At 49.2% G+C, this 68,655-nt stretch overlaps 19 protein-coding genes across 19 annotated transcripts; 5 read left to right on the top strand and 14 right to left on the bottom strand.

Moving 5' to 3' along the window:
* Positions 1-3,098: 3,098 nt before the first annotated feature.
* HO133_009945 (uncharacterized protein) lies at positions 3,099-5,965 on the bottom strand (the record flags this gene model as incomplete). Its single annotated transcript, XM_037300801.1, has 5 exons — positions 3,099-3,689; positions 3,745-3,996; positions 4,163-4,376; positions 4,945-4,976; positions 5,537-5,965. 5 exons carry the CDS (start codon positions 5,963-5,965, stop codon positions 3,099-3,101), a joined length of 1,518 nt encoding a protein of 505 aa, XP_037153618.1.
* Positions 5,966-6,665: 700 nt separating this feature from the next.
* On the bottom strand, positions 6,666-8,033 carry HO133_009944 (uncharacterized protein; the record flags this gene model as incomplete). The annotated part of the gene is made up of 3 exons (XM_037300800.1): positions 6,666-6,732; positions 7,284-7,410; positions 7,481-8,033. The coding sequence occupies 3 exons, from the start codon at positions 8,031-8,033 to the stop codon at positions 6,666-6,668; spliced, it is 747 nt and encodes a 248-aa protein (XP_037153617.1).
* A 1,595-nt stretch (positions 8,034-9,628) lies between these two features.
* HO133_009943 (uncharacterized protein) lies at positions 9,629-12,105 on the top strand (the record flags this gene model as incomplete). Its single annotated transcript, XM_037300799.1, has 2 exons — positions 9,629-9,667; positions 9,709-12,105. 2 exons carry the CDS (start codon positions 9,629-9,631, stop codon positions 12,103-12,105), a joined length of 2,436 nt encoding a protein of 811 aa, XP_037153616.1.
* A 6,820-nt stretch (positions 12,106-18,925) lies between these two features.
* HO133_009942 (uncharacterized protein) lies at positions 18,926-20,218 on the bottom strand (the record flags this gene model as incomplete). The annotated part of the gene is made up of 1 exon (XM_037300798.1): positions 18,926-20,218. The coding sequence occupies one exon, from the start codon at positions 20,216-20,218 to the stop codon at positions 18,926-18,928; it is 1,293 nt and encodes a 430-aa protein (XP_037153615.1).
* An 8,462-nt stretch (positions 20,219-28,680) lies between these two features.
* On the bottom strand, positions 28,681-29,360 carry HO133_009941 (uncharacterized protein; the record flags this gene model as incomplete). Its single annotated transcript, XM_037300797.1, has 2 exons — positions 28,681-29,185; positions 29,224-29,360. 2 exons carry the CDS (start codon positions 29,358-29,360, stop codon positions 28,681-28,683), a joined length of 642 nt encoding a protein of 213 aa, XP_037153614.1.
* Positions 29,361-30,451: 1,091 nt separating this feature from the next.
* On the bottom strand, positions 30,452-31,588 carry HO133_009940 (uncharacterized protein; the record flags this gene model as incomplete). Its single annotated transcript, XM_037300796.1, has 1 exon — positions 30,452-31,588. One exon carries the CDS (start codon positions 31,586-31,588, stop codon positions 30,452-30,454), a length of 1,137 nt encoding a protein of 378 aa, XP_037153613.1.
* A 1,111-nt stretch (positions 31,589-32,699) lies between these two features.
* HO133_009939 (uncharacterized protein) lies at positions 32,700-33,703 on the bottom strand (the record flags this gene model as incomplete). The annotated part of the gene is made up of 4 exons (XM_037300795.1): positions 32,700-32,933; positions 32,989-33,502; positions 33,559-33,609; positions 33,663-33,703. 4 exons carry the CDS (start codon positions 33,701-33,703, stop codon positions 32,700-32,702), a joined length of 840 nt encoding a protein of 279 aa, XP_037153612.1.
* Positions 33,704-35,233: 1,530 nt separating this feature from the next.
* Positions 35,234-37,187, bottom strand: HO133_009938 (uncharacterized protein; the record flags this gene model as incomplete). Its single annotated transcript, XM_037300794.1, has 3 exons — positions 35,234-35,439; positions 35,535-37,042; positions 37,093-37,187. 3 exons carry the CDS (start codon positions 37,185-37,187, stop codon positions 35,234-35,236), a joined length of 1,809 nt encoding a protein of 602 aa, XP_037153611.1.
* A 731-nt stretch (positions 37,188-37,918) lies between these two features.
* Positions 37,919-39,256, bottom strand: HO133_009937 (uncharacterized protein; the record flags this gene model as incomplete). The annotated part of the gene is made up of 1 exon (XM_037300793.1): positions 37,919-39,256. One exon carries the CDS (start codon positions 39,254-39,256, stop codon positions 37,919-37,921), a length of 1,338 nt encoding a protein of 445 aa, XP_037153610.1.
* A 595-nt stretch (positions 39,257-39,851) lies between these two features.
* HO133_009936 (uncharacterized protein) lies at positions 39,852-41,266 on the top strand (the record flags this gene model as incomplete). The annotated part of the gene is made up of 4 exons (XM_037300792.1): positions 39,852-39,894; positions 39,943-40,153; positions 40,404-41,022; positions 41,069-41,266. The coding sequence occupies 4 exons, from the start codon at positions 39,852-39,854 to the stop codon at positions 41,264-41,266; spliced, it is 1,071 nt and encodes a 356-aa protein (XP_037153609.1).
* Positions 41,267-44,524: 3,258 nt separating this feature from the next.
* HO133_009934 (uncharacterized protein) lies at positions 44,525-45,592 on the bottom strand (the record flags this gene model as incomplete). The annotated part of the gene is made up of 5 exons (XM_037300791.1): positions 44,525-44,721; positions 44,777-45,093; positions 45,170-45,276; positions 45,339-45,491; positions 45,551-45,592. The coding sequence occupies 5 exons, from the start codon at positions 45,590-45,592 to the stop codon at positions 44,525-44,527; spliced, it is 816 nt and encodes a 271-aa protein (XP_037153608.1).
* Positions 45,593-48,140: 2,548 nt separating this feature from the next.
* HO133_009933 (uncharacterized protein) lies at positions 48,141-48,853 on the top strand (the record flags this gene model as incomplete). Its single annotated transcript, XM_037300790.1, has 2 exons — positions 48,141-48,301; positions 48,370-48,853. The coding sequence occupies 2 exons, from the start codon at positions 48,141-48,143 to the stop codon at positions 48,851-48,853; spliced, it is 645 nt and encodes a 214-aa protein (XP_037153607.1).
* A 951-nt stretch (positions 48,854-49,804) lies between these two features.
* HO133_009932 (uncharacterized protein) lies at positions 49,805-50,252 on the bottom strand (the record flags this gene model as incomplete). The annotated part of the gene is made up of 3 exons (XM_037300789.1): positions 49,805-49,930; positions 50,017-50,091; positions 50,166-50,252. 3 exons carry the CDS (start codon positions 50,250-50,252, stop codon positions 49,805-49,807), a joined length of 288 nt encoding a protein of 95 aa, XP_037153606.1.
* A 988-nt stretch (positions 50,253-51,240) lies between these two features.
* HO133_009931 (uncharacterized protein) lies at positions 51,241-53,089 on the top strand (the record flags this gene model as incomplete). Its single annotated transcript, XM_037300788.1, has 3 exons — positions 51,241-51,629; positions 51,679-51,772; positions 51,833-53,089. The coding sequence occupies 3 exons, from the start codon at positions 51,241-51,243 to the stop codon at positions 53,087-53,089; spliced, it is 1,740 nt and encodes a 579-aa protein (XP_037153605.1).
* A 152-nt stretch (positions 53,090-53,241) lies between these two features.
* Positions 53,242-54,904, bottom strand: HO133_009930 (uncharacterized protein; the record flags this gene model as incomplete). Its single annotated transcript, XM_037300787.1, has 3 exons — positions 53,242-53,278; positions 53,338-53,390; positions 53,453-54,904. 3 exons carry the CDS (start codon positions 54,902-54,904, stop codon positions 53,242-53,244), a joined length of 1,542 nt encoding a protein of 513 aa, XP_037153604.1.
* Positions 54,905-56,323: 1,419 nt separating this feature from the next.
* On the bottom strand, positions 56,324-57,708 carry HO133_009929 (uncharacterized protein; the record flags this gene model as incomplete). The annotated part of the gene is made up of 5 exons (XM_037300786.1): positions 56,324-56,334; positions 56,386-57,134; positions 57,213-57,240; positions 57,291-57,574; positions 57,626-57,708. The coding sequence occupies 5 exons, from the start codon at positions 57,706-57,708 to the stop codon at positions 56,324-56,326; spliced, it is 1,155 nt and encodes a 384-aa protein (XP_037153603.1).
* A 590-nt stretch (positions 57,709-58,298) lies between these two features.
* On the bottom strand, positions 58,299-59,648 carry HO133_009928 (uncharacterized protein; the record flags this gene model as incomplete). The annotated part of the gene is made up of 1 exon (XM_037300785.1): positions 58,299-59,648. One exon carries the CDS (start codon positions 59,646-59,648, stop codon positions 58,299-58,301), a length of 1,350 nt encoding a protein of 449 aa, XP_037153602.1.
* A 584-nt stretch (positions 59,649-60,232) lies between these two features.
* HO133_009927 (uncharacterized protein) lies at positions 60,233-61,414 on the bottom strand (the record flags this gene model as incomplete). Its single annotated transcript, XM_037300784.1, has 1 exon — positions 60,233-61,414. The coding sequence occupies one exon, from the start codon at positions 61,412-61,414 to the stop codon at positions 60,233-60,235; it is 1,182 nt and encodes a 393-aa protein (XP_037153601.1).
* A 1,956-nt stretch (positions 61,415-63,370) lies between these two features.
* On the top strand, positions 63,371-64,897 carry HO133_009926 (uncharacterized protein; the record flags this gene model as incomplete). Its single annotated transcript, XM_037300783.1, has 5 exons — positions 63,371-63,587; positions 63,641-63,888; positions 64,031-64,271; positions 64,336-64,478; positions 64,763-64,897. The coding sequence occupies 5 exons, from the start codon at positions 63,371-63,373 to the stop codon at positions 64,895-64,897; spliced, it is 984 nt and encodes a 327-aa protein (XP_037153600.1).
* Between the last annotated feature and the right edge of the window lie 3,758 nt (positions 64,898-68,655).

The raw sequence follows: 68,655 nt of genomic DNA, 5'->3' as shown, positions 1-68,655 counted from the left end.
CGACTGGCAGCGACGAGATCCCTTGGATCGCCTTTTGGGCACTGTGCAAATGATTTGTGGACCTCAGGGTCCAGGAGGTGCAGCGGTCACCGTTAGCTGCACCTTTTGCCGGCACTCTCCTCTTGAGCTTCTCACGTATCTCTGTCAGCAACACAGAGAGTGAAAAGATAGTGAGATGTTTTCATGGAAACGGAGGGCGGGATTGCAGGCATTCCGAATAGTGAAACGAAAATTCCTTCAAGGAACGTCTGAGGCGACGATGTAAGAGTTGGAGGGTGTTTAGGGGTCTTCGCCTTGTTTGGCGGCATGATCATCGATGTCTGCTGTGGTAAACGAAAGCTTTGCAAAACCCAAATTTTGTAAAGAGTTGGGAATGTCAATGAGTGGAAATAGAGTAGGGCAAGTGAAATTTTCTATGGCTTTCATGTGCAAAAGGGTTCAATAACCAAAAAGGTTGGTGATGAGGCAATTGGGACGGCTTCGAAGATTTATCAGACCAAAGTAGAAGATGGGCGCACGGCGAACACCCGACGTACCGAACAAGCAGAGCCTCGGACTGTTTCTAAGACAACGAGTTCTGAATTGTGGCAGATGAGAAGAAGATGTCAGAGACAGCGTCGCTGCAGCCTTCGATAACAAACTGGGCGCAGTAACCCTGTACTCGGGTTTTGCGATAATGGTAATCTCTTGCTTTTCATCGTAAGGCGCATCGACGATTGTGTTTCTTTTGGCTTAGATGCCACGACTCCGAAATGAAACAGAGTTTTTCGAGCACGGGATTGATATTAGGTCGGTCGAGTTGTGGACCGGAAGGAATGATTCCCTCAGACCAGAAAATGCGTGACTCAAAGATGCGTTCATGATTGGGAGCCCACCGATGCAGCATTGACTGTCTGTTCATCTCCTGGTTCGAGATCAGAGCGCTCAAAGATGTGTATTGCTCGTCGGAATTCGGAATCTGATTCCAAAGACCGTTAACGGTTGCAAAATTACAAATGTACTAGACGACCATCCCCCACCTCACTTCTCCGGTGCTCACACTCTCATTTCCCTTTCCTTTTCCACGGTCTTCATCTTCGTCTTTATCCTTCTCAGGTTTAAGCACATTTTCCTAGCCATACGTCTTCAGCGATGGCTGAGCTAACTGCCAATTCTTTCTTGTAATCCGAGAAAAGAATATCTCAGAGATTTGTCGAGCTGAGAAGCACTTTTCGTATCTACTTCAAGCTATTCAAGCTCGAGCTCTTCGATGCTGTCGATGTTCATCTTATTCGCGATTTTCGGGCCGAATGTCGCACACTCATTGGTTTTTTCGGGTTCATCTCATCCACCAAATGGTTCGCTTTGTAATGTGGCGGCAACATGAACCGGATGCAAAAGAGTGTAGTAATCACATTTCCAGTTTGGGCCCACCGAAACAACAACAGGCCTGCTTTCTTCTATTTCATTTCAAAGACGTCAGCAACGTATCAAAGTGAACATTGAAGATTTGCTGATCAAAATCTTCCAATCCAAATCAATGCAAACATACTAGTAATAGATTGACAAATGAAATATAGAAGATACAGTATTCCCAAAACAAGGCCCATTCAGGGCTGTAGGTTGACCAGTCCCTGTGGTCCATTGACCGAGTCGAGGTTAATCGCAGTAGGCAGGATGATGACAGTGGACAAATGGGATTCTGGTGACCTGTAAACAGTCTTGAGTTGAAATATGCTTTGTTTTGGTGATCCTGCTGCCTGAAAATGGCATGTTTCGGCTCGGGTGACGGCCTGAAGACATCGGTCACACCCAGCATGCCTTCATCCAACTATGTCTCTCATCTCAACATGGATGCTCTTGCGCCAAGGTATATAGGCAGACACTCGCGGAACGCTATACGAAAGCTGGCTTCCGATCGACCTTGGCCTTGATATCACAGGTATTGCCGTTTGCCGCACAGCCGTGGCTGTTTGGTGATCGCGCGCCTTGGACGGCATGTTGAAGCTCCTCGATGTTTGTAAGATGATATAGCTGCTAACGCTGAATGAAGGACAGGCTCGACGAGGCGCGTGTAAGGGAATGGTGAGGAGGATTAGCATGACACCCGGTTGCTTTCGCAATGCTTACAGGATCGGCCGCAGGACCTCTGCAGGTAGATGATGAATTTGCCAAAATTAACAAATTTTTTGATTAACGCCCGAGCTTTGCTCAAACTCCATTCCCTGCAAGGCACGACGTGTGGCTCGATAGGGTTTGTGTCCATCCCGCATAAGCTTTTGGAGGCTCTGTGGCTCTCTGTGATTGGTAGTGAGCATCTGAGCCTTGAGAAGGGTCTGAAATACTTACTTTCAGCTTCCTTTCGGATACGTCGACACCCAAGTCGAAAAGGCCTCAGCGAGACAAATCTTTGCACAATGTGCGTGTTTCAGTGGGTCAGCGGTGGTGGAGGGACAGCGTTGCCGAGCGGCCAAGGCATACGAGCCCATCTCATAGTCTGGGTGGCTCTGTAAAAGGCTATAAAACAGAGGACACGCATCGACTTAGAGCTGACTTGGTTGGAAGAGTTACGCCATCAGGAGAGCCTATACTGGTCGACGTAGTTATGTCACCGTCTACAGACCCTCAACTGCATCGACTGCCGGATAATCTCTTTGTCCCTTGACTGCTCAACAAGCATTGACTTTTAGGTTCCCTGTACTGGCGACTGCGGAAATTCGCCCAAGTACTGTGGTTCGACGTACTTTTCGGAAAGTGAAATTGCGCGAGTGCAGAAGGTTGCATGCTCAGATTTCCCATCAAATGGCCTCGAAGATTTGAACGTTGAGGATGGGCTCAGGACGAGACTTATACGTATATCTGCGAATGGGAATCCAAACATATGAGCACCTATCATTGGACGTCGTGTTTGCATGTCCAACTCCAAGTACATACCGTTTGTTGAAAGCCGGGTCAATGTTTCTTCGCATGGCAAAGATGATATCAAGAATTGAAGATCTTAAGCGACGCTAATGGGAAGTTTGAATCATTGAAAATGAAGTGAGATAGGAACGCCACAACAAGGGATTCTGATGATTGATCTTGTAGAACTTGACGTCGATGCGAACTTGTGTAAAAGCTCACAGAATGCTGTCGGGCACTTGAAAGGAAACGAGAATACAAACCTTACCGAACCCTGGCTCATCAGCACTGATCGCACCTCCATAAGACGGCGCGTCATCCGATTTCGTTTCATGGAATTCATCAACATAGATTTGACCAGCGGAGAAGTTGTGCACCCATCCGCTCTTGAGAATGCCTTGCACATATTTGTCGTAGCACACCGGAGTTGTTAGGACAAGAAACCTTTCTTGACCAGGCTTCGCGCTGCCATCCTTGATACATTTTAGCAGATGCCTGTTCTCCATGAAAAGAGGCTCAGCGTTGACGTTCTTGCAGCGATTAACAGAATGAGCATAGAAAACGCGTAGCTGCATGATCTTGCGAATTGAGAAATCGATAAGCTTGGTAAGTTCTGCCAGCCGGCTGGTGAAGATCTTCGCGGCAACGATGACGAGGACGATACCGGATTTGGAGCGAAACGTCGACACGTAATTACTCCGTCCCTCACAGGGTATGCGATATCCAGATTGTTCGCAGATGGATATTTTACAATGGCGTCTCCGGTTGCTAGGAGGAAGGTGCCTGTGTACGAAAGCAGAGCGGTTAAACTCGTCGATACTCGAAATGTCATCGTAGCCTTATTGAAAAAGTATGGGTATGTACGGTAAAACGCATGACATCATAGATGCCCATGAGGACACCCAGAATCTTGCGAAGAGTCTTCGCCTTATCAAGCTCCACCGCTTCCCCGTCTGGCTTCTTCTTCGTCCCCAGGCGGTTCTCCACACGTTGGATGGCCGTTAGGGCCGTGTTAAAATGATCGCAGGTGCGGCGGAGCCGCACGGCAGTTTCGACGGCTTTGTACCGGAGCGAGAGCTGCCTTTCGAATATCCGGCTCATAATAACCATGAGGGTCTGAAAAATATCTCGAGTCAGCGGTGTCCGAATCGCAAGACCGACCAGAGACTCTTCTTCATCGGAGAGTACTTCTACATCAGGGGTACTTCATCAGGAAATACTGACCCCAATGGGCAAAAGTTGTTAAGCTCCGCCGAGATGCCTCATACGTCTTCTTCTTTACCTTGAAGACCAAGTCTTCCCCGAGCGCGATTGACGCTTTTGATGGATCGACATCCGAAGGAGAACTTCTGTCGACGAACCAAAAGGAGTAATGAGATCCTGGGAAGCTCCATGAATAGATGATGAGCTCGGCAAGATTGGTGAGTTCGTTGGCCAAAGCACGGGCTCCATCCACTTTTGGTTTCTTGTGAGGCGCGTTGTGAAGTTCGATGATGCTGTGAGACGGGTTCCAAATTCTCCGCACGATAATGAGACATTCGTCGAACTAATGTCCGATATCGAGGATCCCAAGCAGTGCCGATGTAGAGGCTGAAGGATCGTATGTAAACTGAGATGAAGACGCGAAGGGCGGGGATACAATGTATTTGTGATCTTCAAGGTTGGTTTATATATGTATAAGACCTCATAAAATGATGCTGTTGACGATGAGATATCAACCGTGGCAGACAGTAAGAAATTTGCTCAGACGATCAATAGGGGTCAATTTCTTCGAAGTGGGTGACATCGGCATAGAAAAAACCTGATCTCGTCTTCCAGGCCGAGAGATCCCAATCCGAGCTGAGCTTCCTGCAAGGACCCAAGGGAATTGTAATCGCCACAATCAATCCATGGTCGGAGCCCAGGACATCCTTTGCAGCCGTGGCCACGACAGCGGAACAGCAATTCAGGTCAAGAATTGATGAGCCCGGCTGCAAATGAGCCAGAGCAACAAAGAATCGACGGTCGTATTGAGCTAGGCTAGCTGTGGATTATTGAAATGCTTTCAATGAGGCGTTGATGCACTCATCGTGATGTGAGGGTTGTATTTCTTGTTTCTATAGACAAGAGTCAGCTTTGCAACCATATGTCCTAAACGTATGCATAGTAACTCACCTTGCGTGAGGATGTAATGCTGATATCGTCTTGATCTAGAATTCGAGAAGAAAAGGAAGTCGTCTTACGTAAAGTCTTTGGGGAAGAAAGAAGAAGTGAGATAGACATACAATCGATAAGAGCTTTGGTCAGATACCTTTGATGACACCAAGCTCTTCAGTCACTTTCGTTAGTCGCCATTTTTGACCTATCTCAGGGCGTTCGGATGGATGATAAGTGTATTAATGTATAACACCTTTTTCTCACTTTCATCACGATGAAGACTTTCTCTTCAGCTCGTTTGAAACACCTTGAAATTTAGGGGAAAGAGTAGGTGCGGTCAGGAGTAGCATGAGATGTCTGGATGCGAGAATTGACGCGCTGCAGTGTACTTCCAGCATTGACCACTGAGTCCGTGTGACTCATTCTTTTCGTAATCGGGTGATCATCATGAGACTCCATCGGAGACCCTTGGATGAATCAAGGTGAGCCAACAGCTCTCCTATTCCTGTGGAGGCAATACGCCGTATCTGATGCAGGAATGATCGCTTATTCGGAGACCTTTGGATGAATCAAGGTGAGCCAACAGCTCTCCTATTCCTGAGAAAGCGATGCGCCGTATCTGATGCAGGAATGATCGCTTAGCGATCAGAGTTCCTTTCCTTTTTTGCAACTGCATCAAGAGCACACGAGTGGGTGGTCCGAGTCCGAACACCGCTTCAGTGATGTCTTCGTGGATTTGACCGAAAGTAAGAAAAACATCCTTTTCTAGTACACGGTCAAAACAGCTAAGAGAAGCGAACGAAACTGCGTGGTATAGAGTGTCGAAGAAGCATCCTTGCGGTGCTGCAGTGATAAATACACCACCGCCATTGACTTGAGAAAACGTCGATGGAGCGGTGGGAGAGTTCAGATTGGGCAAAAATCCTAAGGTAGCCACCTGGAGCTCCATGGTGAAATGCAGCTTATCCCGAACGACACCGCTCTGGTTTGTCCGATAAGTCCACGGGTGAGCATCGACTCTATCAAAGGTTAATGCGCCTTCTTAAATGGAAATAGAAAGGGTGAACCTGATGAGAATTTGATGAGGGGTTACATTCTCGTTCGATGCTAACTTCAAAGCTACCTGTTTTCCTGCGTAAAACAAACCCAAAAGGTTGAGACGTTGAGGGAGGAGCCCCTTGGCCAAAAGAAACTTGAAGCCTGACATTGATATGTTCAAAGCTCGAGAAAGGGGGCATTAGGTATGTTTGGTGTGGGTATTAAGGATGATGAATTAGCCATCACACGGATCAGATACTCACTCACCGTGAGATGCCACTAAATAAACCCGGAAGACGGTGTTGCTCAAGCACCATAGTAGACGAAATGGAAAGTCTCTATGGCCGGCGAGGGCCAAGTTGGTATATGTGTATATGTAGGTATACGTTCATTTCATTGACTCGCGCAGTCGAAAGTTAGAAGACCATTGGCGAATGTAGTGAATTGGTATTGATGGGCAGAGATTCGCCGACATCAATTCCTCAACCGTCAGCTCTGTGGACATTCGCGACCACTTCGTATTCTCACGGTCAAGGAGCGTGTGAGACACTTCTTGGCGTAACAATAATCGATTGCAGTGAGACAAATCTTGGTGCAGCCCAAAAATCCACTCACTTGCCTGGCGGCAGTAGGAGACAAGTAGAAGCGACGTCCTTGATGTTCGATAAACGTAGTACACTGACAGGTGCAATGGTATGTCGCCAGGAGTGCAATGGCATCAACGAAGTAGAATCCAGCAATGAAAATGAAGATGATCTTGGAGAGGAGTAGAGTTTGTTTACCGCGCCACTCTCCCGACCGAGGGGTAGGATGTAGAATCACGGCTCAAGATAGCAACAAGCTGTCACGTTGTGGCAGGCCGGGGTTTATGATCGTGTTGATGGAGGGTGAAGAGAGAGAGAGAGAGAGAAAGCCGCGCTGACAGGCAGTGAATGCGGGAATGGAGAAGGAAGTCGAAGCTTTTAAGAGTGAATGACGTAGGGAGTGGATCTGCTCAGCGGATCATCTCATAATCTCGAATTGATCATAGGCGTTCTGGAAATCATGCTGGGACAGAAAATTATTTGTAGAAGAGAGCCTTGACCTTTGAATACTTGTCTATATAATTTCCAGATTTAATGAATGTGTGGCAGTAGACATCAACATGAGCCTCATCCTCACCGTTACTGCTCGTAAGGCCAAGCCCGCGCCCTCACCACTGTCCAAAGTCGTTGGACATTGTTACTCACGTTGCTACTCCATACTCTTGCGATCTCTCACCAACATCAGCCAGAGCCATCATGGCCTCGGCGGTAGGGCCGGGCCACTTTTCACGGATATACGCCGCAACCATATCCTGTCCATTGGTGAAGGCGCCTTTGACATGCAAGTCTCATGTCAGCTGAAGCTTCTTGAGCATCATGTTGCATGAAGACAGGAGACTTACCACTACTCCAAAGATTGCCATCACTGACCCACCTCTTGGTCTCCCAAATCGCCTCCGGAAACTTCTTCTGCAGCTCCGGCAACAACGGCCTCGGACCGGTAACCCTCTTCCCCTTCAAAACTCCGGCACAGCCAGTCGGGTATATCCCCGTGCAAACACTCAGTACATCCGTCCCGTTGTCAAAATGCCCCTCGATGAAGCCGTTCAGCGCATCGGTCGGCTTATACGCGGAAGGGTCAGGTCCAGGAATCAATAGGATATCAAGCGTCTTCTCTCCACCTTTCTTTGCAGGAGCACAAATCTTGTCAGAGATAGAGGCATCGACGCGCAATCCTACATTTGCAGTACATTCTTGGAGTGTATTGGGGCCGGCTTGGTTGATGTAGAGGATTTCCATGGGGACGGCGCCGGCTTTGAGAGGCGCGGGCAGGAAGGAGAGGGTGGAGACGTAGGGTTCAGAGAGCATGCCGAAGAGATCGATAGGGGAAAGGTCGAGGAGTTCGACGGTGTCGATGAGGAGAACACCGATGCGAATTGTGGGTTTGGAAGCCATTGCTGAGCCTGACAGTTGTGGGATGAGTTGGTTTGAAGGTACTCACTCGATGGTGTTTGGGATCTTGAAGGAGATGAAGGTTTTTATAGCATTCCAACTGTCTCGCGTCGGTGTCTGAAAAGCCCGAACTGCGGAACGAACTGCCATGGCAATCAGGCAGCACTTTCTAGACGATAGATTGTAATTGCAGAGGAAGAGATTCTCGACGTTAGCACCTTCCTTTTCGCATACCCATGTCAACAAAGACGGTGTGGGATTGTTTCGATTGATGTTTAGGCAGCACGATTCCACTGGACGAGATGAGAGCTTCCCAAGAATGGATAAGACAGAAGCCACAAGATTGTTGATAGTGAGCATTTTGCAATGCATGCTTCAGATGTCAAAGGAGAAGTTCAAAATTCCAGATTGTGATACTAGGCAACCATATTCGATTGGACGACAGTGGTCCAACGACAAGCCACGAGGATCGAGGGCGCATCCTACGAGCCAAACTCAGGGATACACCTTTCATCTCGTGCATATCTACGTTTGCTTGTAAATTCGCCGGTCTGTTCCTTACGCCAAAACAAGCGGCACGCTGTCAGCGAAACTTGCTCAAACAGCGCCCATGCATCAATCATTCGATAGGCCGTTTCGATTTGCGGTCATGACATAAGTCTAGTAGCTAGATTTAGTGAATATCAATGTCCAGCTACACGAACAGTAAGGAAGAAGGGGAGAAATGCGGAGTGAAAGAGCTTGGAGAATTGAGGGCGAAGTGAAAAGATCAAACATCCCTACTAGCTCCCTATGGATACAACATACTCTAGTGGTGGTGGTGGGGGCACCCGCCCGCGTATTTCTCATCTCGCTTTGCAAATCATCTGTCCTGGAGCAACCACCACAACCGCGTGCGTGTATACTCGTTTAATCCAGAAGTGAGTTCTCTGATAGAGTGAGGACACCAATAGATTAACCGGAATTCGGCTAAGTGGAAGGATTTTCTGGTGTCCTCGCTCTATCAAAGAACTCACTTCTGGATTGTACGAGTACAATTAGAGTATGTTCAACAAAATCTAAACATCGATACAATGTCGTGAAATCATCCTTTCTTCCTACAATCTTAGTCTGGCGTTAGAGGGAAGAACCCATCTTGAATCAATGGATCGCCCATGAGTCAAGAATTGCCCAAGGAGGGACAAGAAAACTACTCTACCTAAAGCTAAGCGAAGCTGTGCCAGCGGCTGAGGTGTGTGGCTGAGGCGGTGCAACTCTGGTAGCAGCCTTGCTTGACTCAAGGACATATATTACTCTACACAATTCCCACTCAAACCTGAGCACGGAGTATCCTTTGTTGTCCGACGCTAAGGTCCATCCGAATCCTTCATCTTCTCGCTCCTCCTCTTCTTTTAACACGCCCTGCGCTTCATTTGACATTAATCAACATCAAAGCTTTTCCTTTCTGAGCACGTGACGCGATAAGGCTTCCGGCCCAGCAGACAACTCCCATCAATGTATCCCTGATCCCAGGCAATAGACAGAAAGATGCAGGAAGAACCCGGAGATCAGGGCACAGACTCCTGGCTAAGCGGCGGCTATTGGAGAACAAAGCTGCCATGGCGTCAGAAGGCAGCGTCCAAGCCTGCAGTATGGTGGTGAATCATGATCTTGAGCCTAGAAAGCTGACGGGTAACAGCAATCCTTGGCCGACAGCTCGTCTATACCCTTCTATCCAAGCTTAAGCGCTGGCCCTTCCGAAGCTCCGCCACCATACGAAGACCTCCGAGAGCAACCAACATCGCTTGTGGAGAAGGATGGAAAGACACCCAGAGACAATACAGATCAAAAAGCTAAACACGATCTGGAGAGCGGGACCCACTCACGCTTCAATGCACCGCCCACCGTCATGGATGGCAAACAAGGAAAGCGTCTGTCACTTGCTCACTTAGCAGAGACAGGAAAGCTACCAGCGCTGCGGAAAATTGGCCGCGGAGGCTCTGATGAGACGTTAGCATCTCTGGACAAATCTTGGCGATATCATCGACAAGAGTTCGGTTCCACGGACACCAAGACTGTTGCCCGTCTCTTTGACTTATGCCGATGCTGGAACACTTTGGGTATGCTTCGTGATGCTGTGGAGACAGAAGCACCGCAGGTCTTATCTTGGACGATCAAAGCCCGTAACACCGAATTCTTCGATTTCCTCTTGCAACAGCAAGTCGATGTTGATCGACCGGACGAGGAAGGCAAAACTCCATTGTTTCATGCTTCAACGTTAGGCAAGGCTTTCATTGTAAGAAGATTGCTTGACACTGGAGCCAATGTACATTGCACCGCGGGTAGTGTTACCCCTCTCCACGTTTCAGCCGAGAAGAACTATACCTCAATTGTAGACTATCTCCTGGAAGCCGGCGCAGATGTCAATGCGCTGAACTCGAAGGGTAATACCGCGCTATACTGGGCCAGTAACAATGGGAATCTAGAAATGGTTAGGAAACTTTTGGGCAAAGGCGGTCAAGCAAATCATACCGCTCCGTCGACCATCTCTCCGCTTCACGTTGCCGCAGTTCGAGGTCACGTGGAGATCGTTGAGGTCTTATTGGATGCAGGGGCGGATCTCAACGCACGAAACTTTGAAATGACACCAGTGCTTGTAGCGATCTCATACCAGCAAGAACGAGTCCTTGACTGTCTGCTCACTCGGGGTGCGATAGCAAACCCCAGCTTGGGCGAAAAATTCGCGCTGCACTTTGCTGCCGGAAAAGGATCACGAAGCCTTGTTACCCTGCTTCTGGATGCCGGAGTTGAAGTAAACACGACGAGCGCTAAGGGTCATACGGCTCTTCACATAGCCGCAGCCTTGGGGAACGAAGACCTCGTTGACAGACTGCTGGCGAGATCAGCCTCCGTCAATTTGAAGTCGCTGTCTGGTTTCACGGCCTTGCACGACGCCTCATTGGCGGGCCACATCGTTGTGGTCAAACAGCTTTTATACGCGGGTGCTGACATTGCATCCACCACCTGCACTGATTACACCGCTCTGCACTTTGCCGCGGAGAAAGGCTCTCTCGACGTAGTGAAGCGACTCATGGAGGCCGGATCGGATGTCAATGCCCAGTCAATCAGAAAGTGGACCCCGCTGCTGTGTGCGTGCAGAGAGAAGCATTTAGCTGTTGTCGAATTGCTCCTCGACCACGGTGCTAACCCTGATCTGTTGGATTCTCAAGGCGTCTCGCCGTTGATCATCGCGAGCGAAAATGGAGACTTGGGCATAGTGAGGAAGCTTGTCTGCGACTGTTCCGCAAACGTCAATAGCCAGTCGATGAATGGCGTTACTGCTCTTCACATGGCAGCCCAGAACGGTCATGCATCTGTCGTGAGCTTCCTTCTGAATAACGAAGCCGACGCAAACACATTGTTCTTGGGGAACACGACGCCATTGGCGATGGCGACCTGGCATTTACACACTGATGTCATCAACCATTTAATCCCGGTCACAAAAGATCCCTGCCTGTTGGATTGCTTCGGCTGGAACAGCATCGACTGGGCGACAGCAGACCCATCGGTGCTCTCTAAATTCTCCCTCGAAACCCGACCCGAGGAATACATCCCCACCAGCGTAGCAACACGCAAATCTCATGTACGTCGGAACATCAGCAATCTAGCGCGCGCAATGCTCCAAGCCAACGTCGCAAACGACAACCGACTTCCCGTCCTGGGCGAATGTCTGCTGATCATGCACGACACGACCGACGCCGAACATGCATTCCAGCTCCAGGTACACCCGTACGCCACCACGGCGGAGGGACCACTGACGTATTGGCTTGCGTGCAACTCGTGCGAGACCGATATCACGGGCAATCTCTACATCTGTCTCACATGCGCCGACACAGCCTTGTGCGAGGATTGCATGACGAAGTACAAAGACAAGACGAAGGAGATGAGGACCTGTAAGGATCACGTGTATCATGGCATCTTGTCGCATCGGCATTGGGAAGGCGAGTACGGCAAGTGGCCGTCGCAGCTTGTGAATACGAGAGGCCAAAGTGTGGATGGGTGGTTGAGACACGTTCTGGTTGCTTATGGCGGATGAGAGATTGAATGAACCTTTTTTTCATAACTCGAGTCCGGACGTTTCCTTGTCCTATCGCCATTGAAATTTCCTTCCTGTCACCCAACAATTCCGACAAGGCGCAGAGGACGGACATCTCGCGCAACGCAAGGGAAGCAAATGCGTACCAGCCCAGCATGAGCCCTTCAATCCTACCAGACGCATCTATATCAGAGCGGCACTCACTCACTCACTCAAAACCGCCTGTATGATTCGCGTCGTATTCTGTCCGCCGAGTATCGCATCCCACACTCGACCTTTGTTCCTGTCATCCCTCAGCCTTGGATTCTGTCCAAGGCTGTGCTATGACGGATCATGATTAGTAGGCAAAGTGGAGATGTATGTATTTAGATATAATCGATTGATGATGACTGATTAATTCATCGATCCATCGAAAGCCATGCTTCCTCCCACGCAGATAGACAGATAAAAACGAGCACGCACGCACGCCCTTTCTTTCCTTCCCTTTTGAGTTATCCCCAAGTTCACCACTGACAGTTTCTGCACACTCTTTCGCTTCGCGGGCGCCGGGGTTTGAGATGTGGCATATATAGGGTTGCACGTTGCCTCCAAGAAGATGTCGTCGTCGTTGATGGCGAGTGTTATCAGTTGACGAAGCGAGTCTTTGACAGCGGGATGGATGGGCGGAGGAGAAGGAAGGGGAGGGAATTATGTTGGAGCTTTCATCGCTTGTGTCTTTAATTTTTCCGGCCGTAGTGTGACGGGTTGACATTACTTTTTTAGATCGTGTAGGCCATGTCGAGATATCTGCACGTGGTGGTCCGGATAGAGAAAATCTCGATGCTCGACTTCACCTCTGAGAGATACACGTGCGCGTATGTGTGGTGAGACGTGGGATTCTTATCTCCGGCCGATAGAGAAGGACGAAAAGCTAGGTAGGAGCCTGATATGTATACGTCGACGTCAATTACTGACTTATTGTCTGTCTTCCGCATACTCGTCCGACCAAGGGCTTATCTATCTATCTCTCGATATGAAGCGGGCGCAGACTCGATGACTACATACCATCAAGCCCCCCCCTCCTTACATAAAAAATCCCCTGCTCCGCGCAAGCAAACCTCGAGAATTTCCATCCATGCGGATGCATCGGAAATACCATGGCCGTGAGAGGCATTCCACAAGTACCAGGGGCAGAATCCGACGAGTAATTATCGGACCCCTAGCTCTCCCCACAGCACCAATGAAGGAAAACCCCTAGCGGTCGAAGCCTTAGCGAACCCCCCCCCCACAGATTCCGAGCCGTTGCCACCGTCAGAAAGTGGGTATAAGCCTCATTCCCGGATCGGATCTCGATGCGACAAAGGCCTCTTACCAGTCTGGCAGTAGCGGTCGCGGTCACCGGAGCGTTGTTTCGACTCCTGAAGAATCGATTGGAATGGGACCACACGCGCCGGAAATCGTCACCGCTGGTCCATTCCCAAGGATACGTACGGATGGGGCTTTCCGACGCGAATGTCCTCGGGACGGCCCCGCCGCCTGAGCTGAGGAGTATGCCGTTGGTTGGCGTGGAGTGGGGTTTGAAAGAGGCGGGCGCTATCGTCTGTTGATTTATCGATGACGACGCCTGCCTCCTAAGTGTGTTGAGACGAAGTGAGCTATCTTGGGCCTGTTGCTACTGAAAATACTATCATCTCTACGGCGACTACTTATTCCGGAATCCTACAGTATAGATAAAGATCAAGACTTGTGGAGCGGAGACCGGGTCAAATCAAGCCGCTTGCGCTATGTCTCTCTCGAAAACGGTTCTTTACACTTTCTTTCTAACAACCGCCTTCTATATATCTGTAAGACCTTAGTACGGATGGCTAGATCATAGGCAAAACCCTCGCGGGGCCATTCGGTGCGTGGTTTCATATGCGAGTTTGCAACCCACGGTGAATCCGCTGCCGGCGTTGTGCGTGAGTTGGGAGATCAGTGCACACAACGGGTTGTAGAACATGATTATTTTGTTACAAATGCTACGCCAAATGCGGTGTGTCCGTCCTGGATGCCACCTTTCAACATTGCAGTTGGAATCGAGGGTGCATTGAGCAGTGATCCTCCCATGAGGTATCGTCTCACAGCGGCTGCACCATGATGTCGTACGTCGACACGTTTGTGGGACTCGTCCGACGAGGACGTTTCGACAAATCTAATCATGAAGTTGTTAAGCTTGCCATCTTTGATCGTATGTGGAGGCTAAACTGTACTACACTGGTGATGCCAGGAGGATGATCTTTCGACGAGGCGGATTCCCTCATCCGGCCCATCACACACCCGAAAAACCCGAGACTGATCCTCTCACCTCAAGCCCTACGAGTCCATCCGGCTGATCCTTCCTGGGAGCCAATACTGATCAATGATTTCATCATGAACATCGCACCTAGCGTCTAAGCCCCGGAGAATGAGCCGTGGAGGGTGCTCGGGACGAGCTTTGTGACTATGTATGCTGGAGGAAGAATCTGATGAAGGGGTTGAACGGATTCAATGCATTCAGTGCTCTGCTCTGTATCCCTTGGCCTGGCTGCTTTAGCCTTTCGACGCCCGACGGGAGACTTGTACGACCTGCGACTCAACGACTCCAGCACCCTCCGAGCCTGCCTTCTACGGTCTTATGCACCTCTGAGACTTCTTTTCTAGGGTTCCACCATCATAGCTTCATGCGTCAACACCACCGTGTCTATGTGGTGATCCGTGGCCACATCCGATAGAGCCGCAGCGCCAGATTTTGACTTAGATTCGGGACAGATGAAGGGATGCTAATGTCTTCTCATTAGAGGCTATACGTGTTAGTCACATAAGAAGATGATCTATCTTCGGCTTAGTTTCGCATGTGGATAACCTGTGGCGACCTGTAGGAAATATCCTAGCTCCGCAATTTGAGCTCCCGGCCGAGAAGCTTACAAGGTACCAAGAACCCTCGGCGCTGCTGCTAAACGGTATCATCGTTGACCGAGTGAGAATCGCGGTTCAAATTCCTCGTCTACATGATGTCACACCGGATCTTTTCAAGACGAGTCCATTAAGCTCAAAATCAGGGAGTGAAAATCACGTATGATCGAGTACCTTGGCAAGCTTGAATACCTTGAGATGCGATGCCGGTCAGGGAAAGAGGAGTCTCCAGTCAAGAACCAGCGGCTGGGAACGGTCGTCTTGCGGACGGCCGCTTCCCGACGTCAAATAATTGAACCTTGCTTGATCGTCTACCTTCTAAAGACTGTCCCTTGTTCTGGAGTTTCCCGTGACAGCTCAGACAGAAAACCCCCCAGTTTCTGAAATCAGCAACCACGTTACGGTACCGGCAGTCTTCCTAAACAGGAATACAGTGAATTGATCGGCGAATATGGAGCATGGATGTGAGACCTTTCGGCAAGCAAAGGCGCGGAACAGCTCGGGGATGAAAACGCGTACTATAGATTCGGGGATGGCTCGAGGAAGCTAGCTGAGGAGATAGATGCACGTAACGCGGGTCATACATTGTTCTTGACTGAGGATGGTGAACACAACACACTTCGTTTGCCGTTTACTGGTATGAGGGTGATGTCAATTGATGGCTCTTGCACCAACCCGCAATGTATATACTGCGTAGGGCAGATGACACCTATTGAACCTGGTCAGTCAAACTAATCTCACAGATTACCCCGTGTTGGGATATTACTTTCGAGATCATCCAATCGAAAGCAAGGCAGTCAGATTGCGGTATCGGGTCAAAACTGTGCTTCTTCTTCTTCTTCTTCTTCTTCTTCTTCTTGCGAGATACGATATTAGATCACCGCGGCCCTTTCTTTGTCCAGCAAAGTCGACCAACTTTCCGGAGACTGTCCAGCTGTCCTGGAAGAACTTCTTTGTCCAACGGCTCAGATTCGTCAGCGCTTCGCAGGGCGTATGACAATTCTTCACGACATCCAGCACCAAGGATACTACATCATTGGGATCTCCTTGTTCTCGCAAGATACATCGACTGCCACATCTGCTTTCTTGTTTCAGCCCAATCGCCCCTGGCTCACCCTTGGAGGCTGATAGCCAGGGCAGCTTATCCAGCGGGAATCGACCCTGAAAGACTCCATCCCATCTAGATCCGCATCAAATGGAGCCTATTCCTTTGAACTTCAAAAGTAGTCGCAAACGGAGCATTTAATTTAGCCTGCGCTTACAATCAAGGACTCGACATGGCCACCTTGGCCACCTTCGGTAATTCACGTAGGTCTCCCATCAACGACAGAGCCGCTTTCCGACAGTAGGGTTAGGGCTCCACCAGGGCCATCCACGGACCTTCCCATCGACCGCAGCGTGATCAAAACTACCCACGCATCCACCCTCACCAGGCATCTTCCCTCCACGCTCAGACACCCAACGCCAAGCATACGTAACCCTCATACCGCCCCCCACTCCCCCAACCAGCACCGCACAGACCCACCCCTCATCCTTTCCTACTGTAGGTAAGGTACCTAAGGTAGTTTTTAAGGACCTCCCTAGCCCCCCGTGACCCATAGGCCCGCCAAATCCGTCACAGGAATCCAGTACGTACTCTACTCTACCTTAGAGTCTGCTGTATGTATGTACCTACCGACTAGCACGTACATGACACCCCCCTCCCGCACAGAACAAAAAACCAAAACCGTGCACCCCCCGCCTCTCAAACCCCCAAAACGCCGACGCGCCCGATCTCATCTCCCCATCCCGATCTCATCGAGAAATATGAAAAAACCCCCGATGCTCGATCGGCCTAGCAGGCCCTCCCCCCACGCATGCAGGCCGGTTCCCCACTCTTTTTTCCGCAGTAAGGTATGTAGAACTATACGCGCTCCTCTGCCCTTGGTTCCCCATGTTCCCAACAGAAAAATGTAGGCATCGTCGATCGTGTCTAGAGGACCTAATGTGATGTACTGTCTGTTCTGTCTGTTCTGTTCTAATGGGGTGAGGTGTATGCGGCGGAGATCCGGGGAATTGGAAGTGGCGAAAGGTGCATTATTATGTATACCTACTGTGAGTGGCGAGGAGGCGGGATAGAGTCCGTCGATGTGGGTGGATTTGGTGGGACTACAGTGCCATGTCGTCGTCGATCTAGGTACATGGTTGTGTATGTGTGCACATGCGCACGCGCACCCCACGTTTCTCTCTCTGTCTGTCTCTCTCTCTCTCTGTCTTTTTTTTTTTTTGGCTTTGGGGCTTGGGCCGACGAACGAACGAACGAACGAACGGACGCTATCGATTACGTGGGTACTTATCGATAAGCAAAGGGGCTGCGTTCGCCTCTTAGGTACTCTATGACTCTCCGGCATTCATTATCATTAGGCAACAGCGACAATGTACGGGGGCACGGGGAAGGAATGATGATGGAAGCATTCGAAACCATAGTATCAATCATATGCCGGATAATGATAACATGACATGACATCCGATCAATACATTCATTCATTAATTACTTACCTACTTACCCACTACCCACACAGACATGTCCTCCCTACTCGACTCGACTCTCCTCCAAAGAGCTACCCCATCGTCAGTGCGCCCGACTCCGACGCAGGGTCATGGCGCTAATCCACCCCTTTCCTTTCCTTTCCTGTGCTGACCGCATCCGTCCCCTACATGCACGTCAGATACGGACCGGGGGGGAGGGGGAGCGGGCGTCGGGCTTGCCCTACCTATGTATTCCGTTCGTTCATCGTTTCGGAGTTGAATGGATGGGGTGGGTAGGGTAGGGTAGGGTGACTGTAACGCGCGACGCGGTATATTATTCAGCTGACACCCTTTCATTTCTTCTTTTCTTTGGGGCCAGCACGGCGTGAGTTTTTTTCTGCTTCTCTTATTGTGGGTATACCGTATGGATTGGATTGGATTGGAATGGATTGGATTGGATTGAGGAGTGGCGGGATGCACGGAGGAGCCGGCGTCTCCTGTCTTTCTTACTTTTTCTCCCACTCGGTTTTTTCAAAAAGAGCGAGCGGTCAGTGGTGTACGTACTGTTCAGCAGCGAATGGGAAACGGCAGCAAGCACGTGTGGTCTCGTAGGTTGATTTGTAGTGCGTATTCATGACGTCTACATTTCAATGACATTCATGCCAACATGTATAGGTAGAATGAACTATACCTGCAGTACATCATTGCCACCATTCTCGTTGAATCAGCATCCGCCGGCGACTTGTGGCTCAAAAGGCGAAATCACACCACGACCATACCGAACTCACCTACCCCACACCATGCTCCTCCACACATGCGGGGGAAGGTGGCCGCTGCAACTTGCAAGATAAGCACCTCCCCCGGCATTCACCGCTGTTTCGAATTTTCGAGTTTTCGAGGGGGAACAGGGATATCCTTGTTCAGGGTTTCAGGTGGGGCTGTCTGCTAATTGATGCAGCTTGTACGAGTGGCTTTGGGCGAGGAGGGCCGAAGTCTGGCATGCGACTTGCCGGGGCTGTGGAGACGGACGGGTAATGCATGGTAGAGTGAAGGAAGGCACCTTTGATGATAGCTAGACGTGTGATTGCTCGGATTGCTTCGAGCAGAAGTTCTATGATGGGCGCTATTCGCCCGGGTAGTTGTATGGGCAGGGAGAAGAAGAAAACGCATGTAGTCTATAGAGGTATTCATTCAATCACTCAATGCGTCCTAGGCTGCAGGCCCAAACCTCCCATCGTGTATTCGCGCGCCTGAAATCGCCTCGCTCGCAAGTTGTGCTGCTGTAGCGGAAAAGTCTATTGGGGTGTAAAGCTTGACAAATGAAGAAAAGGTGATGATATAATCCAACGCACGACCCAGTGACGCCTTGCGGACATTGCTCCGTCGTTTCCGCCGTCATGGCTCAGTACCGTTCGGCCAAATCATTCCCTGCCTGACTGCCTGCGGTGCTCGAGCTACCACTAGCGAAGCCACTGCTAGGATTGAGCAAGTCTTGTACTGCCACTTTCGGAATCTGCGGAACGGGTAGCTTCCTGTGTGTGCCATCCGTGCGACTCATGATTTCGCTGATCCGGGGGCCGCCGCCGTATGTAGATTGGTTCGTGAGGCTGCCGTAAAGGGGAGTGCCGTCGGCTGAAGGCTCCATTGGGGCGAGAGCCGGTGCGTGCGTGAGGGAGAGGTGGCGGATTCCAGGCAGGTGAAGGCCGTGGTCACCGTAGGGTCGTAAGCGGGGTGAGTGCGCGGGAGTAGCCAGAGGCGTATGATCGGGTGTGGGCGAGAGCGAGTCGTGAGAGAAGGTTGGAGATGAAGGAGCGGTCGAGTTGGGAGACGCAGGTCGCGACCGCTTGAACAAGCGGGGCCTTGAGCTGTCGTCTTCTTCGTTCGAGTGGGACCGGGACATGTTTTGCGAGTAGGCATATTGCGAAAGCGAAGGTAGTCGGTTGGCACTACTGCTACCGTGGATGTAGTATGGGTGGTGGTGGTGGTGGTGATGATGGTGGTGCCGAGCGACAGACCCGTGGTTTGGCTGTTGGTCTTCACGCTCAACTTGTGACGCAGCTGTCGCAAGTAGATTGATGTCCATGGGATTGTGTGACAATCCGTTCGGACTGCCTCCGTTACTTCGTGCGTGCGGATTGAGTGTAGATGGAGTGTTGGCTGAATAAGAGGAGTACGAGTTGGGAGGAGAAACGTTGGGTGAGCCGACTTTGGATGTAGGGGCGGAGCGTGACATGTTGTGCTGCGGAGGAGGCATCATGGACGCAGATACGGCCTGGTCTTGATGGGCGTAGCTTGCCATGGCCGCAGTCTGGTGTGTAGTCTTGTTGCTTCGTCTCGAATTGGGATTATTGTGTATCCGTGAATGTCGAGTCAGCTCATCTGACCGACTGAAGCGTTTCGTGCAGCCCGGAAACGAGCATCCGTGTGGCTTCTCCCCTGTATGTGTTCTTATGTGCCTTGTTTGATGTTCGAGGCGGTGAAAAGCCTTATCGCAGAGAGGGCATTTGTATGGTCGAGGCAGGTCTTGTCCTTTATCGTCTGGAAGGCCTCCGACCAAGGGCGGTAGTGCCCTGACGGCCGCAGACATACCGCCTTCCTGGGTATAACCTCCTCTTCCTTGTTGCTGATCGTATGGATTTTGAGGTTGTGGATTCAGCAGGTTGGAAAATTCCACCGCTGAGCTTGCTCGCTGCATGTGAGGATCTGCGTGGGGGTTTATTGGCGAAAACCGGTAGACGCGACGGCGGGAATCGGGGGTATCTGTATTTTTATTTGGAGACGTAAACGCACACGCACGCGAATGATGAGAGAATGTTTTGAAGCTGTGTAGTGAATGTGGAAAAGGGTCAAGTGGAAGGATTCTCGCAACCGAGCGACTCCGATTTTGTGGATTCTGTGGGGAATGTTGGTTTGATTTTTTGATTTTTCCAAGTCACGTCAGCGAAGGAAAAGCCTCCGGGCAGAATTCTGAGGTAACGGTCGCAGCTGCTTTCTCGGATCGTTTGACGAAGATTTGCCGGACACCAACTGCTAGTGTGTAGATGGCGATCTTGCAGGCTGATTGTACTCGGAATGTTTCAATCTGAGATGAAAGTATCGAGCTTGCTACTGAATATGATAAGGATCATAAACAACTTGTCTTTGTGCAAGTCGGAGACGGAAGGTGTGCAAGGTGTCTTTTGCTTTTTTGCTTCTTCCGTGGTATTGCTGCAGTAAGCCTCTAGGACGACAACTGCGAGTCGTTGATCTGCCGGTACCCTTGCCACAGACGTGGATTCCTGGTAGGCGTCACTCTGGAAACCTCTGGAATACCGAGTGTGATACGGTGAGCGCGTACCAGTGCCACAATGATCGGAACTTGCAACGGTAGCTTTCCTCAAGCTTTAGCCAAGGATTCTATTGCGAGACACGAGTTGAGGGAATGGGGAGAGAGTTCAGTGACTGCTCTGTGGCTGGAGAGGCCGGGAGACTTGTCGAAGAAGTACTGAGGACCGAGAGGGAAGTCTTTGCTGCTGGGGGCCTATGGGAGAAATGTCGACGGATGATGTTAATCATGCGCTGGCCCGAAGTACGGGGGGGGGCGTGTCTTGGAGTTATTGGATTCTTTGGGGAAGGATTATGTGGGGCTTATCGGACAGATTTCCTCAGCCCTCATATGAAAAAAACGTGGTACCTGAACTATGCTCTCTATGGTCTATTTTGACGCCTCTTAACATCTTTTGCACTCTAATTCCTTTCGGGGAGGCGGCACAAAGTACACCCAACCAAAGGCAGATAAGCATGGAAGTACCCTATGGGAACCTCTGGGGGTCTACGACTAACAACCACCAGTCTCCCACGGGCCACACCGAACTACCACTACTGCGCATCTGATGCAAGTGAGACCGAGGACGGGTGGGTGATGTTTCGGATGCATTCCGTAAGCAAGCTGATAGAGGGCTGGAAGCTGACAGATTGTGGAGAAAAAAAAGGGGTCCCTGATGAGTCTGACTCTGTTGCTTTTTAGGATGATCATCGCATCATTCACCCTCGGTATTGTTCTATAATTGTCCAGATCCCAATCCCACTACAAAATCCGCAATATCCGACAACATGCATATTTCCGTATCACATCCCATAGGATCCCTCGTATTCACTTTACATTAAAGTGTTTCACCGTCACGAGGCTGAACAGCCCGTGAACATGGTCATTCGCCATGATATCTACGAGATTTGACGCCACCATAGCTGAAATCAGGATTGGTGTGGGGTATAGCTGCGTCGGGCGCTTTTTTCCCTGCAGCATGGCAATTCCGAAGGAGCTGGGGGGGGGAAGGACTAACCGGACTAAGCGCGGGACCGGTGTGTTGGAAACGAGGCGTCCCTGGGAATCCCTGGGGATCGCTACGCTGGAGATAGGAATTATCTTGGTGAATGGTGATGATAGGGAGTTTAGGAAAGTAGCGTGGGGGATGCGCTTTGTTTCGAGAGGACTGATTTGGAATGTTTGTTGGGTGTGGGGAATTCTCGCGAAGCAGAGCAAATCAGATCACGATGCGCGTGGCATGCTCGCATAATATACAATGATAAGTATGTTGTATGCGGGTTGCGCATGACTGGTTGGATTTCCTCGCTTGAAAATCATCATTCCATACGGTTAATGGAAACGAGGTGTGTCGTCTATGGTTACGAATGGATCATGCATGCATATTCGACTGTCATTCTTGCATCTCGATGCATTTCCTGCAGCATCGTGCATATACCTACCCTACAATCCACACACATATCATTCTGTTATGTTGGAGTCAGAGTCAGGCAATTTCTCCGACGGTTTGCATGATTCGGCGTCTGTCACAATGGCGGGGAAGGGGGAAACGGCCTCCAAGCTCGCCTTATCTCTCTGGTTTCGGGACTCGACAAGGTTTCCTTTTGGGAAACCAGCACTCGGATTTTGTGGAGCCGTTATCGTGGGGAAATTGCGTGTGGCAAGAAAAGACAGGGGTCTGGGCCTGCCATTTCCACATTCTTATCTGCTGACAATCACCAGCGTCATGACTGTACTGTGTAAAGAATTCTCATTCGGTCTTGAGAAATATGTATATATGGATATATATACATGTATATTTGTAGATATGTATATTCATATACGCGAGCATATCCAATATGCGACTGATGTCACTATATGCAAGAGACCAAAGTCAGAAAGAATAAGAATTGTACGGAAAATAAATACTGACCTGGCGCGAGGTGCCCAAAGAATCAATGTCGTCGTCATAGATAGCATCTTGTCTCCGTAGCCTCTCCAAGCATCACGGTGACGGCATCTTTTGCCGCTGCTAACCGAGTATCAATTTATCAAGGCCAATGAGAAACTCAGCGGCGGATGATCAGATGAAGCGGCAGGGTGATCAGTCATGTCTGAGGCGGGGCACAAAGGAAAGAGACTGAACTCTTTGGTGATTCCACCTTCGAAGAAACATGCACATCACGCTCAATATCACACCTCTATTCGAAGCTTGATTGGCCACAGTAGTATCAAAAACACGAAGAGCCAGGTTTCGAAAAGCAAGAACCAAAGTGACAATGAGGGGGGCAGAAGAGGAAAAGAAGCACCGATCATCGCTCAGATGCAGTCTCTCTGTCCCATCTATCACGCAACCACCAAGGCTCTCTGCCCTTGCTGGACGCCGTTCCGGACCTTTCCCTCATTCTCCGCACCGGTCCAGCTAGCCAGCTTCCAACTTCCTTGCCAGCGCTACATGGATTGCCGAATTACACAAACATTGCTACGGGATGACTGCTGGGCATGTTCTCATGTTGAGCTCCAGAGCGCATCATTGGCTTAACTACCATGTGCCCATCAAACCAGCACCTTTCGCGCACGGGCCAGACTCGTCTCAGAGGGTGTAGGGTATGAAGCTTGCATTTACCACGAGGAAAGCCTCCACTCGGAAAGCGCCTATTTCCTTCTTCAATACATACATGAGTTCATCGTTCATTAGCGCGCGTAGTCTCGAGGTGCTTAATGGTTCTCCGTCACGGATTGTCTCTTCTCACCAACAGCCTCGGATCATCGGCTTGGTCCACTGCCATCATGACTCGTTTCCTTTCATCATTCTTTCCAAGCCATCTAGCATGTACCCTTCCTGAAACTTCCCCATGAAGACCAATGCTCCACTCAGTTCGAACAATCAACGCAACCTTAGGCTCGAACCCTCCCTCTCACCCCGAGCTCACTCCTTTCCCCCGTATTCGGTAATGAATAACACGATCGAACACAAATTCGGCTTCGATTCCCCTAGTACCACGACGTGGAAGTATCCACGAATGCTCGCGGTCGATGGCCGTACACGCCAAGTATACGTATCCTTGCCAGCTTTTCATCCCCCCTTTCCATACCCTTCATCGTCAGAAACCGAGGAAAGTGGCAGAGACGTTGCACTCGCCGCACAACACTCTGACTAAAAAGATCCATTCTCAACAATAGCCAATTTGATTTCCACCCAAGTTCCCAGCCCTTCGTTCGACACCGTCACATCCGCTTGGCCCCGCTGGATGTGCGTACGCGTACGTACCATCCCTCATGTTGAATGGGTGAATATACCTGAAAATTTTTCCTTTTTATCATCAGTCAACCCACCATCCATACCACGCTCCCCCTGTACACACCTCAAAATCTTAAGCTTCAGCTTCCTGCTTCCTCGTCAACCCACATCTGGAATTTGTACATGTCCTGCGGGATCCATGCGTGTGTGATACATACTGATCTTTCACCAACCAAACTTGGCAGAAGAGAAAGAGCTTAATTCGCTGTGAAGATCCCCCTTGCTCGAGCCCGCTTTAGCTGACTGTGAACGAGTGAGTAGGGACAAGTGATATTAGGCTGGCTTTCGGGTCGATAAGTCGCGGTGGAGACTCTTTTCCTCGGCGCAGAAGAATTAGAAAGGGGAATAGACTGGAGGTGAGACGGATGATGTGCTGATCGGCGTGAGGATGCACTGGAGGTGTTTTTCTTGCTGAGGTTTGTATGAGTGCATCTGCGTGTGATTGGTGGGAATATCACATCACCCAGCACTCATTCATGGCTACTAGGAGCAAGGTTCGGGCTGCGCAGTCAGCCGTAGCACGAGTATACATCCCCATTCCTCTCTTCTTCCTTACTGACATACTGATAAGAACTGACAGTCTGGCACACTGCATTTGGATTACCATGGTGGACGGAGTGTCCGCAGAGGTCGTGTCTGTCAAATCTCCGATGGTAAGGACTTGTCCGAGGCTACGGCATGACGGAAATCGTTGATTCTTAAGGCAGTTTTTACGGCCCTCAAGATCCGTGATAAGACTCTAATAGGCTGGTTGTTGGTGGAAGAAGGGAAAGGAAAGGAAAGGAAAGGAAAGGAAAAGAGCGGGTTCTCTAGCTCTGGCACTGCGGTATTTGCTGGATGAGAGAAAGCAGGGTGTGAGGTGAAGAATGGGGAGAGAGAGGAGAAGCAGGCGTCGAGCCCTCACTCCCTCACCACTGGCCGAGGCGGAAGCGCATCCAGAGCGGAATAGAAAGAGAAACGCACGTCAGTTGTGAACGCCATATTAGCTTCCCCCACTCCGCACAGGCACAGAACGATGGGCTTCGTCAATAGGGGTTGGAGGACTTGTCGTCGGATGGGTCATATTTTGAAAAATGGATCGTGGCCGTGAAGGCAATTGTACAAGACCGGTGCTTGGGTGTATGTTGATCTTCTACTGTCATTTTGCTGGTGAGTTAACCTTCTCCATCAACCACCGGAGTTGTTTGACGGGAAGGAACAGAGATCACGAACAATCATCATCAGTAGCTATGACACATTTGCCATTCGACATGGTGCAGCAGCCATCCGCAAGCACCAGATTGATGAGATGATCGTGTCGAAGACAGAGGCGGATAAGCTTCGATTCTAGACAACTCGATGTGGGACGGGAGCCTGGCAAATTGTTTCGACTTAATGGTAACGATGAGTGCCATCTCTTGAAGTCTCTGCCAGCCGGTGTCCTTAGCTCAGTACGGCGGCTGGATGTGTTTAGGCAGTCGCCATGGCACGCATACGAGGACAGCGATCAAGTCTCCTACCAAAAGGACGATCTTGCGACCTCACTGGAAGTCAAGTCCCCTCAACCCGAATTTCTTACGGGAATGCTCCACGTCCTACAACGTAACATTGAGTCTGAGCTCTGCTATAGAATTCCGAGGGTTTGCTGAATTCACCGAGGACTGTTTCGAAAATCGGGTTCTGGAATCGCGCGTTCTACAACCGGTCCCGGACCTAGTACAATCGCGAGCATACGACGCACCGTTTCCAGAATAGAAAAGATTGGGGAACCATGATTCAGGGATTCCTCACGACCTATATCTTCAGCAACCGTGGCGGTATCGCTTACTCAAGCGTGTTTCAGTAACTATCGTTTCCCGAGGGCTGGCACCGCATCTTAAATCCAGCTTACTACATATATATATATATATATATATGGGCTTGGTCGTTTTTAGAGCCAGGAAAGTTATTAGGTGGCGCCTTTGATTCTCCAAAGTCATTCGATTGTGGTTAGTTTAGGTTTCGTGGATCCAGCTGCACTATTGTGCATGCCGGATCTCTCTTCGATACGCCTTAAATGCTATTGCGATTTTAAATCTTCAGGCATCCAGTATAGCGAGACCTGATCTGGTGCCGGCTCATGTTGCCTATTGAAGACTCTCTCGTTGCTGCAATTCAGCTTTCTCATGTTATTGCGATTTCCGATGCTCATTTCTCGAGACTTATATCTCGCTACGATGTGACATATATAAGACTCTAGTGATTCACCCACGGGGTTTTACTTCGTTTCTACGCAATCGATCATTGCTTAAAAGAATATGGTACGTTCTTTGGGTGTTGATGGATATTTTGCTAGACAATTTTCTCAAAAATTCCATGGAGATCTTGTGATAGACAGTCTCACCGAGGAAGAAGAGTTGTGAAATGACTGGAACTTCAAAACGGCAAGATGGTCGATCCTTTTGACTTGGTCACACCCTTTGAACACGATTCTGATGATCCTTACGAACCTGTTCTTATCAACGAATCCTTGGGATCTACCGAATTTAGATATTTCAGATCCAGGGCCGCTCAAGATCTCCACCTCACCCCATTCTATCTCCAATTTGTGGCGAAACCCCACTCTCTCCCTGCATTTAAGCAATGACAACGTCATCTCACGCCAGCTATACACACTGTCAATCGCGGAACGATGACCAAAACGGTTGAAAAAGACACCTGATCACACTCTCTCGATTGCGCCCAAAGCCGCTACGGAGGAGACAAAGAAGCAAGAGCCTCTTGTGACTATGGAGGCTGTTGTGGAGAAGGATCAGGAGTACTAATTGAAGCGAGCTCTTGATCTCTGTGAAGAGCGTAATTGACTTAGTAGATTCTAATGGTCAACCAAAACCTTTTCGCTACTCAACGAGTCGGTCAGAGATACCAGATCGTTCTGCTGCAACCTTCTTTGGTACGTCCGGCATCAATTATTATACCCTCGTGGATGCCGCTGCACTCGTACAAGCCCTGTGGTATGATGCCCAACCGCGAAGGTGGACCTCCCACAGTAAGCAGCGATGGCAACCACCTTGGCGGAGACTATCGGCCATTTTACTACCTCGGCCTCAAGTGGGAATGTCATACCGCAAGAGGGAACATTGACAAACTTCACCTGCGAAAGACCGCTCCAGCTGAAGCAATCGTAAGTACATTTTTGAAGGCAAACATCTCTCAACCCATATCATCTTTGACTCATAAGCCATGGTTGGGCGCAGCATGATCATCACACTCCCCAAATTGGCCTCATGACCCGAACGCTGTGCCTCAAAGAAGCCATATTACTTCCGAAATATGCAGTTGGATCCAACAAGACCAAGGATCGTCCGAGTTGCAGATAACCTTGTCCAGTCGACCAGGACGTTCCGACCTTGGTACATCGAAGCTTGGGCCACCTGCTGACGAACCCTGAGACGATGTAATCGAAGCAGAAAATGGCGACAACATCCCCCGCAATGGACAATCCGCCAATGGTAGAAGCCATTATCAATCCGCTACCTGGCAGCTCAAACTTTGAGGGCACCTGGCAGGCCCTGATGGACGAAGGATTTCCTGATGACAACGGATACTTCTAAGTCGCGCTCGGTTCGCCCGATCAAGGCTTTCCTAGCAGCCTTTGTGTTGCAGGATGATTCTGAGAGTTTCCTCCGATAATGAGCGTCAGAGAAAGCATGCCACCCATCCGGACCGCAATCTGCGGACATTTCGCTGTGGGATTGAAGCTGTGGGACCTTTTTCACAAGAACATTAGTATAGGGAGCACGATGACAGAGATGAATGATTCTGCAGCCTCGACACCTAGGATGTTTCGTTTCTACTAATTACGGGTAAATCTGATGCTGATTCCGAGTACCTCGAGAGCAACTCAAACACCCCAATATCGGGTCATGATGAAGTAGTTGACGGGCTTTTTTCCTTTTCCCTTTCTTTTCTTTCTTTCCAGATGCGGATGAGATCGATGATTCTGGACACTTCACGACTGAACCAAACATCTCACCGCCTGATCATCAAGAAGTGATCGACCAGTCTCTCCTTTCAAATAGATGTGAACTCAAGCTTATCTTCCTCTTCGTCTGTTCAACATCACCACCAAGGAGCCAGCAGCCAGCAGTATGTGAGCTTGACCCGAAAGGTACCAAATCACGCTTCCACGTCGATCATCTCTGCATCTGGCTCGAGCGGCTCTCAGAAGAGAGTGACCGGGACATGGATTGAGTAGGAGATGAGCTACATGCAGCGACCAGTGATATCAGCCATGTTGAGTCCTTCTGCATGCTGCTGTGTTGGATGACGATATTCAGTGGACTTTCTCCAGCCTTCTTCAACTCTAGATACGCATCTTGGTATTCACATCTGCTCCGGCTCCACTTTGGTATGGTATGTCCTGATCCGATTCTTCCCCTCCACCGACCATATTGACGCATTGCAGCTCCGTATATATGACTAAGCTGATGCAAGGCACGAGAAGTTTAGAGGCTATGCGATATCGTTCTTACAGACGCGAACTTACACCGACAAGCAAATATTAGTTGGGGTGACGGAATGGACTCTGCGGTGAGGTCGTCTCTCAGCGCCTTCAACGATACCATTGTCTACGGCGGAGTTGACCGCCGCCTACCTCCACTTCGTCCATCATCATCCTCCCATGCAGCGGCGCATTCACGCCATTTTTATAGCGACCGATCCTTTGAACGAGCCAGGGGACGAGCCCATCGATGGGCAGTTTTTTGTTTCTCGGTACCGTGGACTGGCGTGCACGGAGTCCCCTGCCTGGAGATTCCGCAATGGGGTCGCGACCGACCTCATGACCGTCGAGATCGCCGCCTTTTGGGATTTCTGCTTCCTTCGTGAAGCGCGGTTTTGGTGATTCGGGGGTGACGGAATGGACTCTGCGGTGAGGTCGTCTCTCAGCGCCTTCAACGATACCATTGACTGCAGTTACGCATAACTTATCGATCAATGCACTCTCACCTCCCAAAGTCACAGTATTCTCAGGCATCAACCTCGCAGTGCAGCCCACCGCTTCTTTCGTCATCGCACCCGACAAATACACAACTACCCAGATCAAAGCCGCCAACGTACTGCCGGAGGGCAGCCAAATGCGACACCGTGACTTTACCTCGTCACAGATATTGTCTCGCCGGCCAGGCTTCGTGTTCGGTGGGACCGTTGCGGATCTGATTGCAGGTCGAAAACTCTCCACGGGAGGACTCGCCGAAAAGCGGAGGCTGGATCTGGCGTTTCGCCACCTGCCATTGTTGAGGTAGAGACTAAGCACGAGCATCGATTGGCAGCGCTCCGTATGTTCGTCAAAAGTTACTATCGACCGGCGACGCCGAACATCTCTTGATCCCCCCCCTCCCCAAATTCGCAGTCGAGTGCGCCAGACCAGGATGGCACAAATGTTGGTGTAGGGTCTGCTCACCAGATCTTACGCCGTGATGGATGCAGCATCTAACCTTACCCACGCGCTGGCGTCAGAAGGAATCCCTAGCGTCAAGGGGAGATAGTGGCTCGGCAATTCGTGTTTATAACTCCAGCTTTTTGAGCAGACGAAGTCTTAATTATTACCTTTCGCCGTGCGTTGGTACAGTTTAAAGAAAATCCTGATTCCGTCCAGTACTCAGCCAATCCCATCCGGAAGCCGTAGTACTACGACCCGATCAAGAAGCCCAATCCCATCGAAAATGCTGTCGACACCTTTTACATAACTTTATTACACGAGTGACCGCTTCGGGGGAAACTAAGCTCAGAAGTTGCACGCCTAATAGGACCGGCGATTCGGTCTAAGTTGAACGCGGGGCGTCGAGAGGGGACGACATGTTGAGATGTTCACTTCAAAAAGGCTTGCAAGATCTGACCTCTTGCGATGCGGCCTGGTTGACCTACACGCTCGAGAAAGTCGACGAGGAAGAGGTTTCCTTCGCGCATCGTTGCTGCCGTGGTTTAAATTGGAGATGGCCGTTGTAGCGATGATGGCCCCGGCGTTCGAGTATAGGAGGGTTAAGTTTGTAAGGTGGTTGCGGAGATTGAGTGTGAGGAGGAAAGGCAGTTCTCAAGAAGGGATGGGTTCGTGGTTATATGTTGGAGGGCCTAGAAATGACTATCTAGCAAATATGTGCGATAGAGGGACTCGGTCGGTCGTGTCGCTGTATATGAATGTTCTTTTTTGTCTGGTAGACCGATTAGGTTTTCGAGGCAGTAGGGAAGATGGCAAGCGATGGCTTTACCAGGTGCACATGCATATGGTTCCCACAAGGCCGTGAGATATTCACGTATTAATGGCAAATCGTCCAATTCCATGCCCACCTGTCACCAGCTACTATTCTCATATGAAGCAATGTAATCTATTCATTCACCACGTTCGTACCCTTTCCACCATCCAAAGCACACCCCTTCGCCACTTTAGCATTGACCCTAGCTTCCTTCATAGACGCTTTGCTAATGTCAACATTTTCTCCCAAGACGCCTTCCGCCACATCTTTCATCGCCTTGAAGAACGCCCCGGGACCAGAAAGGGAGTACGTTTCGGTGATGTAGGGATTTTGGAAATCACTCGGATCCGTGGGCTTCTTCATGGTGGTGTAGTCGAGTGTTACGCACTTGAAGTCGTCTCTCAAAAGGCTGTCGTAATTTTGGAGGATGCAGTACCGGACATATTGAAGACAAGGGTGGTTGGGCGCACTGGCGAGGAAACTTTGGCTAGCGGTATGTTCTGCGGTAAGCGCGAATCGGAAGCCTGTTATATCTCCGATGGAGGGGACCGTCGTGTGGTGGTCGACGTAAATGCCAGGGTACGTTTGGAGGAGTTGCACTCGGAGAAGGTTGGATGCTGCGGCGTAATTTCCACGGTATCTTTCGAAAAGCGCCCATTGCAGCAGTCGGACTTCTGGCCCTAGGTTATCCCATCTAGATGCTAGCGTAGAAGTTTGGAGGCTGGGATAGCAAAGGGAGTTTTGGTTCCTTTGGTGTTCTGCGTGGAACAATGCTTCGTAGAAGTCGGAGAGGAAAAGTAGGTCAACATTGTGTAGATCGTTCTGTTGGAGGAAATCCTGAAACTTCTGGACCGTCGGAATTTGTGCTCGCAGTTGTTTGTTTAGGCGGACTTTATAAAATTCCATCTGGGCACGCACTAGCATCGCGAAGGTTTTGTTGATGTGGGTAGAGCTGATTGCTTTGTTCATGCCCGACGTATAGATGTTTAAGCTCGCGCGAGGGAATACTCTAGGGAGGCCGCTCGGTCCTTCCATCTCCAGCATTGAAAAGTCATCGAGCCACAGTCTGACACGATAGTCCGGGTTGTCCTTCACACATGCTTGAATCTCCGTCTGGTCGAAGTCCTCAAAGGTTCGGCCAAGCCAGATGTAGTTGATCTTCTTGGGAATTGGGATCTCATATCTGTCTTTGGCCTCTGGGGCTTTGGGCTCCGTTGAGTCTCCGGTTTGGACATGGGCTGGAAAGGGTGCATCGATAGCGCGAAGCATGTTGCGCTCGAGTTCGAGCTGAACGAGGAGGTCAATATGAATGACTTGCGTCGGAGTCGAAGGGGAACAGTGCTTTCGTAGATGTTAGCAGCCGACGTGCAGATATTAAAATAAGCGTCCGGAAATCAACCTTGCGGTTGGTTGCTTACCGACCGACACGCGTGAAAGTGTGGTTGCACAATACAGTATACCGCGGTGTGTAATTATATCAAGTATGAGTAAGGGGTTAGGCTATCATTCCTGGTGCTCAAGCAGACATGAGCTGTGTTACGGGATGAAAGCAGTTGCAAGGCTGTTTGTATGACCGATACTTGTAAGGATATAGGTTTCGGTGGATTGGGAAAGGGTTGCGATGGACGAAACAGCCCCGCTTGGACGATCCAATGACAGCTAATGCACGTCTCCGAGCGGTCGTGAGGCGCCTGACCAATGAGATCATTTTTAGCTGCCAGCCTGATAGCAGATGACTGGCACCATATTTGATTTTGCAGTCGTGTCTGAGTCTCTTCTCTTTTACTGCTTGGCGACACTGGGGACATTATCAGGTACCAGTGAGTAGAATGCAAGGGAGCGAGGATTTCCCGAATATATGGAGTTGATTAACTACCTATCCCGCCTGACAAGCCTCGTGTGGTTCACGGTACGTCGGTGATGAGCCCAGCGTATCCGATCAGTCGAGAATATGCACACCATCGACTCCAGTCGCCCCTTCACATCTTCCTGCCACTGTATTCATGAGGCTGATAGTAATTATGCGAGCTCGCACAATGATGGATCAAAGCACGAAGAGCGCTTGTGGCGGCACGCACAGAATGCTTTTTCCCGGATACTTCTGTAGGACAGATTTACTATAGTATGATTCCGGAATAATAGGAGGATGACATGTAGGCACGAAGCGAACGTCCTCGATTATTCCGGAAAGGATTCCGTGATCGTATGCCGGCTGTTGCGCGTAATGACCAGAGGCAAGGACGAAAGTCCGATGTTTGTTAGGCAAGCGGTATCATCCACATCAGCAACCACCCACACCCGAACTTTGCCACCTGATAGTGCGCGTAAATGCAAAAATCTATCACTGTAGATTGCCATTAAGCCGTTGATAAGCTTGCCGTTAATAGTCGACAGCCCACCCATTGTTCTCAAGAAACTCCTCGCACGCTTGCTTCAATGCTAGATTCGGCCGTATATCATCAGCTCGTAAAGGCTCTCTGGTCAGGGGATCTGTGTGCGATCGTTTGAAATGTTCCATTAGCGTGACTCGGTCGTAGGAGTTGCCGGTTTTTGTCGTCACGGGGTCGTGCATAACAGCGAAGGATATGCTGTCGATTAGGTAGTCCGGTACTTCCTTTCCAAATGTTAGCACTCAAGACCACGGATGCAAATTGGCGGATCATGTATACCCTCCGCTGCAGATTCTTCGGGTCCGCAATCGCGAAGATCGTCCTCAATTCCTCAACCTTTTTCCTGCACTCCAGCTCAATATCCGACTTCTCCTCCGCCTCTTCATTAAAATCCAGCATCTTGAGCCTCAACTGCCGCAATTCCTCTCGCTTATTCTTCATCAGCATATCCTCAAGTTCCCGCAACATCGAACTTCGATTCCGTATCCGCTCCCTTTCCTTGGCTTCCCATTTCTGCTTCTTTGCCTGCAAAACAAGGCCGGACACGGCGCTGGTCGACTTGTCGTTCGTTTCGAGGCATTTTTCGTAGGCAGTGATGGCGGAGGTGAGGGCTTCGTTTGGGTGATTCAGGGCGAGTTGGGTTTGGGCGAGGAGGTAGTATCCTTTCATGTTGACACGGTCCAGCTCTATTGATTTGAGGCAGTCGTCCATGCAGTTTTCGAATTGTTGAAGCTTGATGCGAGTCATGGCGCGGTTGGTGAAGAGCTTGGGGTTTGACGGGTCTTTTTGTATTCTGCTTGTGAGTGAGTGGGCGCCGGTGAGAAGAGAGGGTGAGCTGGTGGACTGTACGCTTGAGAGTAGAGACCCTCCGCTTCTGTGTATTCACCATTCTGGAAGTACCTGGGTCCAGTCAGCGTGGGGCAGTACTCAGATCGTAAGCTGAGTTTCCTCACTTGTTCCCCTCCTCCTTCAGAGCAACAGCTCGGTGGGCCATGCTATCGGCGACCTTGTGAAGGAAGCAATGTCATCCTCATGATTTGAAGTGCGCCACCCAGCTGATGCTGCAGGAAGGTTGCTAGCATATGCATAGAAGCTGATGGATCATTTGTCGCCGCCAGCTCGGGTGAGCTGAAATGCTTGGCGCGGGAATAAGACGGATATACTGAAGTGATTGGCTCCTAAATTCCGTCGCTGCCCCCAAAATACAGCCACCATTCCTTCACCCTTCATGGCTCTAAGAAGATCACTTGCCATTGCATCTTCATGCCTACAGGAAGTCGCAATGCTATTAGACTAACATACCAGGACCAGCGCGGGAAGTCACTTAGCAACGAGACAGAGAGCTGACGCCTTACTCCACTTTCATCAACATTAGCTGACCTTCTCGCAACCTCTCCTTCAACTCTTCCCTGCCTTGAGTTCATGATCTCAAGGCTCGTGCATTTCCTCTTAGATCTCATTGTCCAACGATGTCTCGACAACATTCTCCAGAGCTTCGGCATCGTCTGACAGTCCAGTCACCATGTCCTCTTAAAAGCCCACCATCACAGTACCCTGCCCTCTTCAAAAGTCCCTTACGATTCACATCCGAACTGCCCTGACCCACCATAGCATCAAGCTAATTCGCTGGCGAGGGGGACCTTTGAAGAGACGGCATTGCACCTGAAATACTTCTGAGGCAGATTGGCGATGTGGAAGAGTTCGAAACCAGCGAGGGCACATGCTTCAAATCGAACATCGAGGTCGAGGCCGCTGTGTTGGCCCGGGTCGGAACGATATGGTGTCTTAGTTTGGGGAAACTGCACATCGAAACGGATCCGGTCGTGCATCAACAATAGGCCCGGGCGACAGAAGAGGACATCCAGGATGACATCTATCCAATCGTGACGCCTCGGCAGAAAGAGGTCACGCTGCAGGCTTTCCAGCTGCGAAAGGCTGACGAAGAGGAGGCAAGGGTTCTGGCCGTCCAGGCATCCGTCGCGCGTGAGGCGTACCGAGTACGAAGAAGTTTACGCGACAGGCTTGGGGGATGAGGACGAAGGTGGCGAGGAGGGGGGGATGAAGTCGGAGGAACAGACTTCGGTCACGTCAGAGTCGAGGGAGTCAGGCTCGTGCGGGGAGGATGATGAGGTGGTGATAACGAAGTTGGTCGAGCAGAGTTGGGTAAAGGCGATACAATAGCTTTGGATAGAATGGCAGAGTTGGCTAGGGTGAACACGTGTGGACAGCCATTGTGCATCCAGGCGCTCGGAGGAATGGCTGGGGCAGTTCATGAAGCTATGCGGCGGGGGTTATGAGGCATGAATTACGAGGCATGGATTATGAGCGGTATGGCATCTTACGCAAAACGCGGCAGAGATCCAATAGCTATGGGTTGAATAGCATGGCATTCCATAGCATAGCGTCTCCCAGCATTACAAAGACGCTTAATCAAAACCGCACTGATCACATCCATTGCTCCCGCGCCTCCAAACATGGGCATATACCCATCCATCCATCCATCCACCCACCCTTCCAAATGCCACTACGTCTTCGCAGCCATATCCCGCCCATCATACCCTTTCTCCCCATCGTCGCCGCCTCCGACCCCGTCGGCCTTGCCCCGCTGGATGCGGCTCCACTCCTCCTGGTCGTCCGCCGCGTCCACATCGTTGGCCGTGATGCTGGCCGCTTCGTCTTCGATCTCTTCGGCTAGGATGAGGTTGAGGAAGATGGCGAGGAAGGCCGTTACTGGGTGGGATGTTAGTGGAGGGTTTGTATACGAGATCTCCCCTCAAAAGGAGATGGTGATTATGTTTTGGGGAAGGGGTTTGAGAGTCACGTACCCGCGAAACCGGTCTCGAGCACTAAGATAATGGCGTTGTAGAACCCCTGCTTGGACTGATTATCCCCCTTGTACGTGAAGACGAACGAGAACCAATTCGGGACCAAGATCGCGCCGAAGCCGAGTGACATTGATGCCGTCAGGATGAAGCGATTGCGCCGCGTGAAGGGCACGGTCGAGATGATGCGCACGCCCGACACGGCGACGGAGCTGAAGAGGAAGGTGGTCAGGCCGCCGAGCACGGGGTTCGGGATCGCGACGAGCGCGGCCGCGAACTTGGAGAAGACGCCCATGATGAAGAGGAAGAAGCATGCGGCGTAGCCGGCCTTGCGGTTCGCGCAGCGCGTCAAGGCGATGACGCCGTTGTTCTGGGCAAAGGTCGACATGGGGGTGATGGTGCAGAGGCCGGCGATGAGGCCGTTGAAGCCGTCGGCGAGGACGCCGCCTTGGATGCGCGAGTCGAAGAGCTTGCCTTCGACTTCGAGGCGCGACACGTCGCACGTGGCGGTGATGTCGCCGATGGCTTCCATCATGAGGACGATGTAGACGGCCATGAGCGGGAGGATGATGGGTGCGTAGATGCTCAGAGGGAACGTCTTGACCCAGACGAAGGAGACGGCGGGCGCGGCGTCAATGCCGGAAGCGGAGAAGTAGCCTGTGGCGCCCGCGATGATGCAGCCGACCAGGAGGCCGACGACGACGGCGCAAGACTTCATGATGGGACTGCCGAAGCGTTCGCAGAGGATGATGGTCACAAAGACGGAGAAGCCCAGACCGATGTATTCGGCGCTGCCCCAGGGGAGGGCGTGGGGTGCGCCGACTTGGGGACAGACGGTGTAGGGACCGCTTGTTGGACGGGTGATGCAGCCTGGGGTTCCGGATCCTCCGGCCCAGTCTTGGAAACCACTTTGGATCAAAGCGATGCCGATGAGCATGACGGTGGGGCCAGTTACGAGTGGAGGGAAGACACGCTTCAAGACTGCTGGTTTGGTGAATGAAAGGCCGATTTCGAGCAGTGAGCATAGGCAAGCGGTGCCAAGTAGAGCGCCGTAGCCTTGAGGACAGGGTAATTTGGTCCCATCGGCAGCTGAAGGACAGAAGCCAGTGGCGTACATCTGTGCAAAGGCACCTGTGGTGACCGGGATGATGGAGAAGCTTGTTCCGACTACGGAGATCAAACCGGTGCCGATATAGTAGGGTGACTTGTATATATGGAATCTAGTGATCTGTATTGAAGATAGGATGCCACCGACGATCAATGCTGTCGATACCAGATACTGTGTATCACTTGCCCCTAAGCCGGCGCCTCCTTGACCGGCGATGATTATAGGAGGGGTGATGATACCAGCCAACATGGATAAAGCATGTTGGAAGCCTAATAGCAGAGCGAGGACGACGGGCATGCTGTCATTGAGACCGAAGAAAGGGGCTGCTCTTTTCGATTTTTTCATGAATGGTAGGTTCGGTTTGAACAAGAAGGCATAGTCGTAATCGCCAAACAAACCCTCCCTATTCCGGATCAGCCAATCACAAGTGAGAGCTTGCCTCGATTTCCTTACTTTGTTGTCAAAGCTCTGACGATGCCCCGGGACTTGTCTGCGAAGGTGGCTTTTGGGGTCATGTCGGGCCCAATACGATCGGGTGAGTCGTCCATTGTCGGAGAAGAAGACTTTAAGTTTGGAGTGCTTAAATGAGAAAAGACAGTGATCGCCAATCTTTCGATAGATTATAGTAGTATCTCATGAGTTTCCAATGGTCCTAGCTGAGCGACTGTGCAAAACAGATGATTAGGCAGAGACTTTCTATTTTGCTTGCGAATTGAGTGAGATATGGATGGCAGAAGAAGGGTTTTTGTATGTGAAGAATACTGTTATACGTGACCATGGACGCAAGCCGCCGATCTGCTATGTCAAAAATTCAGTATTTTGAAAATGTGGAGAAGGTTGAATGCGATAGCGAATCAGTGGGTCGTGCCGTTTGATTGGCGTCTGGAAATGGCTGCATGGAAGAAGAAATGTGCGGTGTTCTAGCCCTACATTCGAACGATCTGACCAGGCCAAGGTATAAAATGGGAGAGCAGAAGGTGGTACCGATAGGACGTCGGCCGATCCCGTCGATCTTCCATGCGAGATTCATCTGACACAAAATGCAAAATATTAATTATAGTCAAGATAGAGTCGTTCGGCATCTAGTTCACGAAATCCGGCACCGAATCATGGCACAGCTATTCATCTTTCGGCCGACTCCACCAACCTTGACGCGCCACGCGGGAGAAAAGTTGATATTCCATCTGTCCCAGAAAAGCTATTGCTCCGCGTTCTCTGGCTGCTGGATATCTAAACACGCTCATTTGGGCAATTGAACACGCGATGTAATCCGTTAGTTTCACTGCTTAATGTAAAGATGCTCCCCGGTCTCCAACACGTTGACTTCGTCGCCAACCCTGATTCTGCTGTCCTCCGATGCCGGAACCATCTGCATCCCCAGACACGCGTTCTTTGGGTCTCCAGCGTCGATGCATCGAAAGTCTTTCAGCGTCCTGTTTGGCTCCGAACCGTGCCTCTTACCGGTGATGGGATTGACATTCGGCAGCAGACAACGTACGGTCCGGCAGGAGACGTAGTATTGATAACCCCCTATCCTGATCCGCTTCCAACAGTCTTCTTCATACGCGCCACCTCCCGTGATGACGATGTTGGGTCGGAAGTTTCGAGCGCTGAGTGGTGGAGCGCCTTTTTGAAGCTTATCCCCAACGTCACGAACACTTGCGAGGTTCAAGATATGTAGTGGGTAGGCATCCTGGAAGCCTACTGTTGGCTGGTAACCAAGCTTATCCTTCCGAGGTGCACATCGGTAGACTTCTCTTGGCTGATCGTCCTTTGACACTCGAAAGAGAGCAAAGTGATTTGTGATTCCAAGGTATGATCGAAGCTCTTGTATCCAGCGGTCGTCCTTCTCTGTACTGGCAATAATGAGCGACCTGGGTTTGTCTTTCCATATCTCCATATCGTCGACCGCGTAGCCCTTGTCAGAGATCTGCTCTTGTGTGGGATTGAACGGTATATGGACCTCCTTCTCGGGCTGCGCAGACACCAGTGCCAGAAGATCTTTGACTTTTCCCATGAAACCTTCCTCGCATTGGATGTGAGGAAATTTGATGACAAGGACACCTCCACTCCGAATGTTCGGATGCCATTCCGAGTACGTTGGGGAAGATGAGTCGGGCACCCAGACCTCGGTCTTGATTGTAGCCATTGGTGGGAGAGTCCTCTGGGTGATGAACTTCCAAGTGTGCTTCGCCTTCTCTTCCCGGGGTGTGTTGGCGCTCACTGGGAACTTGCTGGATAGCTGTGCAAAAGAGAATTGACGGTCGTATTCCATGCCCGTGCCAATCACCGTTCCCGTTTCAAGTTCCACGCCTCGGCAACTTTTGACCGGGTATATCCACAAGCTCTTGACTCTCCATGTAGCTGAACCTTTATGTTGCCCCGCCACGGCACCCTTGTATCGCTCATCAAATTCATCGGCCAGGTAGCTTGTGCTGCCCAATCCAAGCTTGCGGCAACCTTGGGGCTTGTCTCGCCGGCTGTGTAGACATGATGCTTTGAGTAATCCCCAGAGTAGAACAGGCACGAAGCAAGCAACGGAGATGGCAATGTAAGTGGTCAATGACGGGTCAATCCTGGGTACGTGGGTTGCAAATCCCAGGGACTGAAACGACATTTTGAGACTGGATAATTGGTGACAGTGTTGCCGAGAAATGCCAGCAATGATGCCCCTTGTATGGTGTTTCGTTTCGGAGTCCGATGGACACAGTGAGACAACGTCATGAAGAGCCACAGGTCATGGTCAAATCCAGTCTCAAGGGCGCTGGGGAATTTGGGCATCTAAATGGGGCCCCCAGGCTGTTGCTCCTGTGTCAAGGCTGGGGCCGTATCCTTCTGACGAAAGAATCGAGTGTATGATATGTACCATGGCGGTCAGCATCGGTAAGCAGAATGTGTGGAGGATCTTGACTAATGCATCTTGAAATTTCTCGCTTCGGCAGTCACGCGTAGGAGAAAAAAGTTCGTGAGCGATCGGCGCTACAGTATTCTTGGCGCCAAGCCAAGACGCTTGAGCCGTGCCCTCTAGCATACTCTCGACTAGAATGTATTTTCAAGTCTTTGATTCAATAGTATTGATACCACAGTCACCTTTGCTTCACAAGGAAGCTGTGTTCAAATTACAGTAGACCACCATGGCTGATTCAATAGACAGCCAGACGCTACGTAGAGGTGGAAGAACCGGGGACTACTCATGACCACAATCAATCAACATGGCCAGCTCCGATAGTAACAATTTCTCATCGTCTTCTCCTCGTACGTATTATCAGAGTTTCTAGCTCTCTCGGAACTGAAAATTGCAAGACCGTCTCCCGACAGTATCTGCCTCCCAAGCGCTCCAAAACATTTCGTCGACTCCAAGAAGGCCAATCCCAACAGGACTGAAGAGCCTCGATGCCTTCTTGCAAGGCAGAGAGCATGAGGACTCAAGCCAGACTGTTCCTCCTGTTGGTATTCCACGTGGAGAAGTGACAGAGATATATGGTCCTCCTGGAGTTGGCAAAACGACATTAGCGTGTGTAGATCGATTTCTTTGTGATATCAACTGTGCAGATCATGCCCCTTTGCTCTAACAAAGTCAAGCAAGATTGTGGGCTGACACCATGTTCTTACTCAGAATGCAAATTACTGCAAACGCTCTCCAGTCGGGCGGATCCGTTGTCTGGGTAGGTAAGAGATCTTGCCCAGTAGAGCCATTGGTGTGAACAGAACCACCAGCTCTGACCTTGGTTTGTAGATGCGTCCTACGAAATAACCGGTTCAAGGTTAAGGGATATCCTCTCCGTTGGCCGTATTTCTGAAGGAGAGGCAACTTCAGATCCCGCGTCGGTTGACCGGTATCTCGAAAAGTTCCATCATTTCATCACGCCATCGTTGCCTCATCTACTAGCTCTCCTGGCTCACCAATCTTCAACCTTTCCACCTACAGAGACCAATCTCGTAGTAGTCGACTCCATATCGACTTTGTTCGCCTTGGCTTTCCCGAAGACAGCGGAGAATGCAAGCAGCCAGCAGAACCCGATCAGGAAAAGCGACGCGGGTCAATGGGCGTCAGGCAGACGTTGGGCAGTGATGGGTGACTTGATCTCCAAGATCAGCAGACTCGCCGCAACGAAAAACATTGCAATCCTCTTGACGAGTCAGACAACTACAAGAATCAGATCAGAGACTGGCGCCGTGCTACATCCAGCCATCTCTGGCACGGGGTGGGATACGGGAATTAGTACGCGTATGGTGATCTTCCGAGATTGGGTTTTTCAAGCATCAGAGACTGCGAGTAGTCAAGGAGAGTACATACCAGGTGTAAGACTTGCCGGTGTCATGAAAGCCAAGGGTATCTCGTACGAAGGCGTTGGCAAAGTGGTCATGTTCGTGATAGAAAAGGTGAGTCCTCTCGACGGTAGTACGAAAGTATTTCTAAAAGACACAGACCCGTCTCCGGGAGATTACAGTGGACCAGACAAAGATCAGACTAAACGGATCGCCCGTCTTGCCAGCTACATCTTTGAAGCGTAAACGAGGAGAGATTGCCAACAGTCAGTCAGGGGACGAGGACCCAGAATCTGACCGAGAGTTCGGCTGGGCTGCAGACGATGATATACGGACCACGGAGGCGCTGCTTGAATGATCCCCCATCTCTCCTATACTACGCACACAGCCTCGGCTATCTAGCGGCTAGTAAGCTACTCCGGGCACCATCACAGTGGGCGGTCTCTCGAGAAGCGGTAGTATCCCCAGTATATAAGCTGCACTTCCCCGCCACGTCTTCTACAGTTTGCTAGCAGGGATGTTTGGTCCTTGGAGCTGGAAGACTTACAAGGGTCATAGCGCGCAGAAATTGGGAGACTTGGATGACCAAGACAAGAATCGTGACTGGTGCCGCTTAGACACTCGGTCGATCAGAAGCAGCACACCAAGTTCGCGACGCATATCATCGGTCAGGTCATTAATGGGTTCAAGGACTGCAAGGGGGACCCTGTAGGATTCGTATACTATATACTTGAGATGGGAAGTTGCAATTACCTTTCGACACCAGGGACGTTTCGAGGACTCCGAGATGATGTCGAGGTGTGCGCCAAAAATCACAGCCAAAACAGTGCATCGGTTGCACCCTGAGGTTTTGAAGTTGAGATTGACACTGCCATATGTACAGTTTGATCGGGAATATCTTCATACCGCATTGGCCGAGGAAGCAAAGGTGTATGAAGATGTGACGGCTGCCAATTGGGCCGTCCACCCGGAGGCATTTATGGCTACTAGCGTTTCGGCAAGTATACTCAGTGAGCTCGCTTTTCTAGACGAAGCCGAGACACTTGAAGTTCAAGTTCTAAAATCGAACATGATTACCCTGTATGAAGATTACCCAGACACGCTGCCGACGAAGGAGAATATCGCGGTACTATATCGGCGAAATCATACCTATCAGACGCCAGGACCATCCAAAGGGAGGTGCTTGCCACACGTCAAAATCTGCTCGGAGAGCTTCACCCTGACTCACTTACAGCTTGAGCCAATTTCGCACAGATCCTCCATGAGAGAGGGAACCATGAAGCCTCGTTCCTTCTCATGAATGGAGGTTTCAGAGACGGGAGTCCGTACTAGGAGCGTCACATCCATCAGTGATTGATGCTTTGAGAGACACTGCTGCAATTTACAGCTCACTAGGATGGTTGACCGAAGCGGACAAATGAAAGTCAAGGTTCTTGACAGTTGGAAGATCCATTTGGGCTCGATCCATTCCAACACGATTCTAGCGATGCAGAATTTAGATGGCACCTACATGCAATAACAATAACGAGGCGGAAGACTTGATACAGGTTGAGGCCAATATTCGAAAAAGGCAAGACATTCCCGATGATCGTCAATTGATGTTAGCTATGGAAGACCTGGCGATATAGCACAGTGTTCAAGGTTTACTGCCACAGGCTTTGGAGTTGCTATGCGAGGTGCATGAAGGCAGGGTAGTAACCCTAGGCCAATCACATCCAGAAACACTGAGATTTGAACTGATGCTTGAGGGTCTTTCGTCAAACGGAGGATGATCATCGGAGTTTTATTGTCTGACATGGATATGGTACCAATCTAAGAGAATAGAACGGGGAATTCGTCACGAGTAGCTTTGTTACTTTTGTCAGCCAGCCTTAGTGCAGCTTTTACTACGTCAAAGAGGTCCCCACTTCGTTTCCTGATTGCTTCTTCAAACATGGAGAGAGCAGGTCCTCATCGAGGTTGTTGGAATTGCAGAGATGTCAAGATCAAGACCTCCCTGCCTGCCAAAACTACATACAGCCGAGGGGAAACTGCTTAGGGTACGGACTACGGCTGTCATGGCCTCAAGCCTCGGACCGACGCAGGATAATTATCTCAAACCGGCGTACTCTTCCAGCTTAGCAAAGGCTGTCATTCGGTCGACTACGTTTCCTGAATACATCGACTTGGGACATTGATCTCCACAACGAAATCATGCAGACTGGCGACCACAGGGGACATATCAATTCCGGAAGTCTAGGTCCACGTTCGTCTCACACTATATCCAAACCAATGAGTACGTCATGGGGAGGCCTTAAAGTGGGAGATCAAATTTTACTGTCATACTATGAGAGCGTATTGTCCCGAATGATTACCACAGTTGACGACGATCGCATTGGCTTTCGTCATGTCTTGCTCAGGCTGGCTCTTTCCAAAAAATCTGTATCTTCTATAGCGGTCGTTCAGGGCATACTTGCTTTCTCCACTTACCATCTGTCAACCCCGCGACCGATTCTACCAGCTTGCCGCGAGCATGGTCTTGTTCATCTACGGGGTAAAGTTGCTTTTCAGTTTGCTCCTGTGGTATGTTTAGGGTCGTGCGCGCGAGGAATTTCATTCGCTACAATGATTGCGACATTTGATGTGTTATTGACGTTGCTACTCCTTGGGGCTAATTTGTCGCTACTTGAAAAGGTGTTCAACACTTCTGAATCTCGATGGACCATGTTCTTCTGTGGCGCGAAAAAGGTTGGCAGATCCATCTTTGCCGGCACCCACAATTACGACGGCGAGTCGGCATTCCTACTTGACTGGGTGTACGGGCAAGATACACTTAGCATGTTCAGCTTGCTGTTCTGGCCACGGAAAGACATAGCACGACGAAATCGTGGAAAAGATCCCTACCTTTTGTCCAAAATTGAGGACTCTCCTCATCGCAGCCTCGTAAGTCCGGCTCCAGACTCAGCCCTTATGCCTTCGCTTCGCTCATATGAGAACCTGACGTGAATGGCAGATTGTGGGATGTTTGGGCTGCTCGATTGAGGTGATGAGCATCGTATCGAGACTGAACGAGACGATTCCAACGGACGACAGTACGAAGCCTGCTCCATCTCATACTGAGGCTCTTAGACATCTCGAGCAGCGCCTACGATCTCTTCAACAGTTTATGACACCTCAAGGTCCCACATTCTCCACCACCAGTAATCAGTCTAGCATTCTAGATACTGCAGAACTCTACCGCACCGCGGCCCCGATCTTTCTTGAGGGAGCATGTTGGCGAACGTTAAGATGCGCCCCTGAAGTAGAGCATCTAGTCGAAGCCGGACTCACGATTCTGCAAAGGTTCAAGTCTGCACAGTCGTGTGGCCATTGTTCATCATCGCATGTGAAGCGAAGACCGATGGACAGCGGAAAATAGTACTCGCAATCTTGAAAGCTTCGAGAAAGTCTCGGAAAGCCGGAAACACTTCATGGGCCCAAGGAGTGACTGAGGCCGTGTGGAAACAAGACGATCTCTTCACGTTTGCTCACCTTCTCACAGCTGCGGTACCATTTCTAAGATACGGGTCTATCATAAGCGCCAGCAGTCAGCTACCAAATTTTACATGATAGTCCAGTGGGTGGCTCAAGGAGCTTTTCAAAGCCACTGCTTGTTTCCAAATTGTGAAACGAACGTCCCACCGTTGCCGTTGCTGATGCTACTTGTTTCAAAAAGCTTCAACATGAGGTTTACAGATTCCTGAGGCGTAATTGGACCCGTAAAATGTGGTGCATAGGCTGCGAATTTACCCACCACATCTTGAAACGCTTTCATGTCCTCGGCATTATCGGAGCCTATGATACGTCAGACTGTTTTACTGCAATTAGAACGACATTCAAAACTACTCACTTGGCACGAGTTCCCCCGTGTCCACAAGACCCGGGCTAATAGCCATGAACAAGATTCCCTCACTTTTGTAAAGCGCATTGTACTTGGCAACAGCAACGTTGACGGCGCCTTTGCTGATGGAATAAGGAGCAGAAACAGCGATATCCAATTGGTTAAGAAAATCGACATCCGCCACGCCAGTTGACAACGTGAAGACCTTCTTCTCTCGACCTCTACGAAGCAGAGGGATGAAGGTGTTGACGGTGTTGATCACGCCGATGACGTTGATCTCGAAACTGACTTGGAGGTCCTTGATCAGGGTCTGGGGATCATCGGCGCTGCAATGCGTTGGCCATGTTGGCATCATTCTTTCTTTCACAGATCAGGGGATGAATGGGTGTGTTGCGAACTCACAAATCGCCCAGAGTTCGGTAGCGACTCGTATTCGAGATCAACGCGGCATTGTTGATCAAATAGTCGAGACCGCCTCCTGTCAATCTCGCCGTCTCTGTCGCTGCCGACTGGAAGATGATCAGCCTCCATCCAGACAGTTCAGAAAATGTTACGGCGCTCGTATTCCCACCTTGAGAGCATCAAGATCCGTGATGTCCGCCTCCAAAAAGCTGAGATTCTTCGGCACAGCTTTTCCGAAAGCTTTCTCTGCCGCTGTTTTGTTGCGAACAAGTCCGATGACTACATTCTGCGTATCGCTGGATAGGGTGCTGACGAATTGGAGCTTTGTAAGGGAGGGGAGACGTCAGTGACACGTCTCATTTATGGTGAGCGGAGACCTACACCCAGGCCTCGGGATGCTCCGGTCACGACGTAGGAAGGCATTTGGATGCTGAATACTATGGCTGATACTGTATCGAATGCGGTTGTCAGAAGGGTAGAAAGAACAGTGTATGGTGGGCGGTCTTAGGATCCTTATATGCCTTTTCTACTACTCTACGTCTCCGAACCCCACTTTGCTGCTGACAACACACCACGTGGGATGAATATAGCTATCGCTTGATCCTTCTGCTTTCCAAGCGTAAATATTATTAATCCCAAGCGACCAACGAGGAGCTCGGGTTTGCGCTGACTAATCGCAGTTTCTTGCCGCTACTACTTTGATTACCAATGGAGGCGCAAAACGCACGTCGGAGCTGTACGGTGGGGGTTCTGAGAGGCCAATGGCGAAGACTGGGAGCAGCAGTGCGGGGCAGATGCTGCGTGATCCCGGTAGTACGATTGGAGTGGCACGTCATCTGATAGACATATTGGGGATGGATGTTCATGCTCAGAGTTTGGATGTCGTTTTCTTGTATTCTCAATGTCTGGCTTTGCTGTTCTCACGATCGGTTCCATCTGTGGACGCTTCCTGTTATAGATGACGGAGGTGGAATTGTCAATGCTGTTGGAATTGAAAGTGTCTATTCTAACATGCTATCCCTGCTCATGTGCTCGCTCTGCTTCCTCCCACGAACATCGATCGCTTGTCGACGAAGCAGACTCCTCCTGATCACTTCCGGCCCGGGCTCCTTCCAACATCTGACCAAATCCAGTAAGAAGACTATCAGTCACTCTATCACCTCGCTATAGCAATCCCTTCTACCCTCAACTCCTAATAATACGAAAAGCGGTTTCGTGGGTAAACGGACTGCAGCGGTTTGTGACTGGCAGTATCTGTACTGCTGCAGTCGCATACGCTGATTGTTGCATATAGGCCCTGGTGGAGCTGGCGTTCTCCACACACGAGGTGAAGTATCTAGGGATCCGCGATGGTTGTCGGTGAGATGGACATTTGTAATCACAAATATCCTTGTCCTTAGCACTCACACTCCGCAACAAACCACAGCAAAATGAATGCCCCCTAGCCACGACTTTCCTCCTCCACCATTACTATAGAAATCACAATACCTTCAAAACCTCGTCCAGATACCCATATTTCCGCGACAAATCCCCGTTTCAACCGTACAGGTCCGTGAACTCGGTCCTGGCTTTTGGCGCCCTTCCGTCCTGGGGTTTGACGCCTTTCCAATGCGTGGTATGAGCGGGCGCGGTTGAGCTTCGCCCCGGATTTCGGTTCGGAATGACGTTGGTTGCGTACGTATTCGAGTTGTTGGTTGTGATGCGATAAATAATGCCGACCCGGGCGACTTTGGGAGAAGGGGATTTGCATCAGTGCAGCGCTGAATCGTACGATACCTGATGTCATGCTTTTTTCGAACTCGGTGGCATGGTTGTGCACTACCCCTGTTGCAGACTCCCTTCCGGTGGTCATTCTTAGCGTTGGGGCGGGTCGTTTTGCTGTCTGTCTTTGTTTTGATATAGATGGTTGTTGGATTTCTGGAGCGCTCGGTCTGTTGGTGCTGGATGGCCGATGTGGAGTGGAATGGGAGGGCTGGAAGATGGCTGCATGATATGATTAGTAGACAGCTGTCTCGTGTTCTTGAACGTGAGTCACGTGGCGACTGCGCTGATGTTCCACGCCGGTTGGCAAACATCGCGACTCGAGAATGTACTCGCTTTCTCTTTCGGGACATGACGGCTGATAGTCGCAACTACATTACAAAGGCGCTGGAGTCGACGATATTTATAACTACCATCTTTGACGTAAAGCATACCGCTGAATATCAATATATGGGTTGTGCTTATCTTGTAGTCAACATAGTTAGTCAACCAATAGGGTTGAGATGACTTCATTTGCGGATGGTCCATATGGCAATGAATGGGTCAGCAAATAGGAAGCATCGCCGATTACCTCCATCGACCTCTATCTGGACGTGAGAACGATCTAATACAATCAGCCATCATTGGCCGCTCCCGTCTAACAATATTGTCGCTTGTACCTGCATATTCGACAACGCCTACCTATCATCATCGTCAACGTCTCTTCCGACCGGCACATACTCATAGATTGCACTTTCCTTACGCGACTATGCGTCCGCGTGTCGCGATTTCGGGTCGGGCCTTTGTGGTGGGTACCTGAATGTCGAGCGAATTGGTGGAATTTCATCTTCGCCTACGCGACCCCACAATTTTGTCAAAACAGCCCGCGGATTCCTGGTGCGGATCGTGGAGTTTCACATATCATACCGTGCATGTCCGGAGGAAGATCATCCCACTTTCCTGTTTGCCTGAGATAGAACCCTCGCGTCTCGGGGATCACTTTCTGCTCGAGTACGTCTCGTCATTATTACTTGAGTGAGTCTTCTCCCTGTTCCCTCTCTCCTCCTGCTGTCTTGCCTTCTTCTGCTCTCTTTGCCTCTAACGTCACTCGCTGCTCGGTCTTGAGATATTGTTCAAGGACATATGTGACCACTGTGTTGCAGTCAACGCTCGCTACCTCAACTCTGTTTACTCCCATGTTTGCTCAAGCTTACCCGAAGTATTGGTGATGATGCACGCTCTTTCCTTACTATGCACAATCGAGATCGCATGTTGCGTTTCGACCGCACTCGCAGCGTCCGTCCCCGTCCATAGCGAATCCACAAAATTAGCAGCTGGGACCCCACCCTCGCTCCCATTTGCGGCCCTCGACACTGTGAACCTGACAACGCCGTAAGTCCCTCCGACACTACCGACCCTTCTTCGCACTGTATCTTGTGATCATAACCCATCTCCAAAAGCCAAACGTCGCCCTGGCCAAGAGCCCCCTGGGCCTACAAAATCCCCGGCCACTCGCCCCAACACCTCGTCTTCGAAGAAATCTCCGCCGAAGACACCGGTCTCGAAGGCCAGCAGTCTACGCTCCACGCCTGTGACGAGGTTGTCCGCTGGCTGTGGGAAAACTACAAGGCGGATCAGAATATCGATCACGCTGGTGTGCAGACGAGTACATTCAGCGGCGAAAAGGAAGGCCATGTGGTCATTGTGTTTGTGCCCGTTACCGTGGGAGGCGCGATCGACAGAGAGCTGGCGTTGGACAGTGTGAGAGCGTTGGAGAGCCTGGTGTGGAGGTACGGCGGGCACAGTTTGGAGTGCGAGATTCTGTCGGGGGTGAAGCTGAAGGGGAGGATCTCCATTTCGATCAAGGTCTCGAACCCGACGAGTGAGGTGCATTCTGATACTGGTATTGATACTGATGCTGGGGCAACCAGCACGTCACAGTAGTATTGGTTGCAGACTCAGCATCAATGGGCAAAAGAACGATATAAAAACCAAGTGCACTCGGACTAGGAGTAGGATATCCATACCCTGTCAGCACTGCAGCTGAGGCCCTTTGTCCTAGTCAGCCTCGGTGACCGACAGGGTGTCAACGAGCCAGTATATGACGGAATGTGGTTAGGGTAGCATTTGTGAAGAAGGATCACCCTGTCAGCCAAGATCATGGCACCAGAGGGCTCGTATGCCAAAGAACACCTTCCCACGGCGTCCAAAGCCTCAACTAGTACATTGACTTTCAGGATAGGCTAATACAATGCGCCAGTATATATATTCTGTAAAATGGCCTGTGTTTTAGCACAGATTGTAAATCTTTTGTTGCTTTGCCTTGACTACGAGGCGCGCGTTATACCGGCACGCTCACGCGGCTTTTGCGTATCCAAAATTATAAATGGTTCGATTAGGCTCTTCTTTTAACTCGGGGTATCCCCATCCTGCGGCAGCACCGTAGCTCTGAAGCTATGAACGTGGTGGCTTAACCAATATCATCTCCTTAGTGTAGATTACTATGACGCCCATCGTCCATACCCGTGCCTTCATCGGAGTTGCTGTCTTTCTGACTCGGCCTCGCTTTCGGACCTCTAGGCCCCACACCGAAGCTCAGTATGGTTAAGAGGCGGTCAATATGCATGCATTCCAAACTCGCTTCACGACCGGACGCCCTGGTAGAATAGCATGTTTGAACTTGTGAGAGAGTACTCATCATGCTTTGTCTCAAGGCTAAATATTCAGCCTCAGCTTTCTCGACATCTTGTACCCTGATCATATGTGCCGCCATCCATCCATTGCTCATGCAAGCAGAAATACAAGCTCTCCCGCCGTAGAGATATCCTCCAGGTATCCCCATGTCCCACATCTCAGGTGTACGTCTCTCTGCTACCGGAACATGTACTCCCACTCTTAGGCATCGAAGCCGTAGCTAGCCTTCAGCTTCTCGACCAACTGGACGTAGTGCTGCTGGGCAGCAGAGGGTGTGACTTTGTCTTCGACAGCAACCTTCTTCCAGGCATTGTACTTGTACTTCTCCTGTATGCAGCAGCTATTGTCAATCGGCCGTTCATGGCAAGAGAGTGTGTTGGGGGAAGGAAGAGGAGAGGGTGTAATCAACGGACCTGGAAAGCGAAAGTGCCGGGCTGCGTGGCCTTTGAGAAGTCTTCTCCGGTTCCTTGCTTGTAGTTTGCGTAGAGCTGAACGTGATTGATCTATCAGCGTGTGCTTCTTCGACTCCACGGGGACACGAAAGGGGAGAGGAAGACGGTACCTCTAGAAGCTCGTCATTGTTGGGCTTTGCCTTGAGCTTGCGGGATTCTTCGACTGCTTTCTTGAACGCGGCGGTTTGGGCGACCATTGTTGCGGTTGGATTGATTTATGATATGTGGTTTTTGATGAATAGAAGCTGTATTGCTTGTAGGTGAGGCTTGTGCTGAGAATGAGCGGAGGATGAAGAGTGTAGCATAGTGGGGTGAGGGTCTTGGAATTGGTGGGTTGGACCCTGATAAGGCTGAAGGGCTGAAGCTTGTCAGTACCTTAGCCCTATATTCTTAATCATTGGGAAACAAAAAGTTCCCGCAAGCACCCCCCCTCGAAAACCAAAAATCGAAATTTCTTGAATATCTTCACAACCACCACTCTTTATAATCTAAAATTTTTATAATCTTTTCTCATAATACTTAATAATTAATGTTAAGAATTTTAAAAGATTTTAATTTCCATATCGTAAGATATAGTGTAAATTAAAAATATACGCTTTACAATGAAAAGTTACCTCGGCTATTCTATAATCGCCAAGACTTATCTAAAAAATCTTAAGAATTTAATAGATTTTTATTTTACTATATAGCAGATAATAAAAATATTTCAAAAATTAAAGATCTTAATCTTTATTATATCTTCTTATAGCTATAAAAAGTTTTAGAAAATTATAATCTATCGCTGTGAAGTTATTTCAGAAGTTTCATTTTTCGATTTTCGAGAGGGGGGTGCTTGCGGGAACTTTTTGTTTCCCAATGATTAAGAATATAGGGGTAGTCCAGTAGTCTTGGCGCTTCACGGGGTTCAACAGCTTCTTCACAGATGAGGAGAAAAAGTGCCAAATGTCATAGCATGTTATACTTGAACGGTGGTGTGTTGTGAAATACCCGAAATACTCTGTGTGACTAACATGAGCCGGATGATGCCCAACTCTCTTCCAATGTGCTTTCCACTATTCTCAGCCTCTGACCTTTCATATTCAGGATTCCCTTCTCTTTGAAAAGCATTTCTGTCATTCCTTTCTCTGCAAAGTCTCTGACAGTCTCTGATTTGATTTGCGTCGAGCCTTGCTTTATTGCTATAATATGAACCCTGCCGAGGAGTCTCGAAAGCGTAGGAATTATGATGCCTTCCAGTCGTCGAGGGACAGGTCTATATCGCCTCCACCAAAGAGACATGCATCCACTGTCAGGGGCAGGTCTGAAAGGGAAGAAGCCGGAACTTTGAGCGTAGTCAACGCGGCAGCTCCTTTCACGTTGTCTTCGGACAACGGCAACGATCCCTCCAAGTCAACCAAACAAGCGACAAATCCCCAGTCTAGGACGCTTTTCCCATCACCGATGCAGCTCAATTTCGTCGAGCAACTCCCTGCATCAAGCAATGTCGACTGCGTGAGTCTGGGGAGCATCCTCGGAGACCCTATGATTAGAGAATGCTGGCTTTTTAATTACCTATTCGACATGGATTTTGTTATGTGGGACTTGCTACTCGTATGGGAAACATGGCCACTAATGTGAATCCAGGAGACATTTTGACCAAGACACTCGTGATCTTGTGCAAGTCCGAGTCGTGCACGGTTCCTGGAAAAGAGAGGATCCAAACGGAATACACATCGAGGTAAGCCCATCTCCATCCCTTATTCGGTGCGTCATTCGACAAGAGACTAATCAAATATAGGACGCAGCGAGGCGATATCCGAATATCAAAGTAATCAAAGCGTTCATGCCAGAGATGTTCGGGACGCATCATACGAAGGCGATGGTCCTCTTCAGGCATGACGATCTGGCCCAAGTCGTGATACTTACAGCCAACTTCATTGAACGGGACTTCCGGATGAGTCAAGCCATCTGGAAGACCCCTCTACTTCCACTGCAGAAACACGCTTCATCTGCCAGCGATCCATTACCGCCTCTTGGTAGTGGACTTCGATTCAAACACGATCTACTCGCGTACTTCCGTGGATACAGCAGAAACGGGAATGCTACTCTTCCAGACTTGATCTCGCAGCTACAAAACTACGACTTCAACGCTGTAAGAGGCGCTCTGATCGGGAGCTTACCAGGACTTCAGACGCCGGACAAGCTCCAACCGGAGCAGCAAGGCCGAGACGGACAGTGGGGTTTGCCGGCTCTGAAGCGCATTCTGAGCTCCATAACCACCAATCCCGACCATTCTGCCGACTCGGAGCGTTCACATATCGTCGCACAAGTTTCCTCCATCGCTTCGGTCGGTGAGAAATGGCTCTCCACCACCCTCATACCCACCCTATCCACCACCGCCCCCACCCAAAAGCCCCTTCCCAAACCCAAAATATCCCTCATCTTCCCCACAGCCTCCGAAATCCGCAACTCCGTCGACGGCTACGGCTCCGGTTCCTCCATCCACATCAAGACCTCCTCTCCCACTCAAGCCAGACAACTCGCAGTCCTCAAACCCATGCTTTGCCATTGGTCCGCGCGCCCCACCCCCGAAACGCTCGATCCAGCCAACCCAAAACCAGCAAGACAAACAGGCAGGGGCAGAGCGGCGCCCCATATCAAAACCTACGTCCGCTTCTCCGACGCCGCCACGTCCAAGATCGACTGGGCAATGATGACCTCGGCGAACCTGAGCACGCAAGCCTGGGGCACCGGCCCGAACGCGCGCGGCGAGGTCAGGATCTCCAGCTACGAGTTGGGCATCGTCGTCTGGCCCGCTCTGTGGCGCGACCCCGCGTCTCCGCGCCCGCCCACCATGGTCCCGCTCTTTCGATCCGATATGCCCCCCTCCGTCGACCGTGAGCGGCTAGGGATCGATCATGTCGCGGTCGGCTGGCGCGTGCCGTATGACCTCCCTCTCGTCCCGTACGCCGGAGATGAAACACCGTGGTGCGCGTCGGATCCGTGCGATGAGTTGGATTGCATGGGTAGGGTTTGGCCGGGGTATGGGCGTTGAAGGGGATAGGACGGGCAGATGCCGTGCGACGATGCTGCTATGAGGTGTGAGGGGGTCCGCATTGCATCGCTGTGAATGTCTCTGAGAGGGTGTGTGCGGACGAGAAGTCGAGCCTCGGGTTTGTGCGAGGGGAGGATGGGCTTGAATGTACGTCACATGGACATGGAGATGGTTCGTTGACCGTAATTGCTGCGTATTATTAAGTGTACAGAATAAGGTCTCGATCCACAAAATCAAAACCTAAAAACCTTTCGTCGATTGATAAAGTGCCCTTGATCATGCCATGACCGCTGAGAATTCTCTTCGCGGAGATCCATATTATGGTATACGCGACTTCCCTGCTTCCTTTCATCAACAACACACCGTATCGTCCTCCCCTCTCTCCTTGCACTTCCGCTTCCCCCCGTCCTTCTCACACGCCCACGTATTATCCTTTTCCACCATCCATTGGTCTCCCTCCTTGAGACCCACATGCTGAATGTCGCATCCCTTATGGCCCCATTTCTGCTCGTAGACTTCGACGCCCGCGGCGATCGTCAGCTGTAAAGCTTTTTCCCACCCGTCGGCGTCGTAGTAGAAGGGCTCGCCCTTGCCGCCGGATTGTTTCAGTTGCCAAGAGTTGCGGTAGGGGTCTTTGCGTTTTTCGTCCGCGAGGGATTCGAGGGTCGTTTGTAGAGCTGTCCAGCCTCGGCCGCCAAGGGTGTCTTCTTCGGTTGAGGAGAAGTATTTGAGATTTTCCGGCGCGGTGGGTTGCTTGGGGGTAGATGCAGCTGCCGTGCTGTTCTTTGGCTCTCCGATTGTGACTTTCCCATGTTCCCCGACGGTGACGACCGTCTTCTCCTCTTCAGCCCCCCTCTCCGCTTTCGCTTTCTTTCTCCTCCTGTACAGCACCTCCAAATCATCCAAGCTCCTCCCCACATCAAACACCTGGCCTGCGTCCGCAATCGGCGTCTCCAACCCGTTCAGCGCAAACCGGCCATGCATGTCGCAGTCCGTGCCATAATAACCTATCATCGTATCCCATCCACCCACCTTTACATAAGCCTTCACGTTCACAAGAGCCAACCAGTCGTAGCTGAAGAAGCGCACGGCCCAGCGATCATGAGGTTCGTATTTTGGGGAGAAGGATTCCCGGATGACGTCGACGGCGATGGCGTAGAGGGATTTGTAGGGTTGAATGTCTTCATGGCTTTGGGGAACGGTGTCCATGTGGGCCCAGAAATAGTGGGTAAGGTTGTTGTTTATCGCCTCTGACAGATACAGGTTCTGTAACTGGGCAAAGGTTTGGAGGGAGGGTGTGGTGATGACGTTGACGCCGAACAGTTCGATGAGGCGATGGTAGTCGAGATAGAAGGGGTTCTGGGATGTGAGAAGTCCGTTTTTGTTCGCGTCAAAGGTCCCTGTGTTCTCCACGACATAGATATCTTCGGGCGGCCAGCCGGCCGTTATGTAGCCAACTACCACCTGCTGCAACAGGGGCCAGTAGCGCGTGAACCCTATGTAGAGTCGCGTTGACTCTGGCACATGGGGTGCAGGCGGCTTGTTCCATGATGGAACAGGAGGTAGGTCTGCGGGTGTCCGGGCGCTGGCGGCCAGAGGGAAGTATTCGCCCAAGGGGGGCGGCGGTGACGGTTTGGGGGGCTTGTAGATGATAGAGGGTCCTTCATCGACGGGTTCTGCTCCGCTTGGGGGAGGTGGGCGATAGGCGGTGTATGTTGCGAGAAGGGGCCGGCGGATTGTGTACAGGGTCAGGGTGAAGATGGTGAGGATGAAAGGGACGAGAGCCCAGCAGGAGCGGAGTGAGGGAAGGATCATGGTGGACGAGGAATGGCCGATGTCATGGAGAACAGCGTCGGCCCTCCATGGTTATAGGGTTCGTAGGTTGGGAAGGCCTAGGGGGCCGCTGGGAGCACTGTGCTCTAGAGTGTACTCCGTAGAGTGAGGTTTCCTCCTTGCTTGGCAGAATTGTTTCATCAAAAGCGGCGAGGGGTTCTGGTGGAGAAAACAGTTCGTTTGGGGGTCCTTTCATAGCCGCTTTAAGATAGCAGGAAAGACGGGCTAATTACTAATTCATACCCCGAAACTATGAATCCTTACCGAATCATACCCCTAATTACCGAATCATACCCCTAGGGGTATAATTCAGTAATTTGCCATTCATGATAAACATCGCAAAGGAGAAAATTCGCGACCTGGGCCATCCGATCATAGAAAAAAAGAAATATCTCCGACCGTATTCAATGGGTGACCTACCAGCTTAAATACATCAGATGAAAGCCGAGTGGGTGTTAGCAGCAGCCCCCACGGGGGCCCTGCGACGGTCCTACGGGGGCCCTATTTAGGTCCAAATAGGGCCCCCGTAGGACCTTCGCAGGGTCCGCGTGGGGGCTGCCCGCCCAACAGTGGGCTAAATTTGGCCCCTCAGCCTGTCTACACCCAGTCTATGACTCTCACACACACTCTTTACTTCCAATAGCCTACACAGGTATAGACATAAAGTAGGCACCTAGCTGCATCTACAAGTAGGCTATTCAAGTAGGCCACTATGGCAAGTTTGGTAAATTACCGAATCATACCCCAAATTTTTGGTGTAGGGGTATGATTCAGTAATTAGGGGTATGATTCGGTAAGGATTCATAGTTTCGGGGTATGATTCGGTAATTAGCCCCATGAAAGACACTCCCATCAGATTTGGCAGCAGGTCTAGACTCTCAAGTTTACATAGACAATCTACACTAAAGTTTTGATTGGCCAGCAGGAACTTTAGAAGACTGCTACTCCATAGCATCAGCATCTAACGCGTCTTCCCGACCCTAGCAGAATCGCCAGGGAAGTCCCACCGAGCACATACTCTACGATTGAGATGGGAATATGCTCTAACTGATGAAGCCCTATTTGCTTTTTGCTTCAACTTCATTCCCTGCCATCATCAAATAGTCCTTCGCTGTTGCCATATGCAGCGCCGTTGCGGCTGGAACAAATTCTTGAGGTCTATATTGCAGTCAGGGGCGCATGACACAGTTTGACACAAGTCACGGGAGCAGTGGGTGATAGCTATACAGGTGTGGGCGGGTGGGATAAAAAATGTTATGGCTCGGAAAGAGATGACTTCGAATGAAGAGTTGCTCTCTGAGGAGGAATAGATGTCTGTAATGCTCGTTGTGAACAAGTGTATCCTGCTATGGGCACATATACGAAACCTGCGCCCATGTCACGAGACCCACTGTGACGAACTTATAATTCATCTTTGAACCGTGAGCTTGGAAGAAGTGCAGAAACTGTTTTCAGGTCCTCACCTTGATACCCTCTCGCAAGTCTTTTCACCTCAATTGTCAATGCCTTGAGATGCGTGAAGTCATCAGCGTCCTCACCCAAACCCCAAGCAAACGCACCGCCCAGACCCTTCTTTTCCATAATGGCTGGGAACTTTTTAGCGATGACATATGGCGTGTCCCAGCTCCACCAAAGGTTTTCCTCCGGATCCCAGTAGTAGTGACCTCCATATTCGCTATCGTACTTGCCATGTGCGATGGCTTTTTCGTACGAGGCGGACACGTCATCAGGAGCAGGGTCGTGCCATGAAAAGGCACCCGCCTGGCCAAGGTCGGCGCCTGTTAAGGGGTCTTCCATCAGAGCGGTCTTGCAGCCGACCGGGTTTTTATCGCATCCTCCATGGGGATCGGTCTTGTACCATTTGATGTAGAACGCAAAACCTAGATTCATCTTCTCCGACGGAACGCCTCTCTCTTCGTAGGCTTCGATGGCGGTCAGAGATGACTCGATGCCGGTATGGTGTTTTGTGACATTGTCTCTTCTGTTCATTAGATCGTAGGTCATGACATTGAAGAAATCCAGCGATGCGCTAATTGCCGGTATCGTGGACTTGGTGAAGGCCAGCATATCTCTAGGGAGTCCCGGCACAGCAGCCGATATGAGCTTTTCGGGACCCAGAGCAGAACGAATCTCCGATAGCAACAGTGGATAAGCTTCAATCTCCCAGGCTTTCTCTGGATTCGGGATCTGCTTGTAATCTTCGCCGTTTCCACTGTCTTGGTTTTAGCGATGCATGAGCTGTCAACCGTGGAAACGCTACAGCAACAGGCTTAGGAGTATAGTCACTAACCCGGGGTATTCCCAATCAATGTCAACACCTGGAGGGAGTTTAGAAAGACCATATTCGGCTTCAACGCATTCGGCTTACCATCTGCACCAGTGGCATCCACCATTGATTTCACGTTATGTGCGAACAGCTTACGAGTAATTTCGGTGGCTGCCGCGATGCCGAAACCTGCTGTATTGCCCCAGCCTCCAATGGCTACCATAACGGCCGTTCCATCCGTGAACTGCGAACGAGCTACTTCTACTGTGGTGAAGAGAGGCCATGACGACGGTTGCACTTGATTGAATGTTGCGGAACTCATGAAAGCCAGAGCCACATGCGTGATGTCTGATACAAGGGATTTGTCAGGCACGACATTATGCTGTCTATCATGCCATAAGTAGAGTGCGTAGGCGAGAGAATCTAAGCTTACCAACCCAGTAAGGTACATCATATATCTGGTACTGGCACTGGCCATATGAGCCATGGCGATGAGAGCGGCTAAGAAGCGCATGAACATCTTCGAGGCTTGCGATTCGTATGTAGGAGGATCTTCTGTCTGACATCCACCGCAAATCGCACAGTCAGCGCCAGCGATTCTCAACACCAAACAGTGCTGCTACCGGGCTCAGACTTGGAGGAAAAAAGGTCAGATATTCAATGGAAGCTCAGCCTTGATCAAATGATTGTTCCGCCAGCATGTCGGGATTTCTTAAGTACTGTACAACAGTACCGAGCTTGCCTAGCGGCCGGAGTTAGACGTCTCTGTCCTGTATTGTACCTTACCGGCCCGCCTAAGGTCAAGTACGGAGGTCGGCACTAAAAGTCCTGCACAGCGCTAGTATCAACCCTAGCCCTGCTATCGGCAGGTAACTCTGTAGCGGAGGACTCTTGGACTACATCATAGGCGCAAGAATTGGACTTCAGGGATCTTTCGGGGCGCGATACCGGTCCTTCAGGCCCCAAAGTGGGCAAAGGCGAGGTGCAATACCGAGAGTGTTCTAAGTGCAGTGGTTAGATCGTTACTACCATAGGCACTAAGCATTCTTATGGACCCTCCACCTCGGATAAATAACTATGATTATTATCATCACTAATGTGCTGTTGAAATCAACCACCCTTCGCTCCCTCGACCGCCTCCACCTCATCCCCAAAACTCTCAATCCGCCCCCCACACATCTCCACGAATCGCTCCGCCATCTCATCCCCTTTCCTCTTCCGCGAAACACACCCTCCCCTGAACATTGGCCTTCTGACCTTTTCAACCTCCAACCTTCTCAAGGTATACCGTTCATTGATGTACTCATCACTCCTCCCATCACTGCCCCAGTCCAGCACCCATTGGGCAAAAGCGCGATCGTTCTTGCTACTACCCTGACAGGTGAGGAGTCGATGAGCCCATGCCGTGATGCCCGGGTCGTCTCGAGGCATCGACTCTGCGTGCGCGCGGAGGAGGAGCGCGAAAAGTCTGACGGAGACCGTGGCGTTGTTCACAGCCTCGGAACCGGGGCATTGATCCAAAGTTGCGACTTCGGGCCCACCGCGCTTTGCGACCAGCCGAAAAAGCTCCGCCGGCGGCTCAAATGGGCGATCGTCATGCGATGCGGTCTCCTGGTACTCGGCAAACCTGCTAGCGTGCCATATGAGGACGAGAAGCGCTTCGTGGTTGCCCTGCACAATCGCATTCCTCATCCCTTCGGAAAGCGCCGACGGATCGTGCTGTACCGTACGGAGGTTCACGTGGCTGCAGACCATTTGCACAAAGTCGATTCGGGAATCCGTCCATGTTGGGTGGCCCGTGAGAATGTGCGAGGGCAGGCATAGAACGTGCGTAGGCGATACCGTCAAGTTCGGAGTCGCGCGGGTGTCGAAGCGCGGGTCGTGTCCGTCGTAGGTCATTCGTAGGGCGGTCGCTAAGCGGCGTGGGTACTCCAGAGCGATGGTGCTTCCATCGAGGGCTGTGGCGCTGAAGGTGCAACGGCGGGTTGGAAGTTGGGCGATAAAGGCGTCTAGGCGCGTCTGATCGGAGGGTAATAATGGCAGGTGAAGCGTCAAGAGCAGGTCCTTCATTACTGCCGACATGGCTTCTGAGAGATACCGTTTCGCGCGGTGGAATGTACACCATCGGTACCCGAGCACCGCCTCTTGACGTTCCGTGCGTGCGTGGGCGTCGTCGGTTTCTCCGCTAGGCACGGGCAGCGGGCAGAAAAGATCCTGCACGTGTGGACCGGGCTCGTAGGCTTGTTGGACTTGTGCTCCAGCGTAGACGAGAGGCGTCCTGTTCCAGAAAGCGTGCAGGAAGGTGAGTTTGTAAATGTGTTGCGTAGAGAGAGCGGTTGCCAGTATAGGTGATGCGAGGGGTAGGTGGGGTGAGAGGCAGTGTAGGTAAATAGATTGGATGATTTCGGTCGGGAGGGAGAGCAGATGCGGTTTTGCCATGGCCAACGACTGGCTTTGCATCGATATTAGCAGATGCGATGCTGATATGTATGAGAGGGAGATGAGTGGATGATTAAAATGGAGAGGGGAACTGAGCGAATAAAAGACAATGTTGGTAAGTAACAAATCTGGACTGCGTCGCGAAATCCGGTGTTGTAAGGTATTAACGAATTCGTTGCGAAATGCATCGAGAACTGCTTGACTCGATGGTCGTATTTAAGATGAGAACGCTCTCACACAGGGATTGGGTTGATTACTGCGCCGCTTCCTCATCGTCTCAGTTTTCAATACCACTAGTAAAACAAATCCACGGGTGTTTGTATTTTTACACGCTTACTTGTACCTTTCTGATCATAAATCACGGGAACAGAGAATGTCCTCGCTTTCTCGAACATCAAGACTAAAAGTACATGGACCCAAAATCTCATCCTACATTACCCACTCGGTGCCTCTCATATATCCTCCTTCCACCATGAGGAGGGAGAACCGATAATCCATCCACATTGAGATGCAAGGTGCCACAGAAAATTGGAAACACCAACACTATCATCAACCGTTCATCCTTGCCATCGCTAATTAACCCGCCAATTCCAGGAGACAACCTCCTATGTCCAGTGAATGACCTTGTCGTACGACTTCGCAGGTACAGAGCCAAGCCCGTGCGACACATCAGACAAGGTATTCAAGTCGCGTGGGTGTAGACTGGCTCCAGGCTTCAACGTCTGTGAAGACACGTCGAAACATCCACTGGTCATATTCGAGGTGCAGACATTGTAGATGGTGTGAGTGCACATATCACAGTACAGCCCCTCCTGCGTGGACACGAAGTCCGGGCCCATGGAAGTGGTGCTATCACAGACTTCCTGAGCGCTGTGCGCTATGTGGTCACTGATGACGACGCTACTGTCACCGCAGGCTTGATTGCTACGCCTGATCTTCGATCTGCGCTTCGCGCCATTACTTTCAGTTCCCAGCATTTGAGATGCGTTCATCGGTGCATTGATTTGTGCATGCATCGGGACACCCGGACCTGGAGTGCAGGAGACACTCCCATCGACCAATATCAAGCTGGTGTCAACAGGATCACTGCCGTCGGATTGATATGCCAATGGTGGGGAAAAGACTGGGATGCACTGTTTCTCGCTGGTAAGGTCGGAGCCCCAGAGGTGGAATCTTGGCTTGCTTTCGCACATCGTAGCGGGGTTTTCTTGATATCCCATCGCTCGCACTTGATTAGACCCAAAGTCTGGGACGTGGATGCTGAATCCCTGCGCGAATTCGTCCCCGGTCCCAGGATCCGGACTATCGAGCCAGATGCAGCTTGGTTTGAACTCTGGATCTTCATTGGTTTCGACGAGGAGGTTGGAAGGATACCATTTCCCTCCACATTGCTTCCCTACGTCGCCGTAGAATTGGTTCTTGTCGCCCGATGCCATGGTGATGGCGAGATAAGCAATGCATATCTGGTCTGTTCCGCCACTGGTGATGGATATGTATTCGGCGGGTGCATTGTTGGTGTGGTCGTGGTGCTTGACAACTATGTCTTTGAATTCGCCTGATTTTATGGTCTTCTTGCCATGACTGGTTCCTAGTTGATTCCCATTGCCGTCGAACAATGCAATATTGGGTATGTTGCCTCCAATGGTTCCGTTCCCCAGGTCACTTTCTTGCGCCAGACCGACTCCGATACGCACAGTGGTGGTTGCTTTGTAGGGTTTGGGAAAGAAATCTATAGCGAGCGGAATCATGGATAGAGCCAGGAAAGCTCCATTCAAAGCAAGAGCCATGTGACGGGTGTCTGTCGGCGATTCGACTGATGAAATGCGGAAACTCTGACTGCTGATAGGTAAAGGGTGCAGTGACTGGTGAAGGTATCTCGGCCAAACTCAAAATGAACGACAGAGTATAATAAAGGACAAGGTCAAGGTAGAGATGCTAAAAAAATCAAAGACGTTATTTGTGAGAAAACGAAAGGCGCGGTGGATGAACACAAGGCAGCTCACCACCTACATAAGTACAGCTACATATCATAACAGTGTGTGCCATTGCTCGGGGATGCTTCGTAATGATATTCAGGTACAGACCCCTCAAATAAGACATACCAATAGTTGGTATCAACGGTAGTACTCTGGCACACCGGATGTGTGGGCGATCGTTGGGTTGTTCTGGGTTCTCATACAAAAGCCAAACATAAACCATGAACAACGAGATTCGCATGTTCCAAACCATCAACACAGCCTCATCAGAGAGTTGAATTACGTGTGTGCTCACCTCCAATCGCGACATTGCTTTGCCCTCACCCTAAGCCACTGACGGGGTCAAATCTTGAGAACATAATGACTCCAGGTGCGTGCGAGAGGAAATGAAAGGATAGACCTGAGGTTCACGACTGAGGTGTGGTTGTGGGTGGTGTGAAGCATGGGTCGCTAATTACAGGCCAGCTGCTTTGTAATCTGTTACAGAGGTTTCATACTTTACACTAGCGCCAATACATGGATTGATCTTCTCCCCTTCGAGTAATGCTAGCGAGTCAGGATCATCATCACTTCACACCACACGACCGTTGAAACACAACAACAGCGCCGGCATAACCAAAGCTCGCATCCACAATGGACACTTTTGTAACAATGCCATATGATTTGAAATTGCCATGCCAAGGCGACAATGCGACCAGTTTAGCCAGGATGTTTTGCGACTTACAGGAAACTTACATCTGTACGTTCACACACACGAATGCGAAAATAGATCCGTTGTGCTCACACAGGAGAGCGTGGCCCAAAAGTAGGTAGCAGAGTCATCAGTCCGGCCAGAGACTGCCAAATCCCCCTTCTCGCTAAGCATCGCATAATCGAAATGCAAGTCGGAAAGAGTCTTCGCTGGTGTATATTACATCTCCAAGCTCTCTCCGTGTTCACCGAATTTCGAGCGGCAGTGACATGATTTGATCCGACTAGACTTCTCTGATGCTCAGCACCCAAGCAGATTGCCTAGTTTCATCTAGTATCAGACTCCAGGTTGATACGTGTTTCAGGCAATTATGACAGTGTACGATAATGGAATTCTCGAAACGTTTGAACGCATCTCATGTTGTCGCTCCTTATTCAAGAGAAAATGAAATGCCTCGTCGCGATCGTTGCAAGGATTGGCACCACTAGTGCATCTATCGAGGCACATCTCGAACTAGCCTCTGAGCAAACATTCCGCCTAGTGGAACAATCTATCATCTTGAAGCCTCACGATGCTTGTACATCCAATCTACTGTTGCTGTTGGTAATCTGAATATGTTGATACAATGTTGTCATTAGACTAACATGTGCAATTCAGCTGCAGGTGTAGCGGGATGATCGTATGCCGATCGCCCTTGGCTGCAATTGAATGGGTCAGGCAATTAGCAGCTTTACCAGAGACTGCTCAGGACTTTTGTCTCAGCACGAATGCTCAGCCCACTCCAACATGTTATTTTCTCCTTACTACTTGAAGGAGGTACCATGAGATTGCCTTTTACATGTCCGCTCAAAAGAAATTTTCACATACAAAAAGGCTTCAATCCTTTGTATTCCTTCACTATCTTAGCGACCATAGTCCGTTCAGAGTCGACAGGAGTTCACTTCGTTTCCGGTATCGTCAACAGTCATTCTTTAATCTACCATTGATTTTCTAGGCTCATCTTATTCGATCCGGATCCGCTCCTTCCCTGAAAGCATCGACTTTCAGTATTCCATTTCCGAGGGAAAATCATCCAAATGCATCTTTCAACGCGTAGCAAGTTACTCGCGATCGCGTTAAACTGTCTTTACGTTCCCCTCCTAGTTCGAGGTCTACCATACAATGTCAACGAACTAGTTGTCCGCGCAGATGTTGTGGATTTGGACCCCACTGTCGACGATACAACCGGTGCCGACGATGACGGGACAACCGCTGCAACAGGCACACAAGACGCGGGATCTGACACATCAACGGGTAAGTTCTTCTTATATTATTGCAAAAACATCCCCTTTCCAACCAGTGTCTAGAATATGACTGGCCCTGGCCCGTCATTCCCGACTCTGGTGCACACAACGGAATAAGTGAGGGTCTCGACTCGGCCGGACGGCCCTACATCAACTACGCCTTGAACACAATCGAGGGCGCCATACCGGCCGAGCGTCGAAGTCCTGTCTTTTTCACGGATGTGAAACCGCCTCCGCCTGACAATTTTGTGGAGGAACACCTGGGCGGCAACGGATGGGACTACTTTGATGCGTTTCCCGAAGGCTGGGAGGTACGTTATGGAAGGGTTTCTCTCCTCTGATGTGCCCTAGACTTGTTTTTAATGATGACTGTACGTTTTGGAAAGGGCATGCTGACTTTGGCATTCTCATAACAGGATAGTTTTGGGAGTCAAAGAAGGATACCATTGTCAGATTCAGAGTATTGGCTCATTGTCAATAGAGCTTCAAATGGTAAGCATTCTCAAGGACATTCCACCAGCAGGAATGAAAACTAACAGAGTGTCTTCAGCCATGGCTCGAAGCAACATGGAGCCCGAAGTCTTCGTCAGCATGGACTCAGAAGGCGGCACTAGAAGCGTGTTCAACGGGGTTCAAACCTATGATGGTAAAGGCGACATTGAAAACGAAGCTACATGGAAGCCTACAAATAAGGGTATGCTTCCTCTCGAAACCTCACATCCGACGCACATACATTATTGACACGCCGCTCATCACAGGCGTCGGCCAAATCTTTTACCAAACCGAACTTCCCGTCCTGATGCGCAACCCCAACACCAAAAAGATCACTGCATATAAGAAGAACGACCAAGGCAATTACGAGTTCACGACGCAGTGGGACGCTAGTTTGCCCCGCTCCAATGTAAGCAGTATTTTCCTTCGCGCAGGTCAGATGCGCTGTCGGAAAAGGTGGCCATCGCAGCGGAGGAGTCCTCAGAACCCCGACAAAATCAACAGAGAGGACGAGCTTTTCTGTTGATCGGACGCTTCGTTCGAACAGCTTCTACCAGCAAGTGGCCACATCTTTCAGTGTCTGACACCCGTGAATGCGGGGAACTCACAAGTCGCCAAAACCCACTGTTCCTGACCGCTTGCCTTGCTCTGCCGTTCAATCAGACATCAGCTGACAGCGCTTTTGTGTTCTAGCCCAACTACAAACCTCGAAACTACCTTCCCGAAATGCCGCTTGATAGCGCGAGCGGAGGACCCCGGCTCGTTCCATTCTCCACGCCCGATGGTCAGGCGCCGCAGCGTTGGGACGATGGGTATAATCATAAGTAGGTTGGTTGAGTGGGCTGAGCGAGGGTGCAGTTGTGGAAGAAGAAACAAATCCAATGGGCGTGGTTTCCGAATCTGGATAATGCTTCGGGTGTCTTCCTCCCAAGGAGAGGCGGCTGGGTGGATGCGCGCCCATCGTGGATTTTGTTTTTAAGCATCTCGTTCAAGCGGTTCAGACGTACGGTTTCATTGGGTAAGAGCTTGCCGGTGTAATGTTGGGATCTAATGACGATGTCTAAGGGGTCTCTTTTTCCTTTACTTTTTAGGGGGTGACAGGGAAGACGTGGTGCGGTGGAACCAGCGCGAGTGGTTAATTCGATTGTGGTGGTTTTTTCTGTACTCTATAGCCTTCTTGTATGCTGTATCTTGTATCGTTCTTTCGCAATCATCCCATCTAGCTGGATTTTGATATTCGAGTTCTGGACAATTCGTGATTGGGACAGAAAACAAGGGATGAATGGCATTGGCAAGACTTCGAGGTCGCGTCTAGAAATGCTGATGCTGTCTAAGCCGGCTGTTATAAAACATGGCGAATGGGAGAAGGTGGAATCGAAAGCGATGGAGAGGTCGCAACACTCTATGGCAGACAGGACACTTCTGGAAAACGGACCGCGACGACAACTTGCCAATGGGTGAGTCGAGATAAATTCTACCTATTCGTTCAAAGAGTCTTGAGTTGATATCAGGATATTTTCAGGCCACCCAGTACCGATGGGTTTGTGGACGTCTATGGAAAGTCTGGACCTCGCCACACCGCTTCAGGGCCACGATGAGAAGCATGAAGTGAATCATCGGGAAAAGGTCCATGCCTGATTCGAGATCATCAAGAAACATCGCACTGGCTTTTTGGCTTTTTGTGGGTCGTTCGGCTGGCTGAATTATACCGTTGGCTCTGGCAGTCCGCGTGTCCGAGCACCGTATTCTCCAACTGCATATTCGAATGGCATACTCCGAAAAAAGTGTCTGATTTCAAAGGTGAGTGCATCTTATAACATTCGCAGACCCGACCATCCAGTACCGAAGCGTCGTAAGGCTTTCGTGTCCGACTCGAGGCAGAGAGTAGTTGGAAAGGCGTGATTAGTCATAGAACGATTAGGGATCAGACTCCTGAATCTTTCAGATCGCCTCGGTCGGATCAACCTCTCGAGTCTACTTGGACTTTATTCTTGGATTGATGTATTTCTTAGGATGCGGAGTGCCAATATTTTTAGATGTACGAAGAATTGGAGCATGTAATTTGATGTTGGACTTTCAAAACGGCAAGTGAGCCGGCAAGCGCCAAGAAGCGGGCCATGTCACCACCGTCTAAATACCTCATTATTATTGATAATATGATAGGCTATGCCCAATATAATTAGGGCTAGGGCTATATATAAATGCTATGTAAATAGATCGCATACATAGATAGATAGAATATAAGAAAAGAACTTCATATAAGTGAATATAGGTCTAATATAAATATAAAAAGTCGCTTACTAAATTACTAGAGATTCGTTCCTTCGAGTCATTCGATTTCGATTTATAATTTATAGTAAATCGAATCATTTCGAAGATTATATCTTAGTCTTCTAAGTATATTAATTTTATATATACGCTAAGTAAATTAATTATTCTAATATATTATAGCTATAACTATATAGCTATTATCTATAACTATATAACTATTATTAATAATTATATTATCTATAATTATATTTATCTATAGCTATATAGCTATAGTCTTTAGCTATATTATAATTAATAATTATAAATTATAACTAATAGCTATAAGTTATTAAAATTAATACTTTCTTTTTATTTAGCTATTAAAAAAATAGAGATAATAAAGTAAATAGTTAATATTACTCTTCGAAAAAATCTCTATAAAGAAAGTAGAGAAAGTAAAGAAATAATATAAACTTTTAATATAACTCTCTAATTTATTCTTCTAGAATACGTAGTAATTCTTATATATAATAAGATTATTTTAAAAAAGTAAATTTAGATCTTATATAATATTAAATTTTCTCGATAGTAGTCTTCTAATTAGTTAAATAATTATATATCTCTAATAGCTCTCTATATTATTTAAATAGCTTCTTATAAAGCGATTTAATAAAGATATTTACTATTATTTAAGCTATAAATATATAGTCTATTATAATTATTTTATTTTTAATTAATTAGTAGATATAATAATACTAAATATCAATATATTTAGTTTTTTAATAATACTCGAAGTTTTTTATAAAGCTAATAATCCTCTTATTATTATTAAGTAATATTATAGAATCTTTATTTAATACTTAAAAACGAACTTCTTATAATTATTATATAGTTTATATAATAATCTTATCTTCTTCTATTAGAGTTATATATTTAGCTTCTATTATAAATATAGCTATCTCTTATTATTTTCGATTATATTATATATATATTACTTATTTATATAGTAAAACGAATTTATAAATAAACTTATAGTTCTTCTAATTATTATTATATACTAAATTTATAAATTCTTTTAATATTTCTATCTCTTAATAGCGTAGTTCTAGAAATATAATATTTTATATATACTTAAGTACTTAATTTACTATATTTATATAACGAATAATAGAATTATAATTAAATTAACTAAGCTTTCCTATAATAAAAACTAAGTTAATTTATATATTAGTTATAAGAAATATAAAATTTTCTATTCGCTTCTAATATTATAATTAATTTATATATTCTTTCTTTAATTAATTTAATTAGATTAATTTATATCTATTAATAGAGATATAAATAAGAGTTATCTAATTTATTAAATATTCTTTAAATATCTTTTCGACGTATTATACTTATTTAATAATTAAGGTATAGAATTTTTAATTATAGTAAATTTAAATATTAAGAATATAATTAATTAAGCCTATTTCGATAGCCTTAAATTCTTTATAAATTTAATATTTAATATAATTTATAGTGCTTTATAACTTAATTTTAATAAGAATATTATTTATATAGAGTGCTATAATAATTATTTTCTTTAATAATATTTAAATAAAGATATAGCTATTAGCTATAGTAACTATAAATCTTATTTTCTTAATAATATACTTAAATTTCTTATTTTAGATATAGGCTAATTGCTTAAGACTATATAATTCTTTTTAGAGAAATAATATCTTACTCTTAATACTAATTACTAATAGATAGTCTAATAATAAAATTATATAGATTTTCTTATAGAGATCGCTATTAAGATAAGTATTATTAATATCTATTTATTTTATTAAAAGATTTATTATTATATAATATAATAGAAATAGATATAGAGAGTTAAATTATAGAGTGAGGGTAAAGATCTTATAAAAATCGATATTTTCTACTTATATAAACTCTCTAATAATAAATCTAATCTTAAATTTATTAATAATTTTATCGCTATTATATTTAATCTTAAAAATCTATTTATATATAATTAAGCGTTTATTAGTCGATAGAATAGCGAGCTTTTAAATTTCTTTAGTAATTAAGATAATAATTTTCTTAATAATAGCTTACTTTTATTCGCGAGTATTTAGTTTATAAATAACTTTCTAATAGATAAGAAATTTAATTATAATATTTATAAACTTAGTCTTATTCTTTATATCGAAATTATTATAAAACTTATAAAAATTATAGCTTAGCTTCTTAATGCGAGGCTATTATATAAAGATAATAATTTAAAATATAAGATATCGCTTAGTATAATTAGAAGGATTAAAAATAGATATAAATATAATAGATTATTA

Source organism: Letharia lupina, assembly GCF_014066315.1.
Source record: "Letharia lupina isolate WasteWater1 chromosome Unknown contig_8, whole genome shotgun sequence".
NCBI classification, from domain to species: domain Eukaryota; kingdom Fungi; phylum Ascomycota; class Lecanoromycetes; order Lecanorales; family Parmeliaceae; genus Letharia; species Letharia lupina.
The sequence above is the reverse complement of the archived record's forward strand: the minus strand, read 5'-3'. Positions and strand labels throughout refer to the sequence as shown.